Below are 62031 nucleotides of genomic sequence, written 5' to 3' on the forward strand. Positions count from 1 at the left end.
GTTCATAAAAGGCGAGGTAACCAAGCTTCTCAAATTAGGGTCCATTCGGGAGGTGAAATATCCCGAATGGCTAGCCAAGTTGTTGTAGTCCCTAAAAAAGGGAACAAACTTAGAATGTGTCTGGACTATAAGGATTTGAACAAAGCATGCCCCAAAGATTCCTTTCCGCTGCCCAATATCGATCGCATGATCGATGCCACGGCCGTCCACGAGATCCTCACTTTTCTCGATGCCTATTCCGGGTATAATCAAATCCAGATGAACCCGAAGGACCAGGAAAAGATTTTATTTGTCACCAAATATGGAACGTATTGTTATAATGTGATGCCCTTCGGGCTAAAAAATACAGGGGCTACTTACCAACGCCTAGTAAATAAAATGTTCGAAGAACAAATAGGAAAATCAATGGAAGTTTATATTGATGACATGTTAGTTAAGTCCCTGTGCGCAGAGGACCATTTGACTCATTTGCAGAAAACGTTCGAGATTTTAAGGAAATACAACATGAAGCTCAACCCCGAGAAATGTGCTTTCGGGGTCGGTTCGGGCAAGTTCCTCGGCTTCATGGTGTCACATCGGGGAATAGAGATTAACCCCGATAAAATCAAGACCATTGAAGACATCGTCGTTGTGGACAGCGTGAAGGCCGTACAAAGACTAATGGGTCAGATTGCATCCTTGAGCCGGTTCATCTCAAGATCATCTGACCGAAGTCACAAATTTTTCTCTCTACTAAAAAAGAAGAACGATTTTGCTTGGACTCCGGAGTGCCAACAAGCATTAGAGGAGCTAAAGCGATATCTATCAAGCCCACCACTACTTCACACTCCAAAAATAGACGAGAAACTTTGTTTGTACTTAGCAGTATCGGAAGTCGCCGTAAGCGGTGTCCTAGTTCGAGAAGAGCAAGGTACGCAATTTTTCGTTTATTATACGAGTCGAACCTTAGGATAAGCGGAAACTAGATATCCGCTTCTACAAAAATTGGCACTTGCACTAATAAGCGCCTCAAGAAAGTTAAGGCCGTACTTTTAATGTCATCCCATATGTGTGTTAACCACTTACCCGCTTCGTAATATTTTGCACAAACTCGAGTTATCAGGCCGACTGGCCAAATGGGCCGTCGAACTCAGTGGGTACGATATCGAATATCAACCCCGCACGGCCATCAAGTCTCAAATTTTAGCAGACTTCGTGGCCGATTTCACGCCAACCCTCGTACCCGAAGTCAAAAAAGAACTGTTGAAATCAGGTACATCATCGGGGGTATGGATCCTTTTTATGGACGGGGTTCGAACGTAAAAGGGTCCGGGCTGGGCATAGTTTTGAAACCACCCACGGGTAGCACTATTAAGCAATCTATTAAAACTATCATATTGACTAACAACGAGGCCGAGTATGAAGCCATGATTGCAAGTCTCGAGCTAGCTAGAAACTTGGGAGCAGAAGTCATTGAAGCCAATTGCGACTCCTTGCTGGTGGTGAGTCAAGTAAACAAAACCTTCGAAGTTCGAAAAGGTAGAATGCAAAGGTATTTATATAAACTGCTTGTCACTTTGTACCATTTCAAACAATGGACTTTACGGCATGTACTAAGGGAACAGAACAATGAGGCCGATGCGCTTGCAAATTTGGGGTCGTCGGTCGAGGTAGATGATTCGGGCTCGGGGAATGTTGTTCAACTTTCGAGATCGGTAATCCAAGAAGGTCACGCCGAAATAAATTCTACAAACTTAACCTGGGATTGGAGAAATAAGTATATTGAATACTTGAAGAGCGAAAAACTCCCATCGGACCCTAAAGATTCCAGAACCCTACGGACTAAAGTTGCTCGATTCACATTGGCTTCGGACGGAACTCTGTACCGAAGAATGTTCGATGGACCGTTGGTAGTATGCTTGGGTCCGGGAGATACCGATTACATCCTACGGGAAGTGCACAAGGGTACTTGCGGGAATCACTCCGGAGCCGATACATTAGTTTGAAAAATAATAAGAGCAGGGTATTATTGGATCAATATGGGCAAAGATGCGAAGGAATTTGTTCGTAAATGTGACAAATGTCAAAGGTTTGCACCGATGATCCACCAACCCGGAGAGCGACTCCACTCAGTCATATCCCCATGGCCGTTCATGAAGTGGGGAATGGATATCGTCGGCCCTCTGCCGTCAACCCCAGGTAAAGCCAAATTCATTTTATTTGTGACTGACTATTTTTCTAAATGGGTTGAAGCGCAAGCGTTCAAAAAAATAAGAGAGAAAGAAGTTATAGACTTTATTTGGGATCATATAATATGTCGATTCGGGATACTCTCCGAAATAGTGTGCGACAATGAAAAATAATTCGTTGGCAGCAAAATAACAAGATTCCTCAAAGACCACAAGATAAGAAGGATACTATCGACGTCATACCACCCCAGTGGGAATGGACAGGCCGAATCAACGAACAAAACTGTCATTCAAAACTTAAAGAAGAGGTTGAACGACGCTAAAGGGAAATGGAGAGAAATCCTGCCCGAAGTCATTTGGGCATATCGGACGACGTCAAAATCCAGTACGAGGGCGACCCTATTCTCCTTAGTATATGGGTCTGAAGCATTGATACCAGTCGAAGTTGGTGAACCCAGTGCCAGATTTTGATTCGCGATGGAAGAATCAAATAACGAGGCCATGAATACCAGCCTCGAACTATCGGACGAAAAATGAGAAGCTGCTCTCGTCCAATTAGCCGCCCAAAAGCAGCGAATTGAAAGATATTATAACCGAAGAACCAAGCTCCGTCATTTCAAGCCTGGGGACTTAGTGTTAAGAAAAATTTCCATCAATACCCGAAATCCGAACGAAGGAAAACTAGGACCGAATTGGGAAGGGCCATATCAGGTGCTCGAAAACATCGGAAAGGGATCGTACAGGCTCGGCATTATAAACGGCAAACAGTTATCAAGCAGCTGGAATGTATCACATCTAAAACAGTACTATTGCTAAGGTACAACCTTTGCATATTTGTTTATATCTCAAAATTGACCCCTGCAGAAGTCCGAACAAGGGCTAAGATGCCTCTCTCGTTTGAAAGCACGCGTTGCACTCTTTTTCCCTTAGACCGGTTTTATCCCAAATGGATTTTTCGGCAAGGTTTTCATTGAGGCAACCATTGATCGTGCAGCATTTACAACAATATCCGAGGCTTCGCAAGAAAGTTATTTCACAACAACAGGGTTCCAATAGGAAAAATTGTAAGAGCCAAATGGTCGAAGCGAACCATGCTCATATAGATTGGCCCGAACCCAGGCGTGTAATAACGTGCGAAGAAAGTTCTCTTCTTTATCGACTTCTTATATTCAAGGAAAATTCCTCTATTTTGAGATTTATTATGCAATCAGAATTAAGATAAACTCGACCACTAAGCCTACGGGCTATTTTTATTTCGAGTTCGAGCAAACACTCACTCGACCGTTAAGCCTACGGGCTACTTTTATTTCGAGTTCGAGCTAACACTCACTCGACCATTACGCCTACGGGCTACACTACTTCGAGTTTGAATCATTCACTCGACTAAGCTTACGGGCTATTTTTATTTCGAGTTCGAGCAAACACTCACTCGACCATTAAGCCTACGGGATATTTTTATTTCGAGTTCGAGCAAACACTCACTCGATCATTACGCTTACGGGCTACATTACTTCGAGTTCGAATCATTCATTCGATCAAGCCTACAGGCTACTTTTATTTAGAGTTCGAGCAAACATTCACTCGACCATACGCCTACGGGCTACATTATTTCGAGTTCGAATCACTCATTCGATTAAGCCTACGGGCTACTTTTTTTTCAAGTTCGAGCAAGCACTCACTCGACCATTACGCCTACGGGCTATATTTCTTCAAGATCGAACCATTGACAACTAATAAGCCTAAGGGCTACATCGCTCTAAGTTTGAGTAAGCGCTCACTCGGTTACAGAGGCTACGAAGTCCAAATTTGATTAAGTTGTTTAAATTATTGTGAAAACAGTCATAAGGCGTGAATAAAGTCCTCACAAGACAGGAAACAAAAGCAGAAGTAAGTTGGCAAAAAGGGAGATATGTCTATATACAAATTTATCTGCATAGGTGATTACAACGTAAAAACTAAGAACTAAACTTCTCGGTCAGGAGCGGTCTTTATCAGCCCCCCCAATTTTCGAATCCGCTTTTGCTCCCATCGTCATCGTCATCGCCATCAGAAACTAGAGCTTCGGCATCGGCTTCGAGTTCTTTGGCCCTTTTTATCTCTTCAGCGAGATCGAAGCCACGAGCATGGATCTCCTCGAGAGTTTCTCTTCTAGATCGGCACTTAGCAAGTTCGGCGACCCAATGCGCTCGAATATCGGTGGACTCGGCTGCCTCTCTTGCCTGGACTTGGGCAGCTTTAGCATCGGCCCAATAGACGGCCACGAGCACATCCGCATCGGCCTTTGCCTTTTCGGCATCAGATTCGGCCTTGGCAAGTATAGAGGCGAACCGAGCCTCAAGCTCTTCAATTCTTCTTGCTTGAACCAGGCCTTTTTCCTTCATTTTCTGAAGTTGGGTTTCGGACGATGATAACTGGGCTCGAGCAGTCTCTTTCTCTGCAGCAAAGCGGTCCATACCTTCTTTCCACCGCAAAGACTCTGTTCTTATCATGTCGACCTCCTCACGAAGCTTCCCAATCATCTCGATTTTTTGCTGCAGCTGTGAGACCGAAATGTTAGCTATCGTTCCGGTATCAAGCCCATAGGCTTTAAAAAGCATCATTACCTGCTCAGACAAATTGGTCTGATCTCGATAAGCCTTGGCCAGCTCAACTCGGAGGTCTTTTATTTCCTCTTCTCTCTTCCCTAGGGAAAGTCTAAGGGAGTTCCTCTCGTCAGTAGCCCGTTGTAGGTCGGCCAGGTATCGATGTAGCTCATTTCTGGGATCGAGAACATTGTTCTAGATGAACTGCCGCTGCCTACAAAGAAACAAGAAGCGGAGTTAACGAAAAATGAACATAAAGATAGTACCGATAAAATAATTTTAAAAAGCTCACCTGATTCAAAGCCTGTCGCAATCTGTGAAAAAGATCTGATTCATCACCAGCACCAGTAACGTCCTCAATACCGGTAAACAGGTCACGAAAGGGATCTTCTTCATCGTGAGGCCTGTCTAGATTGAGGGCTCCCAGAGCTTGGGCTTCCCGAATCACCCTTGAGGAAAAAGCGGGAAAGGTAGGCGAATCCTCGATTGCTGCTGCCCCAAATGAATTGCCTGGAGCGTTCTCCTCGGTTCGAAGGGGTTCGAGGGCCTCTTCGGTCATATCCCCTGCCGGTTGACTCCGATGAGATGTGTCTTCGATATCCGATAGTTCGGGGACTCTACCCGAATCTTTCTCCGGTATATATTCAATTCGAGACAGAGCCTCACGGAGCATCATCGATCCAACCGGCGATGAGGCATCGATGGTTCTCTTTGTTTGGACCGCCAGTGCAGACTCATCGTTCTCTTCTTCTTCTTCATCATCTTCATCCCTTAAACGCAGAACGGATTCCACGGTCAAAGGGATGACATTCTTGTTCGGCTTACGAGTCGTCCTATTCTTTGGTTTTTGATCCCCGGGAACTGAGGCTCTTTTCCTTTTATTTTCCTTCACCGGCTTTGGGATTGAGGCCGAAATTTCCTCCTCATTGGACAAGGGCCTCAAAACCGCGTCTTTACCCAAACCTGTATATGGAAAACTTTAATAAAATATTTTTAAAAAACCACCTCGTTCGGATCATCAAAGAGTCCGAGAAATGGGCTTACCGTAATTTTTGGCCTCCCACCGACCCTTTGACAAATCACGCCATGAGCGCTCGACGTATGTGGAGGTCAAAACTAGGGCTCGTACCCAGTTCTTGAGATCGGGAATTGCTCCGGCCATCCAGGGAACCGCTAAAAAAAAGGAAAAAAATGAGTGTCGATGAGAGAATAAATGAAAGAAGAAAATAGAAGTAACAGCAAGATCACACTTACGTTTCATATTCTACTCCTCGGGAAATGGCATCTTTTTCAGTCGGAATCAGGTCCGAAGTCCTTACTCGAACGAACCTGCCCATCCAACCCCGGTCCCTGTCCTCGTTAATACTCGAGAACAGAGCCTTGGTAGCCCGACGCTGGAGTTTTATTAACCCTCCTCGAAAAAGTCGAGGACGGTATAATCGGATAAGATGATCTAGGGTGAACGACATCCCCTCGATCTTGCTCATAAAATATCGGATCAGGATAACGATCCGCCACAAAGAAGGATGGACCTGGCCTAGGGTTACCTGGTATTGTCGACAGAAGTCAATAATAATGGAATCGAGGGGACCCAAAGTGAAAGGGTAAGTATACACATTCAAAAACCCTTTCACGTAAGAAGTGATATCTTCGTCGGACGTATGAATTATTATTTCTTTCTCACCCCAATTACAATCCTTCTTTAGCTGTTCGAGGTGCTTCTCGGTTATCGAACACATATACCTCGATATCGGCTCATACCTGCTAGGGACCGATGAACCTTTATCGACCTTAAAATCTGAAGTAAGGACACACGTCCCGAGAACACACTCCTCGGGCCGTGGTTCTGCCGGTGTCTCATCGACGGCACACTGTGAAGATGAAGCCTTCTCTTTTTGAGGAATGGTTTGCGATGTTTTTGCCATTTTCGAATTCAAAGGTGATGAGTAGAAGAAAGTGACAAAGATTTGGTAGAATTGAAGAGGGATTTTTGCGGAAAGAAATCACAGATTTACTGGTAAGTTGGAGAGTACGAAGAATAACTTGGGAAATTTGGAAGATAGAAGATGTAAAAATGGTAAAAGATAAAAGAAAGGGTTATTTATAGGTTTAAGCGATGTCGGTTCAGTATCAACAGTGGGAGACCACCGCTTGACATGCATTAAATGCCTTGAAAGGCTAAACCGACGGGACAGCTACCAGATGCGTCATGGTCGAACCCGATGAAAACGACAGGATATAATCCGATCAAGCTGTTAAAAAAAGTCATATCGTTTCTCGCCACATTCTTTCTGAGAAACAAGGGGACTATTTGTATACGGTCGAAATAGATTTCGGCCTTAGCATGTCCGATCGAATTCGAACGATGATTTATCTAAGTAAGACCCCGAAGGTGGAACAAACTAACCTCGAACTAGGGGAGGCCGATCCGTGTCGGGTTCGATATCATTATCGAGCTCGAATCAAAATCGAACCACGATGCAGAGTAGATCTATCATGCTGATAATCCAGAGACCAACCAACATTGACTTCGAATCAATTCGAGGGTTCGAGCCAGATTCGAATCAATTCGAGGGTTCGAGCCAGGATCAGACTCGAACCAATATCACGAGTTCGAGCCGAAATCAAGCTCAAACAAAAATCGAGGGTTCCAAGCAAGATCGAGCTCGCAGACAAAAGCCGTTGCAATCCCAATAGAGAGAATCTTGGCAGAAACTATGGTAAAGCTGACTTATCATGGGGCTCCCACTGAATGTTTATTTTATTATGCTTAGAGCCAAATCCCTCCACTATAAAAGGGCTTGGTCACTATTTCTATAGGACAAGTTTTTCTTAGGCTTACATTGTAATAAAAGTGCTATATTCTTCTACAGTAAAGAATCGTTCTTTCAGATTTCTTACATTGATTCTATTTGTTGAATCCTAAAATTCATTGTTCCTGACAACCTTATCTATTTCGCATTCTCTGCAATCTATATTTACATTTCTATTGATCTTTATATTTTGTGTTAAGTTACGCCACATATTCTCGGAACTGCGTATAAATTCAACTCTATCTATTTTTCGGGTAAACAATATCTATCCGAAATAGCATGTACTTGTGAAATTAGTCGAAATATAGCAACCACATTATTGAAAAGAACATCAAACTAAAATATGCAAACTTAAGACTAAAGGTAAGGTATGACATAGCAAACAATCCCTCTTGCCACGTGTCCAAAGCAAGGTATAGACAGATACAAAACCAGAAATAGAATCACGTAAACGGTTAACACAAATCTAAAACCCTCCATGCTGCGTCGCTTGCCTCGCCATCGCCAACTCACCTTTCTCAACTCGACCGAGTCAAACCGGTTCAACTCCTTCACCGGCTCAGTTCACCGGTTCAAATCTCTCCCCGCTAAATATTCCGTCGTAATCCCAAGCGGAACTCTAAACTATAAATCATTCTCAACCACCGGGAGCCGTACGCCGGCGAAAATGGGCTCAATTCCGATGACGGCGTCGGTGCTGGAGGATTTTGTTCACGTTGATGGAGGAGGAAGTGCTAATTCGAGTGTAGAAGGCTCGGAGGCGAGTGTTGAAGAGGTAACTTCGGCGAGTATAGAAATGACACCAGGTAGCCGCTTTGAGCAGCCTTATTTAAATATAAGTTGATTTTGAGGCGGCTAAAATTTTAAAAAACATTCGGCTAAAAATGGCTAATTGTGCAGGTGAAGGAGAAGGATATGAAAGGAAGGTATTGCCGGAGGAATTGTCGAGGAGTGTAATGAAGCTCACTTGTGAATCTTCTACGGATGGAGGCATTTGCGATGTGTATGTCGTTGGCACTGCTCACGTTTCTGCGGTACATTTCCTACTTTTTTAATCGTTCTATTAGAAATAATCCTAGAATGGAGAAATTTGAGTGAGAAATGTCCATATTCATCCTATTTGATATCATACAACTAGCAATCACAAACAGAGGTGAAAAGGAAAGTGTCAAGAGCGAATGTTTTACATATTTTTCGTCTGTTAAGTTGAAGGAGGTGATATAAAATCTTATTGTCTGTTTGTTTGTTGCAATTATTAGGTAATTCTATTAGGATTATTTTATAAGGAGATCCAGGTGCTTTTTTGTATTCACACCTCAAGAACTTTTTTACGGCATAAAGTTTCTTAACTTTAGAATTTTATTTTGTTATAATTCGTCCTTCCCATAGTAGAGACTGAATCAGTAGTTCATCCATAATAGTTTGCTGAAATGATGCTCAAACAACATAGGATTGTTAGATATTTTGTGAGCATTGCTTGAGATGTCCTTTAGTCTTGGATTTGAGTTAGCATCTGCTGTACATGGCTAAATTGAAAAATATAATCGAAAATTCTTGAAGTCGAATGGTAGAAGACATGATATAAAGTGATTTTGATTAAGTTCCCATGCCTCTATAAACTTTTCTCGTTACAAACTGAGCTCATATGAATATGTAATTTCTCCATTTTTCGTGCCTCATTTTTCCTATTTTCTCCTTTCTCTTTGCTTCGGTTGATCGAGTTTGAAGCTTTATATGATATAGATTTTTTATCGGGTTAATCATTTATATTAAAGAAAAAAGGGGTGTATGATCATCTTACTTTACTATGCATGGTTACAGGAATCCTGCCAAGAAGTTGAAGCAGTGATCAATTTCTTGAAACCAGAGGTCATACTTCTAACAATCTGTTGATGAATAGCAGCTTGTGGTGCATGCTATATATTTCAATCCTTTTTATGTTTTGAACATCAGTCTGATTCATGCTGAATTGTTGATGATAGGTTGTCTTCTTGGAGTTATGCTCAGGTCGAGTGGGTGTACTCACACCTCAAGATTTAAAGGTTAGTCTTACAATCAGTAGGCAGTCTTTTTATCATTTCAGTAGTCATGTAGTTTGCACAGAATTTTTGGAAACAGAGAATTTATTCGTGTTAGGAGAAAATCCAGCCTTTAGTAGCTAGTGTTATAAGTATTGGAATTGCTTATTCTGTTAGTAGGCTCTCCTTTTATCATTTCAGAGTTTATGTAGTTTGCAGAAACTTTGGAAACAGAGAGTTTATTCGTGCTAGGAGAATATCCAGCATTTTGGGTAGCTAAGGTTTAAAGGTGTACATATTTAGCACATACAGACACATGTAGACAGCATATGTTCGCGTCAACTGGTGTCATTTTTTATTTGTCTCACTTTAGTACTTCATATATACATGTTAGATTGCCATTTTTCTCTGTCTCTGATATTTTGCAATTTGGATTTATTTATTAGAAGTTTTAGGTTTAAACATGTCTGTCCTGACATTACTAAGGCACATTAAGCACACAAGAGTAATGCATGTTCCAGTGGACTGGCCATAAGCCATGAGAAAAGTCCAGATACATTCAAGGAATCAAGGGTTTATCAGATGGTGGGTATGTTGTTATGTCATCTCGGTCATGGACACAGATGAAAAGAGAAATGACCTTTTGATATATGCTATGCCAGAGAACACAATTCTCTGTCACTCTCGCTCTTCAATGCACATGTTTTTTCAGCATCATGGTAATAATGTCTTAAGTGGCAGACATATCAGACACCTACTTTTTCTAAATTTCTATGTTATAGATACAAATAAGTATATTCTGTGATCCTGTCCTTGCTTGATTTATCATTTATTTGAGTAGTTTCATGTTACCTTGGTGTTTGTAACATTTAGCTGTATTACTTTGTACCGTGCGAGGTGTTGTGGTGGATCTTCACTTTCTCCTCTTCAGGTTGAACTTCTAATATACTCAATTCTGAGATGGCCAGGTACCAACGATGGGAGAAATGGTGAAGATGTGGAAGAAAAATCAAAATCCATTTGGGATACTCTACAGCTGGTTTCTTGCCAAGGCATGACCGATCTCAGAAGTCGTCTTTACAGTTTGGAAGTGCTACTTTGCTCCTTACCTCTGGTGCTCTGGACATGCTGATCACTCATTGAATCTATGTTGCATTTTAGGTTGCTAGCAAGCTTGAGGTTTTTCCTGGGGCAGAGTTTCGTGTGGCATATGAAGAAGCAATGAAGTACGGTGGGAAAGTGATTCTTGGTGACCGTCCTGTACAAGTAAGATGTTTTGATTCATTCCATTGTTGAATTTGTTTGTTTGCTTCTGTGTCTTAAAGTTATCACGTGCATCCCTTCTGTAACTGGATAATGTTTTTACATCACCACATATCTCTTATGATCATGGCAGAATTGAGGTTTCTCTCATGTTGTGTCTGGTGAACATCAGAGTTGGTAAAGTAGGAAACGTATCGCCCCTCCTCATCTCTCTCTCTCTCTCTCTCTCTCTCTCTTTTTGACACACTAGAGTACCACTTTCATGGAGTGCAGGATCTGTATAATATGAAGTTTCTTAATGCTTTTATGATGTTATCAGCTTACAATTACTCTTTCTTTGGCAGTGTTTTCTACCTGAAAAAAGAAGAAAGAAACAGTTTCACATATTCACTGTTCCTGCTCGATATCTTAGGTTTTCCTTCTGTTTTTCAGTTTAATGAATTGTTGTATCTATATTATGAACAGGTGACATTACGAAGAACATGGGCAAAAATGCCACTTTGGCACAAGACAAAATTGTTATACTCTTTGTTGTTCCAAGCAGTGTTTTTACCGAAGCCTGGAGATCTCGTCAAAATGGTAGGTTCCTTGCATAAGATTTTACGAAGTTGCCCCTCTCTGCATAGAGTAATTTGATTTTTGAAGAAGAGTATCTTATGTTGCTTATACCAAACTATTTTTGGTGAGCAGTTGAAGAAAATGGATGATGTTGACATGTTGACTCTTGTAATTCAAGAAATGAGCAAGCAGTTCCCAACTCTTATGGATACCCTAGTTCATGAGCGAGACCAGTTAGTGCCTCTGACTTGCATTCAACCCCCCCCCCCCCCCCCCCAAATGCATAGGATCTGTTGGTATGATACAAGTTCGGCCTGCTCCGTGCTTGTTTTATGGTTTGGTTTTGTGAATTAAAGGTGTTATGACATCTGTGGCTTTGAGTCTAAAATCAGGCACTACTGTCAAGTTTGGTATCTGTACTTAGGATTTTAGAATTATATGGCTTTTGTCTAAGTTATTCCAGATCAAAACTTTGAGAATACACTGATTAATTGCTTCATATGTCTTTGGATATTCTCTCTTAGTTTGATATGGATACATTTTGGTATAGGCTGTTCGACGATGCCTTCCCGTATGTACGCGTATAATCAGAATTAATATGAGTACAGGGACTCATATATGTCGTGCAAGGTCTAGAGCATGAGGACGGTGCTCTATCTCTCAGTTGTGCGCATTTAGTGATAGGGATAATGAGAGAGTTTTCCCCAGGAATCCTCCGTGTTTCATTGCTTATCATTTTTCCTATGTTCACTTCTAGTTTTCCCAGAGCTTCATTGCTCATCATTTTTCCTTTGTTCACATCTAGTTTTCCCAGAGCTTCATTGCTTATTACTTCCTCCATTCACTTCCAGCTTTCCCAAGGAAAAAGGCACCGTTGCTGTAGTATAGTCCTTAGTCTTGAATGAAATATCAATGTCTGATGGTGGCAACAAACTTTACCCCACCCCCCAAAAACAAAAGAGAGGGTGGTATCAAGAGAAAAGTCGTTGATGTACTAACTAATGATTGTTTGGTGGGACTAAGGAAAGAGGATATAAAGCTTATCAGTTTATTTCAGCTTAGATGTCATCAGTCTTCAGTTTATTCAGCTACAGAATGGTAATTACCAATGAGTTATAAGTCCTATATAAGTGCTTGGCACAAATTATTTCATTTATCTAATCAAACAGCCTAATGGTAACATCATTCTTCCCGCCTTGCAAATAAAAAAAAGTTCAAAAGAGTGATTGAACCGACATTATGGTTTTGATATTTGACAGTCTTGAAAGTGATTACTTGTATCATTTAAGAAATCTGAGGAATCTCTGTGTGTGTGTGTGTGTGTGCGTGCAGGTTTATGTCATCAATGCTACTAAAAGTTGCCCGTGAACACAACTCTGTTGTCGCAGTTGTTGGTAAGGGTCACCTGCCAGGAATCAAAAAGAACTGGAAGCAACATATTGAGGTAACAAGCATTTATTCATAGTGACAATATTAGTAAGACTTGAATTCTCGCTGTTGTGCATCGAGAAATATATGAATTTGCTTTCCTATTCGTTTAGTTTCTAAGACTTAATTTCAGCTTCTTACCAGTAACTTATGGAAGGCACTTAGTTTACTGATTCACTGCCACAGGTTAAGGAACTGCTATCAATACCCTCGCGCAAGCCTGTCATTACTGTCGCGAAAGTTTTGACATCAATTGGAGCTGCAGTTGCAGGAGTGACCATAATATCTGGCATCTATGTTTCAAGCAAGAAATAATCATGATAGATGTCTCAGATGTACGTGTCTTGGCTTTCAATTTAGACATCATCGAGGCTAATCTATTGCGACTCACAGCATCTGAAGCGGCCGTGCATTGCTACTGCTCTTCTACATTTTCAGCAGTTCAGGGTCATTACATGGAGGAAAGGGAAATTGTCATTTTGCAAAATTTCCTGTGGACATCTTTTCTAAATTCTAAAAAACTGGAGACGGACAGATAATGAGAAGTAATTTTCCTATAGCACTTCGCTTGTTCACTCCACATCTGTTATGATCCCCCCTTCCTCTCCAAATTTCGCTTGATCTCACTGTTTGTGTCTTCTGAAAATGGTGCACTGGCTGCTCAGCTTGTTCTCTAATTTGATATATTTAGCCTGTCATTTTGTTAACTGTAGCTGAATCTTGGTCATATAACAGAGCAACATAAATTGAACACAGGTAGATGCATTTCCTTTGCCCGGCAGAGAAAGGTACACAATGGACTTTTGACTGTTCAACCAATTGTGAGGCCATATACTGGGCAGATGTATCAAACCCCCGTCCCCTAATTTCCAGTTGTAGTTTTATTCGAACACTTTAGCACATTAGACAGCTTTCTCGAGTCTTGGGGGCAGAATCGGCCTTCCAATTTGGCTGAGTTGAAATTGAACATTATGACAAACTAGCAATAGAGGTAATCTGATATCGGGAGCAACCCTCTTTCCTTTTGGGTTTTTGGCAGGGGACTTGAAGTCAGTAGTAGCTAGTGTAACCTGAGGAGAATGTTTTTTTTATCCTAGTACTTCACTAGGTCCACATTGCCACGAATTGCTTGATTACTTTGTTGATTTGGCCCAGATTGTCGCAGAATTGTGCTATTAGCTACCAGTAGGGAATTAGCAGTAGAGGAGTTTTTGATTTACTGTTCTTATTGACAAGATTTATTTGACATAAATAGTTTGCGTAAGCGAAAAATGTAAGCTTGCGTTCCCCGGATTTGCAATGTCACTGGTATATAGATCCATTTATTAGGCAGTAGGCTGCACTGAAGGTTTTCTTGGGGCAAGTGCATAGATAGCAATTCTTATGGATATTATTTAGATATTAGCCGGTACTTATTTTGTCCTAAACTTTTAAACTAAAAATCTTAATTTCGGGACAATTCACGACATTTTTATCCTGAAAAATTGAAATTCAGGACACACTGGCTAATTCCTAAATAACAGTTCTTTAGATCGGATATCTGGTATCATTTCTACGGTTTTTTCCTCCTTTTTTCTTTGGGTTTTTCCCTTTGTGGTTGATGCTTCTTTTTAAACCTTAGACTATCCCAAACTCATATTCTCATCATTCATTTTTTGGCATCAGTTAGGCCTTTAAACTGCCATTGTGGTGGTGTCATTTTTCATGTAGAATTTTGTTTGCTAACTTAGTACCGTCACATTTGTTCCAACATAATATATGCCTGACAATTATTGTTTTCTTTTTTATTTTCTAAATAAGATTTATTTATTCTATAGATAATTCCATAATATAGAGTAAAAGAGAAAAAAATATAATATTAAAAAATTTAAAAAGGATAAAGGTTATAACTTGGAATAAAATAGAGTTTAATATTAAAAAAAGATAAGAGTTAATAATTTAGATGGTAAAATAGGTATTTGACCACCGAAAGTTTGAAAAACTAGTTAAGTGACCTTCTGAGTATTATATAAATAGTTAAATGATTTTTTGCTATAAACAAAAGAAATACTGTATGATTTTACTAGGTAGTTTTAGATAGTTGAGTGATCATTTGAGTAGTAGATTGTCTTTATAATCGAATTCGCTAAGTTAAGAGTGGCGTCTATACTTAGCACAATTGTCAATATGTCCTCATGAGATGCTTGACAAAGTGAGTATTTCTCCATATTTTTTGGATTTGGCCAAGGAGGGTGAGAGGAAATTACAGGTTGAATCATTGACTCTTATCAAATATTTAAAATAATACTTTCTTCTGGCCCAATCTATGCAATATTCCTTTTTTTAGCATGTCTCAAAATTAAAAGAATTATATTTTATCTTTATATATTTTAAAATAATTTAACTTTAAAAGATTATGTTTATCGTTAATGAGATGATCATTTATAGTCATACAAACTTTTAGAACAAGTTTTAGACTGGCCACAAGTTCAAAAATCTTTTTTCCTTTTCGTCAAACTTTGTGAGACGGAAAGAGTAATAATTATAATAAATAAATAAAGATTATGCCACAAGAAACTGGATTGATTTCCATTTTCCTCTCACCCTCACCCAAAAGCATGGAGAAAAACTTATTTCGACAAGCAACTCGTGGGGACATACTGACAATGGTGCTAATAGAGTAAACGCCATTTTTTTTGTTTTATTTGGTTTCCATCCAATATCCAGTATTCGCATTGGGATACTGATTGATTTGTTTTTTCGCGGCATAAAACCCATCAAAGAGAAACCGTTCTTTATTAAGATCTTTTCATTCGTAAGGTTTAAACCCATAAAATTTCTGGTTAACGATGAATGAGTTCTATCCTATTTATCGCATGACAATCCTTAGTGTGAGTGTACGCCATTCTTAACTTCAGCTAATTCGATAACAAAGAGCATGTGGTTGGTCGTCTCTTCTGCTTATTCTATATCAAATATATTTGTATAAGCCTTTTAGGAAGAAAAACAATTCTCAACAACAACTGAATATTGAAACAACTAATTAAGTTGGCGCATGCTAAACAATGAATTTTGATTTGGAAAATTACATCTAATACGTTCATAATAATTGTGCATGCGGGGTCTAAGGCTTTCAATAATAGGTAATTATACCTGCTATACATGGCTGTCAAGCTCATACATATCGACATGTAAACAGAGGTGAATTCAGATTTAAGTTCTATGGGTTTAGTAACTAAGATTAATTTTTAGTATTAAATCTATTATATTTTTAAAATTATGGGTTCAAATTAACATGCTACGTATTGTAATTTTTTGTAGATTTTTATATATAATTAATTCATGTTCTGCATCGAAAGTATTGAATTCAGATGAACTCGATGCGGCAACACTATATCCGCCTCTGCATCGAAATCAGGAGCGGACCCACCTTGTATGAAAGGGGTTCAATTGAACCCGCTTCATCGAAAAAATTAATTATTTTTACTTGCGAATTTCATCAAAAAAGCATTAAAGGGATAAATACTAAAGACTTGAAGCCACTTGACACAAACAAAGTTGCGGAGCAACGGTCAAGTGGGTTCAAAATAAGTCTAGGGTTGGCGATTTGAACCTCCGCTAAAGCACTGAATTGAAGCATCATTTCTTTTTAGCTTTGTCCCCTTTTGCTAAACGGCATTTTGAACACACGTTTGAATTCATCTTCCACTTCATCACTTCTATTATAATCGTAGGAGTATATTTTTTTGCTTATTGTTGCCTTGCTTTTCCTTTCCTTGTCTTTGTTTTTTACTTCTTTTTATGATTCCTTGCTATCCTTATTAAACTTCATTTTAGTTCAAAAAAATTTAAAGCTTTCTAGGGTGAATTTTGGTTCTCTTTTTCATATTGCTAAAAGAATGAGAGTGCTTTATTGAAATTATTTGTAATATTTTAATTTAATTAGTTTAGTTTATATTAAAATTATTAATTTGTGTTATACTCAAAATTTTAGTTTGGAGTACAATTTCTTTAATCATTTTGGATTAATTAGTTTAGTTTAAAACTCATTTTGCCGTGTCTTTTGTTTGTAACTTTGTACGTTGTATTTCTTGGAGTTTTAATACGATTTTTAAGTTGGTTAAACACTCTTTGGTTAAAATTGCTAAATATTCTGAAATAAAATTTATTAATTTGTATAGATAAATTTTAAAAATTTAAAGTAAATAGATTTTCTTTTTTCTTTTTTAAAAAATTAAAATTTCCCCAATATTTTTAAAAAATGACTTCATTTTGAAGTCATGTGATGAAAACAAAAAAAAAGAGCATTGCGCAAATGGTGTTTATTGGTGCACTTATATAACTGACTACTGTGATCTCTTACTAAACTCGCTTGTACAATATCCTGGGTCCGTCTGATCGAGATGTTGAGATGCATGTTAATTAAATAAACACAATTGATGCTGTTCTGCAATTTGTTTTTCTCAAAATCGACTCAGTGAGATAAGGTATTTGATATGAACAGCAAAAGTAGGTGTCGAAATAGTAAAAATAAATTCGAAGTCAAAGCTAATTAACAAATGTTTTTTGTTTTCAAAATTGGAACATGATAGTACCTAATCAAAATATTCACCAGAAACCACCAACTTAATCGTACCTAATCCCTAGTAGCCCTACAACCATAAAGTAAAACAAATACACTTAGTCACTATCCACAAGTAGAGAGAAATAAATTATACGAAATTAGTTAATAGACTAAAACTAGTAGTTGTAAAAGAGTTTAATTTTCATACACTAAAGACAAAGTTTTTAGACGATAAGAAAAAGTTGATGTACAACAACACAGATAATTGTCAATATTGACTGTAACTCTTGTTTGATAACATAAAAAATAATGTAAATAGCATGTGATAGCCGATTAAAATCAATATAGCATAACATTTTCTATACTATCAATATATTACTTCAAGAATTTACAACTTATGATCGTCACGACCCAAATTTCACCTATAGATCATGATGGCGCCCAATATCAAAGCTAGGCAAGCCAACTAGTGAATTAAACATATATTTTCTTTTTTCATAAATTTTCGAGAAATTAAACTCTTGAAGGTTCTAATTAAATAAAACCAAGAAAATACTTAATTCATAATTCTACTAGTGTATGTGCCAAAACTTGGTGTCACAAGTATATGAGCATCTAGTAGATTATACAAAAAAAATCTAAAATATTGTCTGAGCACAAAATAGACAGAAAACAAATAAAAGGGAGACTCTAGGTGCTGCGGAACGGCTCAGGAGAAGCAGCTCAGCACTAGGCCTCAGGATAGCGTGGGTGCGCACCGGTTGGTCCGCCTAAGGTTCCTGTCTTAGATCCTGCACAAAAAGTGCAGCAAGCGTAGCATGAGTACGCAAACAACGTGTACCCAAACTTTGACACTCACTATGGGTCAATAATATTAAAATAGAAATATTTAAATAAACATGGTTTATGTAAATAATAATAATCTTCTTAACAAGCGGGAATAAATAATTCTTTCAAATTCAATAATTTTCAATTAATCATTTATCTTCACAAGCTGTGATAGGAGGTCAAGGTATCGTGTAATTATTATTATTAAGCACGATTTCTCCCGAGGTCGTACGACCCAATCCAGAGTGTCGTGCACACTGCCGAAGGACGTGCGGCACGATCCATAGATGCATCTATATTTCCGAGGCGTTCAACCCGCTCCACAAGAAAGGAGGACATTTTTTTATGAACCTCTGGAATGAGAAGTTATTATAAGGCTTACACATAAGGATGTACAATTCTATTAACAGTCAAGTAATTTGCACAAAAATTCAAGTATATGAAATTTCGATCTTTTTACTATTTCCTCTAATAATTTCCACTATAATTCTAGTACTTTCATTAAATAAAGGATGCAATTATTACAAGCAAGTCATGATTTGAGTCCTAAACTACCTGGATATAGCATAATTAGCAGCTACGCATGGACTCTCATCATCTCGTGCGCACGTAGCCCTCCACAATTAGCAACAATTATTAATTTAAATTACCTATGGGGTAAATTTCCTCTTACAAGGTTAGACAAGAGACTTACCTCGTCTCAAAGTTCACTTTCTGATCTCAATTTAGCGTTAAAGCCTTAATTCGGTGCCAAAAAATCCGAAACTAGCCAAAAGTTATATAAAATAATTAATACATGCTTAACAATTCAAAATAAGAATATTAGATTAATTACCCAACCCAAATTGGTAAAATTCCTAAAATTCACCCCGGGCCCATGTGCGTGGAATCCGAAAATTTTCGGAGGAAATCATTACCCATAATCTCAAGAACTCGTGTATATAATTTTCATCCCATTCCATAACCATTTTCGTGGTTAAAATCTCATTTTTATCAAAACCTAGATTTTTCATCTAAACCCTTGATTTCCACAATTTACATGTTATAATCTACCCATAATCTATGTATTTAACTCAATATGGGTTGAATTAACTTACCTTCAAGTTGCTAGTTGAAACCCCCTCTCAAAAAGCTACACAATCGCCCAAAACATGAAGAAAATAGGCTAAACATACGCAACTCCGGACTTAAATAAAGGTTCTGCCTTCTGCGATTATCGCATCTGCGGAGATGTAACCGCACTTGCAGTTCCGCACCTGCGAAAAATTCCTCACTGGTGCGAGATTCCCCCACTTGGACTGGCTCCGCACCTGCGGACAAGGAGCCGCTTCTGCGCCTCCGCAGGTGTGCCCAATCGTCTGCATCTGCGCCCTTCCCCGCTTCTGCGGTCCTTCCATTCGCACCTGCGCCTTCGTAGGTGAGGTTCCTAGCTGGCTTCTGTGGTGCCCAACGACCCCCTTCTTCTTTGCACCTGCGACTCGTGGCTCGCACCTTTGGCTGGCCAAGCGCATGCGCGATTGCAGCAGAAGCTGGAAGCTTCAACTGCTGCTCCTAAGTCCAAACTTGATCCGAGCCTCGTTCGATTAACTCCCGAGGCTCCGTCCGAACATACCAATAATTTTGAAATGGTAAAACGGACTCGCTCAAACCCTCGGAACGTGTAAAACAATTTCAAAACTAAGACTCGTACCTCAAACCAAATTGATTCAACTTAGAATTTTTAAATTCTTCAAACTTACTCCGAACGCGCCAAAACATACATAAACTACTCGGAATGACACCAAATTTTGCGTGCAAGTCTTAAATCACCATGCAGAACTATTATCAAACTCGGAATTTCAAACGGACCTCGATTACTCCAAAACCTACTCCAAATTAAATTTAAATAACCTTAAAACCTCCAACTAGCTAACTTTCACTATTAAGTACCGAAATGCTCACAGATTGTCCAAAATCATCATATGAATCTATTGAAACTGTCAAATCCCGATTCCGAGATTGTTTTTTCAAAAAGTTGACCGAAGTCAAACTTAGCCTTTTTAAAGCCAACTAAGAAACCAAATATTCCGATTTCATCCCGAACCCTTCCAAATCCCGAACTAACCATCCCCATAAGTTATAAAATAGTAAAAGCACATACGTGAAGTCTTATTTAGGGGAACAGGGTTCTAGAAGGTAAAGCGACCAGTTGGGTCGTTATATTTTCCACCTCTTAAACAAACGTTCGTCCTCGAACGGGTTTAGAATTATACATGGAGTGCTGAATAAATATGGATATCTGCTCCGCATGTCCTCCTCGGCCTCCCAAGTCGCTTTCCCGACTGGTTGGCCCCTCCACTGGACCTTACCGCAGAAATCTTCTTGGACCTCAACTGGCGAACCTGTCTATCAATAATGGCAACTGGTTCCTCTTCATAATCCAAGCTCTTATCTAGCTGAACTGTGCTGAAGTCTAACACATGTGATAGGTCGGCATGATACTTCCGGATCATAGATACATGAAAAATCGGATGAACTCCCGATAGACTAGGAGGCAAAGCAAGCGCGTAATAAACCTCCCCAACTCGCCTCAACACCTCAAATGGGCCTATAAACCTTGGGCTCAACTTGCCCTTCTTCCCAAATCTCATGATTCCCTTCATCGGTGAAACCTTCAAGAGGATTTTTTCACCCACCATAAATGATAAATCACGTGCTTTCTGATCCGCGTAACTCTTCTGTCTGGACTGTGTTGTACGAAGTCGCTCCTGAATCAACTTTACCTTTTCCAAGGCAATCCTTCACCAAGTCAGTACCATATAACTTAGCCTCACCGAGTTCAAACCATCGGATGGGCGAACGACATCGCCAACCATATAAAGCCTCATATGGAGCCATCTCGATGCTGGATTGATAACTGTTGTTATAACCAAACTTGGCTAAAGGCAAGAAATGATTCCAGTGACCTCCGAAGTCAATCACACATCCCCTGAGCATATCCTCCAAAATTTGAACTGTCCGCTCCAATTGCCTGTTGGTCTGTGGATGAAAGGTTGTGCTGAGCTCCACACGGTCCCCAACTCACTCTGTATTGCTCTCTAGAAATATGAAGTAAACTGAGGGCCTCTATCTGATATGATGGAAATTGACACACCGTGCAACCAAACTATCTCCTGAATATAAATCTGGGCCAACCTCTCTGAAGTATACATAGTCACTATCGGAATGAAGTGTGCCGACTTGGTCAACCTGTCGACAATGACCCAAACTGCATTAAACTTCCGCAAGGTCCACGGTAACCCAACTACAAAGTCTATAGTAATACGTTCTCATTTCTACTCCGGTATAGTCATCTGCTGAAGTAGGCTACCTGGCCTCTGGTGCTCATATTTAACTTATTGGCAATTTAGGCTCCTAGCTACATACTCAGCTATGTCCTTCTTCATCCGTCGCCACCAATAGTGCTGCCTCAGGTCACGATACATCTTCGTAGCACCTGGATGAATAGAATATCGAGAACTATGTGCCTTATCTAGGATTTGTTTCCCTTAGTCCATCCACATTAGGAACACATAGACGATCCTGGAGTTGCAGAACACCATCCTTTCCAATAGTAACTTTCTTAGCACCACCTTGTAGTACCGTTTCTCGAAGAACCAACAAGTGTGGATCATCAAACTGGCGAGCCTTGATATGCTCAAATAGTGAAGACTGGGCAATAACACATGCAAGAACTCGGTTGGGCTTTGAAATATCCGGCCTCACAAGTCTGTTAGCCAAGGACTGAATATCTAAAGCTAATGGCCTCTCCTCTGCTGAAATAAAAGCCAAAGTACCCATACTTTCCGCCTTTCTACTCAAGGCGTCTGCAACTACATTTGCTTTGCCCGGATGATACAGGATAGTAATATCATAATCCTTTAGTAACTCAAGCCAGCTGCGCTGCCTCAAATTTAGGTCCCTCTGCTTGAACAAATGCTGCAAACTGCGATGATCAGTGTAAACCTCACAAGACACCCCATAAAGATAATGCCTCCAAATCTTAAGAGAGTGAACAATCGCAACTAACTCCAAATCATGTACCGGGTAATTCTTCTCGTGGGGATTCAATTGACATGGGGCATATGCAATAACTCGCCCCTCCTGCATCAATACATAACCCAAGCTGACGTGTGAAGCATCGCGATACACTATATACATCCCTGAACCGGAAGACAACACTAACATTGGTGCTGTAGTCAATGCTGTCTTAAGCTTCTGTAAGCTCACTTCACAATCATCGGACCATCGGAACGGAGCACCCTTATGGGTTAATTTGGTCAAAGGTGCTGCAATAGATGAAAAACCCTCCACGAACCGACAATAATAGCCTGCTAACCCTAGGAAACTCCTGATCTTAGTCACCGATGTTGGACGATGCTAATTTTGAACTGCCTCGATCTTTTTGGGATCAACTTTAATACCCTCGCCCGATACAATATGCCCCAAAAATGCTACAGAATTTAGCCAAAACTCATACTTGGAGAACTTAGCGTATAGCTTTTGTTCCCGCAGCGTCTGAAGCACCACTCTCATATGCTGCTCGTGTTCCTCCTTACTACGTGAGTAGATCAAAATGTCATCAATGAAGACAATGACAAATGAGTCAATATATGGCATGAACACCCTGTTCATCAAATCCATAAACGTCGCCGGGGCATTAGTCAAACCGAAGGATATCACCAGAAACTCATAATGACCATACCTAGTCTAGAAAGTAGTCTTCAGAACATCTGAATCCCGAATCTTCAACTGATGGTACCTCGACCTCAAGTCGATCTTAGAGAACACCCTAACACCCTACAACTAGTCAAATAAATCATCGATATGCGACAACGGATACTTGTTCTTAATGGTAACTTTGTTCAATTGGCGATAATCAATATACATCCGCATAGTTCCATCCTTCTTATTCACAAATAATACCGGTGCACCCCAAGGATACACACTCAGTCTGATGAACCTTTTGGCTAGTAACTCCTCAAGTTGTTCTTTCAACTCCTTCAATTCTTTCGGAGCCATGTTATACGGTGGGATAGATATAGGTTGGGTATCTGGAGCCAAGTCAATACATAAATCAATATCACGATCTGGTGGCATGCCTGGAAGATTTGAAGGAAATACATCGGAGAACTCCCAGACTACATGCACTGAATCAATCACCGGAGTCTCTGCAGTAGTGTCCCGAACATAGGCTAGATAAGCCAAACAACCCTTCTCAACCATATGCCGAGCCTTTAGAAAGGAAATAACCTGATTAGATGCGCTGACAGAGGAACCCTTCCTCTCCAACCTAGGCAATGCTGAAATCGCCAAGGTAACAGTCTTGGCATGGCAATATAGGATGACATGATGTGGAGATAACCAGTCCATGCTCAGGATGATCTCAAAGTCGGTCATCTCAAGCAGCATAAGATCTGCTCTACTTTCATAACCACAGAATGTGACAATACATGACCGGTAGATCCGATCCACAATAACAGAATCGCCTACAGGAGTGAACACATAAACAAGAGTACCCAAGGACTCACGAGCAACACCCAGGAAATGAGTAAATAGAGATGACACATAGGAATATGTAGACCCTGGATCAAATAATACAGAGACATCTTTGCCGCATACAGAAATAATACCTGTGATCACGGCATCTGAGGCCTCTGCATCTGGTCTGCCCGAAAAAGCATAGAACCGAGCTGGAGCGCCACCTGGCTGGCCTCCACCTCTAGGACGATCCCTACCCACCTGCCCTTCGCCTCTAGGTGGCCAGATGGCTGGCGGAGCAGCTGGTGTGGTAATCATAGGGTGCTGACCCTGCTGCACTGGTCTACCCCAAAGCCCGGGGCAGAATCTCCGCATGTGACTGAAATCCCCGCACTCGAAACAACCCCTCGGTACGGTGGACTGCTGACCTGAAGTCTGGCCCTACTGACCTAAATACCCACTGGAGGAACCCTGAATAGCTGGTGGGCGGTAAGAACTCTCTGGAATAGCACTTAAATAAGGTCGCATTAGAGCACCCCAAGGAGGCAGTTGTGCTGGATATGGGGGCCTGCTGGACTGCCCTCTCACGAACTGACCCCTACCCCCAGACGGGGCAACTCTGAACTCCCCAGGATATCTAAACTGCTTATCTCTTATAACTTTCTCTCAGCTACGCTGACGCACACCCTCAATCCTCGGGGCTATCTCTACAACCAGCTCATAAGAAGTCCCCATATCAACCTCTCGGGCTATAGTGGCCTGAATGCCAGTGTGCAAACCCGCAACAAATCTCCGTACTCTCTGCGCATCAGTAGGGAGTATCATAAGTGCATGGCGAGACAACTCAGAGAACCTTGCCTCATAATCGGTTACTAACATCTGACTCTGCTGGAGCTGCTCAAACTGAAACCACAACTCCTCTCTCTAGGAGAGTGGAATATACCTATCCAGGAAAATACGGGTGAACCTGTCTCAAGTCATGGGAGGAGAATCTGCTGATCTGCCCAGAAGATAGGACTTCCACCACCTACGGGCCCTGCCCTCCAGCTGAAAGGTAGTAAAGTCTACCCCATAGGACTCCAATATCCTCATGTTGTGCAGTATGTCCCTGTACCGATCAACGAAGTTCTGGGGATCCTCATGTCGCTCACCCCCAAAGACAGGAGGATGTAGCATGGTCCATCTATCTAATAGCTTTTGCGGCTCGCCGGCCGCAGCTGGTTTGGGCTTAGGTATAGCTGCTGCCACTGGCTGGGCTCCGCCCACAGGTAGTGCACCCTGGGTATGATATACAACATCTTCCTGCCCATGAGTCTGTGCGGTAGGGGTCTGTGCTCCCCCTCCCACCTCAGATATGGCTGGGTATGCCAAAAATAAACCGGCCTGAGTCATAGTGTCCATGAACCGCAGCATACGGCCCATTACCTCCTGAAATCCCAGTGCGGATGTGAAATCCACCGGAGCTGGCTTTGTTGTGGGCACCTCGCCCTGCTCCTCTATGATAGGATCCTCTACTGGATCCATTGGAGGCATAACTGGGATAGCTATAGGGCGTCCTCTTCCCCTACCATGAGCTGGAGCCCTCCCTCGGCCACTACCTCGGCCTCTAACAACTTGGGGAGCACCTCTTCGCTGGTCTGGAACCTCAGTAGAGCGCGTTCTCACCATCTGTGAGAGAATAAGAGAAAGATACTTAGTACTACATCAACTGCATGATATGATATGAAGAAAGGTAGTTTCCTAACACCCTATAGCCTCTCGAAGATAAGTACAAACATCTTCGTACTGATCCGCAAGATTCTATTAGGCTGCTCATAACTTGTGAGACCTACGTGAACTTAGTGCTCTGATACCATGTTGTCACGATCCAAATTTCACCTAAAGGTCGTGATGGCGCCCAACATCACAGCTAGGCAAGCCAACTAGTGAATTAAACATATATTTCCTCTTTTCATAAATTTTCAAGTAATTAAACTCTTCTTATATGCAAGATTTAAGAAAAATATAAAAGGTTCTAATTAAATAAAACCAAGAAAATGCTTAATCCACAATTCTACTAGTGTGTGTGCCAAGACATGGTGTCACAAGTATATGAGCATCTAGTAGATTATACAAAAGAAATCCAAAATACTGTCTAAACACAATATAGACAGAAAACAAATACAAAAGGACACTCTAGGTGCTGCAGAACGACTCATGAGAAGCAACTCTCTACTAGGCCTCGGGATAGCGTGGGTGTGCACCGATAGGTCCGCCTAAGGTTCCTGTCTTAGATCTTCCACAAAAAGTGCAGCAAGCGTAGCATGAGTATGTAAACAACGTGTACCCAGTAAGTATCAAGTCTAATATCGAAGAAGTAGTGACGAGAGGTCAACTTTGACACTCACTATGGGTCAATAATATTAAAATAAAAATATTTAAATAGACATGGTTTATGTTAATAACAATAATCTTCTTAACAAGTGGGAATAAATAATTCTTTCAAATTCAATAGTTTCCAATGAATCATTTATCTTCACAAGCTGCGATAGGAGGTCAAAGTATCGTGTAATTATTATTATTAAGCACGATTTCTCCCGAGGTCGTACAGACCGATCTAGAGTATCGTGTACACTACCGAGGGATGTGCGGCACGATCCATAGATGCATCTATACTGCCGAGGCATTCGGCCCGCTCCACAAGAAAGGAGGACATTTTCTTATGAACCTCCGAAATGAGAAGTTATTATAAGACTAACACATAAGGATGTACAATTCTATTAACAGTCAAGTAATTTGCACGAAAATTTAAGTATGTGAAATTTCGGTCTTTTTAATATTTCCTCTAACAATTTCCAATATAATTCCTGTACTTTAATAAAATAAAGGATGCAATTATTACAAGTAAGTCATGATTTAAGTCCTAAACTACCCGGACATAGCATAATTAGTAGCTACGTACGGACTCTCGTCACCTCGTGCATACGTAGCCCTCCACAATTAGCAACAATTATTAATTTAAATCATCTATGGGGTAAATTCCCTCTTACAAGGTTAGACAAGAGACTTATCTCGTCTCTAAGTTCAATTTTTGATCTCAATTTTGCGTTAAAGCCTCAATTCAGTGCCGAAAAATCCGAAACTAGCCAAAAGTTATATAAAATAATTAATACATGCTTAACAATTCGAAATTAGAGTATTAGATTAATTACCCAACCCAAATTGGTAAAGTTTTTAAAATTTACCTCGGGCCCACGTGCTCGGATTCCGAAAATTTTCGGAGGAAATCGTTACCCATAATCTCAAGAACTCATGTATATAATTTTCATCCCATTCCATAACCATTTTCGTGGTTAAAATCTCATTTTTATCAAAACCTAGGTTTTTATCTAAACCCTTAATTTTCACAATTTACATATTATATTCTACATGTAGTCTATGTATTTAACTCAATGTGGGTATAATTAACTTACCTTCAAGTTACTAGTTGAAACCCCCTCTCAAAAAGCTCCACAATTGCCCAAAACATGAAGAAAATGGGGTAAAGATACGCAACTCCGGACTTAAATGAAGGTTCTGCTTTCTGCGATTTTTGCACCTGCGGAAAATTCCTCGCAGGTGCGAGATTCATCCACTTGTCCTGGCTCCGCACCTGCGGACAAGGAGCCGTTTCGGCGCCTCCGCAGGTGCGCCCAATCGTCCGCATTTGCGCCCTTCTTCCCTTCTGCGGTCCTTTCCTTCGCACATGAGCCTTCGCATGTGTGGTTCCTGGCTCGCTTCTGCGGTGTCCAACGACCCCCTTCTTCTTCGCACCTGCGACTCGTGGCTCGCACTTGCGGCTGGCCAAACGCAACTGCTGCTCCTAAGTCCAAACTTGGTCCGAGCCTCGTCCGATTAACTCCCGAGGCCCCCGGGTCCCCGTCCGAACATACCAACAAGTTTGAAATGATAAAACGGACTCGCTCGAACCCTTAGAACGTATAAAACAACATCAAAACTAAGAATCGTACCTCAAACCAAATTGATTCAACTTAGAGTTTTTAAATTCTTCAAACTTACTCCGAACGCGCCGAAACATACTTAAACTACTCGGAATGACACCAAATTTTGCGTGCGAGTCTTAAATCACCATACGGAACTATTTCCATACTCGAAATTTCAAACGGACCTCGATTACTCCAAAACCTACTCCAAACCAAATTTAAAGAACCTTAAAACCTCCAAATAGCTAACTTTTACTTTTAAGCGTCGAAACGCTCCCGGGTTGTCCAAAACTCAATTCGAACATACGCCCAAGTCCAAAATCATCATACGAATCTATTGGAACTATCAAATCCCGATTCCGAGGCCGTTTTCTCAAAAAGTTGACCGAAGTTAAGCTTAGCCTTTTTAAAGCCAACTAAGGAACCAAGTGTTCCGATTTCATCCCGAACCCTTTCAAATTCTGAACTAACCATTCCCGTAAGTTATAAAAAAGTAAAAGCACATACGGGGGTCTTATTTAGGGGAACAAGATTCTAGAAGGCAAAACGACCGATTGAATCGTTACACACGAAGTATCTCTTTGGTTTGTAGTAATGATTATGTGTTAGTACATAGTTATTTAATTACCATTTAAAGTTATTATTTTGGCATTGCTTGTTGAGTCGATCACTTCAATTATTTGGGGGTGAAAATCGTTTGCACCAACTTTGCTTTGCAAAACCAAATTTCCCCTAAAACTTTAAACAATAGATATTATTCCTCTCTATTCTACATAATATTTATTTTTCCCTTAATAGTTTTAATTTCCATTTATGTAATACCTTTTATACTATTATATATGACATTTTATTTACCGTAAAATCTGTCAATATTTTTCTATGATCATTATTTTATTATTACATGCATTACGTAAGAATATATATGAAGGAAAAATATCTACGAGGTGTAAATAATTTTCGACTCAATATTTGGGTGCAACAGTATTTTAGAAAAAGCAAAATTAATTAACTACTGATTAGAATAATATTCGCCGAAAAATATTAACTGCCCTATCCTGCAATTGGCTGTTATCGATAGAAACATCCAATTAAGGGCTTGTTTTTGGCTGAAAATATGGTGAAAGAATCGCTAGGATTTGGGGTTTCTATTACTCAAAGAACAATAATGAAGAAGACCAGGAATTTCGTGTTAAAGATTATCCTAGATACTCCTAAACTTCTCTAAAGTATTTTAGAATTTAAGTCGTGTTCACAAAGAGAAATTCGCGTGTTGGCCTGTCTGTCATACCATTGGCTCTATCTATTCATGAATTTTTTATTATTTTATTTTCTATTTTATGTAGTCTCCCTCCCTCTTTTTTCAAGAATTCATCCACTTCCCTTTACTCCATAGGGCCTTCTCTAATATGGAAAAGCCTTCCATTTTCGTCAAATGACCTGGCTTCCCCCGGTTCTTCCACCGTCCGGGTTCCCTTTCCTCCCTTTGGTATGCTCTCTCGACGCATGCCTACCATGCTTCGCCCTTGTGGCATTTTCACACGATCTTTGCCAGTAGTGCCATCCCCCCTAAAGGTGCACACCAGGAAGAGTATGAAGGCTCATTCATTTATTTATTCATGATGTACAAAGCTCTTTAAATACAAAGGATGGACCAAGAATTATTCCTAAATTATAGGATAATGAGTTGTAATTGACAAACTAAAGATACACCAAAATCTGCACAAAAAAAGGAATAAAATAACAGTACAAAAATATCTACACAAATAAAGGAAACAAAATAACTAAGGAGATTCGCCAATACCCCGCTGGCTGTATGGGTGGGTTGTATAGAGAGACTCAACAAGACCAAAGTCTAAAGTAATGAACTTTGTCACATTTTGTGGTTTAGCATTAAGTTATTTATTAATAAAAGTCGTCTAGGAAAAAGAATTTATCTTCTCTACATTGACAATATAAATAATTTTACACTGAGTTTAAGTTGACTTACAACAATTACGTGACCGTTCTCAACTTGAAAGCAGTAGGCTATGGAGACAGTACCTTCTTGGTTTTATTAACAAGAAAAAACCATACAGTTACAAAAATAGTAACGAATAGATACAAAAGAAAACATGATACATGTACCTCAAATCATTTACACTGTCACACAACACACATAAATACAAAAACACAAAATGATTGAAACTTGGTACCAAAGAAATCAAAGAGAACTTTAACCTATTAATTCACAAGTGCACATTGCTTTCTAATTTCACCATTAGAACCTGTCTTCACTTCAATTCTTCCCATTTTTTCCATGGCTTGAGCAAATTCAGCATAGAATTCTTTGAGTGATCCTTTTACAAGTTGGTTGATGTATGATTTTGTCGTAGAACTCGTTGTTAAGGCTGCATCAGATTGGAACAGACCTCTCCTCTTGAGCAAAAGCTTGAAGTAGCTAAGATCAAATGTCTTGAAACTACCAGGATCCATCTCAACTATTGTTGTATTGTCATTAACGGATTTGCATTTTTTGGCCTTAAGATTGGCCGCGTATTCGTTGTCTAGAGATGGATCTTGAGTACCAAAAGTTCCAGTGAAATTGTACAGACGTGAGGAAAATGATGGGCAATGAGAAACCCCAATAGTGTGAGCACCTGAAACATGTTAAAATATAGTAGTAAATAAAAGCCGCCTAACTTTTCACTGCCACATATTAATAAAGCCTATATTAATTTATACATGTGGACTAGAAAATTAAATGAGAATATGTATTTTGACTTACCAGACAATAGGACCAAGTCCTTTAGATCGAGTCCTTTCTTGGCAAAAGATGACTGAAGCCTGGTGAAGTTACTAGTTGGAGCTGGAATGTCTGCTAAGGCTTCTGAGGCATTTGATATTCTTCCATCTCTTCTACCAGTTGGCACTTTCCAGTATGGACCTCCCTATATATCATTGGGAAGAATGTGAAAAGAGAAATGGTTCAAGAAGTTAATTATTTATTTGCTAAAATATTTGCTTACAGTGACAACTACAGAGTCTCTAGCAACCAAGGCAACAATATCAGCACAAGAGACAACTCCAGGACATTCTGCTTCCACTATTTTCTTCACTCCATCAATAAATGAGAATCCTCTCAGTGTTTGATTTGGGATTGCCACTTTTTCGGTCTGATTTCCTGTACTTTTTGTGGAATTCAGGAGCACAGAAGCATCACAACCCTGCCAATAGCCAAAAAAGAGAGAATTTAAAAAGGGCAGTCAGATGCACTAAGCTCCCACTATGTGCGGAGTCCGGAGAAGGGCCGGAGTACAAGGGTCTATTATGCGTAATTGTGAACAACTACAATTATGCATCAATCCTAAGCATGTTACGTCAGTTATATGAATCTTCATTCATGACATGCTATTTAATTCCATCTCAATCCAATAACTATAATAATAACAATAAATGTATGTATATACTTACCCTGACAAAGCAATCATGAAATTGCATTCTGAGTAAGGCAGCTGCAAGTGACGGAGCGTTAGGAATGTGCTTCTGAACGTAGCCTTGAATGATCTTCTCTGCTTTTGGGCAGCTCTTGCTATAGAAGTTGAGTTTTAACTGGCCATGGCTAGACCCCAGGATACCGAGAAATATCAATACTAGAAAACCCAAAGAGCTAAATGTAGCCATTTTGTTGCTATTGTTCAAAGAGATTTCTTGTTTTGTTGCGTTTCCGTACTCAAACAGCATGCATTAGAGCCAATTTATAGGCAGTTCGCGTCTTAGATCTAGGTATCTAACTAACATGTGTTAATTTTTTATACTATTTGTCTTTCTTCTGTCCTTTTTAGTTTTCTTATAGCATTAGAAAAGTGATTAGTTATAGTTTGTCACTTAATTATTTGTAGTACTTGTTCAATCAGATTATATGTCATAATCACGCTGACCGATCTTCCCTTTTTTCTTTTTCAAATAAACGGCTCCTGGTTGGATTTAACTTAAAGATAAATTATTGATGCTAATTAAAATGAAAACAATTCAAATTCAACAGGATTCGTCAGATTTCTTGTTTACACGGTAGCTAAGGAAATAATGAAGCCAATGGTATATGTAGGATTTTACGCAAGTGGTGTCCAGAGCAGAACTAGAAGTGCATAATAAGTTTCAATTAAATTCACTTTTACATATAAACTGTTGAATTCCCTCTACTTATGACAAAAAGAGTTCTAAAATTTTTCTGCAATCAAATATCGGATGACACCACTTGAGCCAATCAACACAGTCTTTGTCTACTTCCTTGTCGTTCTTAGAATCTGTTTGGTCAAGCTTTTGGGAGGCCAAAAGTAATTTTTTTTATTTATCAAAAAGAGTATTTTTCTGGAAATTAAATGTGTTTGGTTAAGATGAAGAAGTATTTTTAACGTTTGAGTTGCAATAAAAGCAATTTTTTATTTTTAGGAAGAAGTTACAAATTTTAACTTATTCTAAGAAGTAGTAGCAGAAAAATTAATGTTTTAAGACAAAAGTACTCTTACTATAAATTTATATCTTTCAAATTATACTTCATTAATTTAACTTTTTTCTTTTCCTTTTTTTCCTTTCTACCATCCCTTTTTTCTAGTTATAAATTTTAGCTTCTTTGAAATAGTCTTTCCACTATAAATAGATGTCTTCTATTACATAGGACTAATGAAGCAAATTTTTAATTTATACTGAATAATTATATTTTGATATATTTAAATCATTTTATAAATAATAAATAATACCGGAAAGAAAATATTATTGCTTTGGATAACTATATCTTATATTGATTAAAATTTTAATATATATTTTACTTTATGTTTTATATTCTAATTAAATAAAAAGAGAAATAATAATTTTCTTATAATAACTTTTTTAATTTATTTCTCTCTTTTAAATAACATACTAATTGTAAATTGAATATTTACTGTCCTTTTTCGTAATTTAATACTTAAAAGTACTTTTTAAAAAAATTGACCAAAAATAATTTGTTTATCAAATATTGTAAAAAGTACTTCTCAAATGAATTGGCCAAACATAAATTATAACTCCCTAAAAGTATTTTTTTTAAAAGCACTTTTTAAACAAAAATAATTTTCAAAATAAGCCGTCTTTGACAGCTGGCCAAACGGCCTCTTAGTAAATTTCTTTTTACTTATATGCATAAAAACGCACGTTCTTTTGTTTGCTTCTTGTCTTTTTTTCTATCGAAGTTGAAATGTGGATATGTCACCTGCTCCTAGTAGGTTATATACAGTAGCGAAGACATAATTAAATAAAAAAAAGTAAATGCTCACAGAAGTCTATGAAATTCATCATCTAATTTATATACATAAAAGTAAATTTTGACTTTATATACACGGTGGTATTTGAATGGACCGCTGTGAAAATTCTGGCTCCGCCATATATATATATATATATATATATATATATATATATATATATATATATATATATATATATTTTTTTTAATAATTTTTTATGATTTCTACTTCAATATTTTTTTCTAACGACTAGGGGTGACAATTTGAGCCCAAACTCATCCAACCCGCCTAGAGATTAATAAGTTGGACTCCAACATTTTAGTTCATGGGTCTATTTGGACTGAACCTAAGTTAACACATTATTTTTTATAATCCTGACCCATTAACTAGCCCAAATACAACCCATGAAGCTCACCCCAAAACAAATGGATCTCACTCCAACTTATCTAGAAATTTATTTTTAGCCCAAATACAATCCATGGATCTCAGCCCATTCTATTTTTTCGTTTTTCTGCACTACCCACTCACCACCCCAAACCCCCACCCAACCCGCAAAATATTTTTCAATTTACACGTTTTAAATACTAATTTGTTATTTAAGAAAATATATTTTGATTCTCAAAATACTAATAGTATTTATTTACCTTTTATACATAGGTGTATAAAAAGTAAAAGGTTTTGTTTATGCAAGATGAACATGGTTCTAAAACATGGGTCAAGTTGGGCGGGTTGGGTTATGACCCATTGTTTAGCCCATCTTGATCCAACCCATCTTAGCCCAAGTACACTTTGGGTTGGGTTGGGCAATGACCCATTTATTGACCTAACCCATCTTGACCCGCCCAAATTCAGCCCAACTCGCTCATTTAACTGTCACGGCCCGCAATTCCCACTTTCGGGACCGTGATGACACCTAACATTTCACTTGCTAGGCAAGCCAACGTTAGAATATAATTAATCATTTTAACACAATTTTAAATTAATTAATAGCAAAGAAAACAAATGCAGAAATAAGTCTGAAATAAAGTGAATAATCCATAATAAACGTGATATCTAAATACCATCCCAGAATTGGAGTCACAAGTGCACGAGCTTCTAGAATGATACAAATAAGGGTCTGAATAAAATAAAGCTGTCTGAAAGAAAATACAGCTAAAATAAACTAGACGAGGCCTTCAGAACTGCAGACGCTATGCAGTTATACCTCAAGTCTCCTCTAGGTAGCTGAAATCCGAGCAAGTCTATAGTACGCTGCTAGGACCAACTCCGAAATCAGCACAAGAAGTGTGGAGTGTAGTATCAGTACAACCGACCCTATGTACTGGTAAGTGCCGAGCCTAACCTCGACGAAGTAGTGACGAGGCTAAGACAGGTCACTTACATTAACCTGTATGCAATAATAGTAATAACAACAATAATAGAAATAAATCACGTAACTCATTTTAACATATGAAGCCAACTCACCATTCATATCCAATTATTATTTCAATCAATTTCCGTTGCGGCGTGCAACACGATCCCACAATATATTCATATTCAATTCTGTTGCGACGTGCAACCCGTTCCTCCAATATATTCATTTCAATCAATTTTGTTGCGGCGTGCAACCCGTTCCTCAAATATATTTATTTCAATTAATTCTGTTGCGGCGTGCAACCCGTTCCTCCAATATATTCATTTAAACCAATTCTGTTGCGGCGTGCAACCCGTTCCTCCAATATATTCATTTCAATCAATTCTATTGCGACGTTCAACCTGTTCCTCCAATATATTCATCTCAATCAATTCTGTTGCGGCGTGTAACCCGTTCCTTCAATATATTCATCTCAATCAATTCTGTTGTGGCGTGCAACCCGTTCCTCCAATATATTCACTTCAATTAATTCTGTTACGGCGTGCAGCCCGTTCCTCTAATATATTCACTTTCACTTATCAATTCTTATAAAAGAAATTTCTCCAATAAATGCAACAATTAATATGAAATTATAAGACAACAAACATACAATAATTATGATTTATTAGAAATAACTAATGACAAGTAATAATTTATTGTGGAAATTAAGGATGTAATAGGCATTTTAATAATTAGTATGCTAAACATCAAGTGGCAATTAAGTCACATACAATTAGTATGCTAAACATCAAGTGGCAATTGGCGACGTATAAACACTCGCCACCTCGCCTATACGTCATTCAGATGCATTTCACATAATAAATAATTTATGGGTTCTATTCCCTCAAGTCAAGGTTAACCACGACACTTATCTCGCTTTGCAAACAAATTTAAGAATCCAATAAACCTTTGCCTCGCAAATTCATGTCCGAAATCCTCAAATCTAGTCATAAACAATTTAATATAGTCAGGAGAAATCGCAGGAATTAATTCCATATGAACTTACAAATTTTCCGGATTAAAATTTAAAATTCATCTAAAAAATTGATAGTGGGGCTCACGTCTCGAATCCCAGAAAAACTCACGAAATCCAAACACCCGTTCCGATACGAGTTCAACCATACAAATATTATCGAATTCCGACATCAGATTGGATTTCAAATCTTTATTTTACATTTTTGGAAGATTTTATAAAAATCTGATTTTTCTTCCACAAATTCACGGATTTATGATGTAAATGAGTATGAAATCATGAAATATAATCAATATAGGATAAGGAACACTTACCCTAATATTTTTCCGTAAAAATCGCCCAAAAATCGCCTTATCCGAGCTCAAAATCTTGAATAATGAACAATGGGACGAAATCCCATTTCCAGAACTTAAGTTCTGCTGACTAGGTATTTCTTCATCGCGTTCGCGATAGCACCCTCGTGTTCGCGAAGCACATTTTTGTGCTGCCCCAGATTTCTTCTTCGCGAACGCGAGGTCAGTCTCGCGAACGCGATGCCTTTCCAAACTTGACTTCGTGAACGCGGTCTCCACTACGCGAACGCGAAGCCTTATCGCCTGGTGCCTGGCCAGGCCTCGCTTTTCTACGCGAATGTGAACGCTCCCACGCATTCGCGATGAACACTGCCCTCTACCCCTTCGCAAACGTGAAGAGTAAATTTCGCCTGGCTCAAGTTCATCTTCGCGAACGCGAAGAAGACGCGGAGAGTAAATTTCGCCTGCCTCCATTTCCTCTTCGCGAACGCGAAGAAGGAAACCAGACTGTACATCAGAAAACTTTTAGCACAGTTCCAAGTCTAAAATTCAACCCGTTAACGATCTAGAACTCACCCGAGGCCCCCGGGACCTCAACCAAATACACCACCAAGTCCTAAACCATCATCCAAACTTAGTCGAAACCTCAAATTACATCAAACAACACTAAAAACACGAATCATACATAGATTCAAGCCTAATGAACTTTGAAACTTCTAATTTCTACAAACGACGCCGGAACCTATCAAATCAAGTTCGATTGACCTCAAATTTTGCACACTAGTCATAAATGACATAACAGACCTATGAAAAATTTTAGAACTCGAATCTGACCCCGATATCAATAAAAATCAATTTGTGGTCAAACTTTGAAATTTTTAAGCCTTTAGGCTTCTAGGTTTCGCCAAATGGCGATAATTCAAGTTAGGGACTTTCAAATTAAATTCCGAGCATACGCCCAAGTTCCAAGTCACGATACAGACCTATAGAACTGTCAAAATACTAATCCGAGTCTGTTTGCTCAAAATATTGACCAAAGTCAACTCAGTTGAGTTTTAAGGCTCTATTTCATATTTTAATCAATTTTTCATATAAAAACCTTTCATAAAATTATACGGAATGCGCTCGCAAGTCGAGAAATTATGAATAGTGTTTTTAGAGGTCTTAGAACACAGAAATAATTATTAAATTTAAAGATGACCTTTTGGGTCATCATATTCTCCACCTCTAAAACAAATGTTCGTTCTCGAACCATCTTCTCTGCCTCAAATTGAGATACTTTTGTTTGAGCAAATATTGTAAGCTACGATGATCAGTAAATACCTCCGAAGATGCAACTCATGCTCCTCTCGACTGCTGGAGTAAATCAAGATATCATCAATGAATACAACCACAAAAGAATCCAAATACGGCTTGAACACTCGATTCATCAAATCTGTAAATGCTGCTAGGGCATTTGTAAACCCAAATGACATCACTAGGAGTTCATAATGCCCATACCGAGTTCGAAAAGCTGTCTTAGGGACATCAGATGCCCTAATCTTCAACTGATGGTAACCAGACCTCAAGTCAATCTTTGAAAACACCTTGGCACCCTGAAGCTGGTCGAATAAGTCATCAATTCTTGAAAGTGGACACTTGTTCTTGATAGTAGCCTTGTTCAACTACCGATAATATATACACATTCACATTGAACCATTTTTCTTCTTTAATACTGGTGCACCCCAGGGGGAGACACCGGGTCTAATGAATCCCTGATCAAGCAAGTCTTGTAGCTGCTCCTTCAATTGTTTCAACTCTGGCGGGGCCATACGGTATGGTGGGATAGAAATGGGTTGAGTGCCCGAAGCTAAATCGATACAGAAGTCAATATCTCTATCGGGTGTCATCCCCGACAAATCTACAGTAAATACTTCTGGAAATTCACGAACAACTAGTACTGAGTCCATAGAAGGAACATCCGCACTGGGATCGTGAATATAAGTCGAATAGGCTAAACACCCTTTCTCGACCATACGCCGAGCCTTCATATAAGAAATAACCCTGCTGGTAGAATGACCATGAGTTCCTTTCCACTCTAATCGAGGTAACACCGGTATGGCTAGGGTCACCGTCTTGGCATTACAATCCAATATAGCATGATAAGGTGACAACCAATCCATACCCAAGATGACATCAAAATCTACCATATCAAGAAGTAGAAGATCCACACTAGTGTCAAGACTACAATTAGTAATCACACACGAACGATAGACATTGTCTACTACAACAGAGTCTCCCACCGATGTAGATACACACACAAAAACACTTAGAGAATCACGAGGCACAACCAAATATGAAGCACAATAGGAGGACACATAGGAATAAGTAGATCCTGGATCAAATAGAACTGAAGCATCTCTATGGCAAACTGGAATAATACCTTTTATCACGGCATCAGATGACTCGACCTCTGACCTAGCTGGAAAAGCATAAAATCGGGACTGGGCCCCACCACTATGAACTGCGTCTCTGGGACGGCCTCTTACTGGCTGGCCTCCACCTCTAACGGTCTAACCTCCACCTCTAATGGCCTGACCTCCACCTCTAACTGTCCGACCCCTACCCCTAGCTGGCTGAGCAGGCGGTGAAGCAACCAGTGCCGGCATGATGGCACGAGAATCCTACCGAGATCTGTTACTCGACAACCTAGGGCAATACCTCCTGATGTGACCAATGTTTCCACACTCATAACACCCATCTTGATGCCGTGGTTGCTGAAGCGGAAGCTTACCCGAATGGACCGGATAACCACTGTAGTGACTCTGGAGTGGTGGTGCACTGATAGGAGCTGAATGTGCACTAAATGCTGGCTGCCCAGAGCAACGCATAATAGGACCATGAATCCTTGAAGCACCGGGAGATGCCTGAAGTGCTGAATGAAACGGTATGGGAGGAGGACCCCTACCACAATTACCCCTACCTCCAGACGAGGTACCACTGAAACCACCGAACTGACGAGGCCTCTTATCAGACCTCTGCCCTCTCTCCTGTGCAAGAACCATCTCGATCCTCCTCGCGACATTAGCAGCTGCCTGTAAGAAAATCTCACTTCCGGTCTCCTTGGCCATCTGAAGCCTGATGGGGTGAGTGAGTCCCTCAATAAACCACCTCATTTTCTCTCCCTCAGTAGGTAGTAAAAAGAGAGCATGACGGTCTAAATCCACAAAATGGGATTTATACTAAGTAACAGTCATACTGCCCTACTGTAGACGCTCAAATTGCCTGCGGTAATCCTCTCTCAATGTGTTAGGGAGGAACTTCTTTAGAAATAGCTGTGAAAACCGCTCCCAGGTCAATGCGGGCGATCCAACTGGTCTGGTTAATGTATAATCTCTCCACCACCTCTTAACAGAACCCGTCATCTGAAATACAGCAAAATCGACCCCATTGGTATCAACTATACCCATGTTCCGCAGCACCTCATGGCAGCGGTCAAGATAATCCTATGGGTCCTCAGGAGGTGTACCACTGAAGTGAATTAGAAAGAACTTGGTAAACTTATCCAGTCTCAATAAGGCCTCAAAAGACATGGCGGGCCTATCAGCGGCCTGTGCCGTAATAACTGGCTGAACTACCCCAACTGGCGGGGCTGCTGGAGCCTAATTCTGGGGAGCCATCTGCTCCAGAGCGGGAGTAGTGAGAGTTTTTGCTCTTCCCCCAGCCTGTGAGACGGCTGGTGCCACTGGAAATATACCATTCTGGGCCACGCCCTCTATCAGACTTACTAAACGGACTAGAGCGTCCTGAAGTACTGGAGTAGCTATGAATCCTTCCGAGACCTGAATTGGTCCAACTGGTACAGTTTGAACTGGAACCTCCTCCTGAAGATCCACTTGAGGTTCTACAACAGGTGCGGTTATTCGCGCTTTAGACTGAACTCTACCTCTGCTTGGGCCTCTAGCACGACCTCGGCCTCGACCTCTACCCCTGACCGAAGTTGCCACCGGGGGCTCTGGTCCCTGTCCGTCGGTAGATATATTACGTGTTCTCACCATCTGCGAGAGAATAAGAATAGAATGGTTCAATTATCGATGATAGAATAAAATCACATGACAGGATAAGAAAGAAGTGATATTGTTCCTAAACTTCATAGCCTCTGAAAGATAAGTACAGACGTCTCCGTGCCGATCCTTCAGACTCTACTAAGTTTGCTCGTAACTCGTCAGACCTATGTAACCTAGTGCTATGATACCAACTGTTACGGTCCGAAATTTCCACCTTCAGGACCGTGATGGCACCTAATATTTCACTTGCTAGGCAAGCCAACGTTAGAATATAATTAGCCATTTTAACACAATTTTAAATTAATTAATAACAAAGAAAACAAATGCGAAAATAAAGTCTAAAATAAAGTGAATAATCCATAATAAACGTGATATCTAAATACCATTCCAGAATTAGAGTTACAAGTGCACGAGCTTCTAGAATGATACAAATAAGGGTCTGAATAAAATAAAGCTTCCTGAAAGAAAACACACAGCTAAAATAAAGTAGACGGGGACTTCAGAACTGCGGACGCTATGCAATTATACCTCAAGTGTCCTCTGGGTAGCTGAAATTCGAGCAAGTTTATAGTACGCCGCTGGGACCAACTCCGAAATCTGCACAAGAAGTGCAGAGTGTAGTATCAGTACAACCGACCCCATATACTGGTAAGTACCGAGCCTAACCTCAACGAAGTAGTGACGAGGCTAAGGCAGGTCACTTACAATAACCTGTACGCAATAATAGTAATAACAACAATAATAAAAATAAATCAGGTAACTCATTTTAACAGTTGAAGCCAACTCAACAGTCATATCCATTATTATTTCAATCAATTTCCGTTGCGGCGTGCAACCCGATCCCACAATATATTCATATTCAATTGTATTGCGGCGTGCAACCCGTTCCTCCAATATATTTATTTCAATCAATTCTATTGTGGCATGCAACACGTTCCTCCAATATATTCATTTCAATCAATTGTGTTGCGGCGTACAACCCGTTCCTCCAATATATTCATTTCAATCAATTGTGTTGCGGCGTGCAACCCGTTCCTTCAATATATTTATCTCAATCAATTCTGTGGCGGCGTGCAACCCGTTCCTCCAATATATTCACTTTCACTTACCAATTCTTATAAAAGAAATTTCTCCAATAAATGTAACAATTAATATGAAATTATAAGACAACAAGCATACAATAATTATGATTTATTAGAAATAAGTGATGACAAATAGCAATTAATTGTGAAAATTAAGGATGTAATAGGTATTTTAATAATTAGTATGCTAAACAGCAAGTGGAAATTAAGTCACATAAATCAAATAAACATGTAACAATTATAGCATGGATTCAGGGCATGATATTGTGCAAAGAACACGAGTGAAATAATTAATATAATAATTAATTCATGATTTAAAATAATTTATGATTTTTCAAGTAATTATGCAAATAATTAATTTGACGACAAATAGAAACTCGTCACCTCGCCTATACGTCAATCACATGCATTTCACATAATGAATAATTTAAGGGTTCTATTCTCTCAAGTCAAGGTTAATCACGACACTTACCTCGCTTTGCAACCAAATTCAAGATTCCAATAAATCTTTGCCTCGTGAATTCGTGTCCGAAATCCTCAAATCTAGTCATAAACAATTCAATATATTCAGTACAAATCACAGGAACTAATTCCATATGAATTTACAAATTTTCTGGATTAAAATCCAAAATTCATCTCCAAAATTGATAGGGGGCCCACGTCTCGAATCCCAAAAAAATTCATAAACTTCAAACACCCGTTCCGATACGAGTTCAACCATACAAAAATTATCGAATTTCGATATCGGATTGGCTTTCAAATCATCATTTTACATTTTTGGAAGATTTTATAAAAATCTAATTTTTCTTTCATAAATTCACGGATTTATGATGTAAATGAGTATGGAATCATGAAATATAATCAATATAGGATAAGGAACACTTACCCCAATATTTTTCCATGAACATCGCCCAAAAATCGCCTTACCCGAGCTCAAAATCTTGAATAATGAAAAGACAAAATCCAATTTCCAGAACTTAAGTTTTGGTGACAATGAATTTCTTCATCGTGTTCGCGATAGCACCCTCGCGTTCGCGAAGCACATTTTTGTGCTACCCCAGATTTCTTCTACGCGAACGCGAGGTCAGTCTCGCGAAAGCGATGCCTCGCCAAACTTAGCCTTCGCGAACGCGGTCTCCACTACGCGAACACGAAGCCTTATTGCCTGGTTCCCAGCCAGGCCTCGCCCTTCTACGCGAACGTGAACGCTCCCACGCGTTCGCGATAAACACTGCCCTCTACCTCTTCGCGAATGCGAAGAGTAAATTTCGCCTGCCTCTAGTTCCTCTTCGCGAACGCGAGACTTCTATCGCGAACGCGAAGAAGGAAACCAGACAGTACATTAGAAAAATTCCAGCAAAGTTTCAAGTCCAAAATTCAACCCGTTAACGATCTGAAACTCACCAGAGACCCCCGGGACCTCAACCAAATACACCATCAAGTCCTAAAATATCATCCGAACTTAGTCGAAACCTCAAATTACATCAGACAATACTAAAATCACGAATCACACTTTGATTCAAGCCTAATGAATTTTGAAACTTCCGATTTCTACAAACAATGCCGGGACCTATCAAATCAAATCCGATTGACCTCAAATTTTACACACAAGTCATAAATGACATAACAGATCTATGAATTTTTCAGATCTTGAATCCGACCCCGATATCAATAAAAGTCAATTTGTGGTCAAATTTTGAAATCCTTAAGCCTTTAGGCTTCTAGCTTTCGCCAACTGGCGATAATTCAAGCTAGGGACCTCCAAATTAAATTTCGGGCATGCGCCCAAGTCCTAAATCACGATACAGATCTACCTGAACTGTCAAAATACTGATCCGAGTACGTTTGCTCAAAATATTGATCAAAGTTAACTCAGTTCTAAGACCTCGAAAGCACTATTTATTATTTTTCGACTTGCGTAATTTGTGATGACCCAAAAGGTCATCTTTAAATTTAATAATTATTTTTATGTTCTAAGACCTCGAAAAGCACTATTCATCATTTCTCGACTTGTGTGCGCAATCCGTATAATTATTTGCAAGATATAAAACAAATTAGCGGCTTTGTTTTATTAAGTTGGAAACTGCCATATATACCTAATCATTATTTTTATACCGGTGTTGTCGGAACTCCGAATTAGCTTGTTTGCACTTCAATTATTCCAGTACCTTGCTACTTCCTAAGTACAAATGTGAGGTGACTCTACGTATAGTATTTTTTTGTCTCTATTGCGAGTTGAACCTTGATATCCAAGTTTTGTACCTGATTTTCATATTAATTGTACTTGAAATGGATTTTCACTTCTTCAATTATAATCCTATCTTTATGCCCAAGAAAATAAATATGCTCTTTCTACATGTTCAAAAGCAAAGTCCTTACATTTATATTGTTTAAGAACACACTCCACCGGCTTCCAAAAATTATCTTATCTTTCCTTAATTTTCGCTAATAACATGTTAGGTCGTCCAAGATATGTACATATACTTAGAATGTAAGTTTTACATTTTCGTTTTAGGAATTTTCTCCGTCGTAGTTATATATGAACATGCGTGTGTATGTGTACATTTTTTAGAGAGAAAAAAAAAATGTCATAAAACAGCCTTGCCTTGTAAGAAAAAGGGAATTTTGCCTCTTTGATTAGGTGATATAGCTAAGAGACAATTATTGAATAGAGACTCATAATAATTGGATTAAAATAATAATAATGAGATTAAAGGAATTAAGTCACAACTCACATGCATGCATATCTTCTGTTGAGGTTTACTAAAAAACCTAGGACTGTGATTGTTTATGCATGCGCCGACTGTAATTTCTATGTTCATATCTGGTGATTAATATTATTTGCTTAATTACCAAAAAAAAGTCTCTAATCTTAAGTCACGAATTGCTATTGTAGCAGCATGTCCTCCTTCAAACACCACCAAATCCTTATCTGATTTATTAATTTGAAGTTATTAAAAGAGAACTAAACAAATAAAAGATGAGATATCTAAAAAAATATTAAGGAATTCGAAAAAATATTTCTTGATATTGAGGGCACGCGCACACACAAGAGTTAGCAGCAGAAAGAGGGGAAAACTATAGACATGAGATGGGTCAAATCCGGCGTAAAAATCTCTTTTTTTTAAAGACAGGTTAGGTCAAAATCCAGGGTATGGGTTGTTTTGTTTTTTAAAATTTGAGAAGGTTTTAATTTTGGGCCAATCAGAATTGACAACGTAATAAATAAACGGGAACTTTCATAAATGACTACCTTTTAAGGAGCTTTTAACAATTTTCTTTAGGTTTTGTAGTTTTCAATAAGTATCTAGATTTCTTATAAATTGTGTATATTCCCCCTTAAAAGGCTCCCACCCGATTATTAGTGCCTTCAATTAAGAGATTCAATTAACTTCTTTCCTTTTTTTTATTCTCTCCTCTCCTCTATCCTTTTTTTTTTCCTTTCTCTAATTTCTTCGGTTTGTTTGCCTAAGCTCATCCACTAATTGGTCCATTCGAAGACAAAAAGTACATATAATTCTCAAGCATAGATACATACAATTTCGGGTTTTAAGATTTTGTGATTTGTTTGGATTGGATGTTCTTGCAAGTGATTGGGAATATGTAATAACCCGGCCGGTTATTTTGAGTATTACAGCCCCGTTCCCCCATTTACTGCTCAATTTATATTTTACAGTCGTTTTAAGACTTACCAGGTTAGTTGGTTCGGGTCCAGAGGGAATTCGGAGTGAAATGAGACACTTAGTCTCATAATTAAAAATATTAAGTTAGAAAAGTTGACCGGATGTGGTCTTATGTATAAACGGCCTCAGATTTAAATTTTGATGATTCAAATAGCTCTGTATGGTGATTTTGGACTTAGGAGCATGTCCGAAAAATTATTTGGAGGTCGGTTGAGGAATTAGGCTTGAAATGGCGAAAGTTGAATTCTTGGAAAGTTTGCCGAGGTGTTGAATTTTTGATATCGGGGTCGAAATTCGATTTTGAAAATTTTAATAGGTCCATTATGTTATTTATGACTTGTGTGTAAAATTTGAGGTCAATCGGACTTGATTTGATAAATTCCGGCGTCATTTGTGGAAACTTAAAATTTCAAAGTTCATTTGGCTCGAATTGGGGTATGATTCATGGTTTTAGCGTTGTTTGATGTGATTTGAGGCTTCGACTAAGTTCGTATGATATTTTAGGACTTGTTGGTATATTTGGTTGAGGTCCCGAGGGGCTTGGGTGAGTTTCGGGGTGGTTTCAGACCATTTCTAGGCCATTCTTAGCTGCTGTTTTTTGGCCACAGAGGTATGCATCGCGATCGCGGACAAATGGTCGCGATCGCGAAGAGCAATTTTGCTGTTTGGGCACTGTGAATCGCGATCGCGGAAGCCTTTTCATGATCGCGAAGAGGAAAATCCCGCTGCACTAGCCCCACTCTGGAAGCTTATATCTCGCAATCTATCGGGAATTTGGAGATAATCCAAAAATAAAAGTTGTAGCGCGTTGTGTCTAGTTTACAGAAAGGTAAACCATTTGTCATTTGAAGTTATGTACAAAACGTTATGGTAGATATACTATAGGCTATCTGGAAAGAGTTTGGAAATCTCTGTTGCAGAGGGCTGATTTTGGGAGCTTATATCTCGCAATCTATAAGGAATTGGGAGGTGAGCAACAAATGAAAGTTATAGCCCTTGGTGTCTAGTTTTTAGAAAGTTTATCCATTTGCAATTTGGGATTTTTTAAAAAGAGTTATGACCATTATACTAGAGGCTATCTGGAAGAGCTGGGCAATTTTTCTTCGCGATCGCGAAAGGCAAATTTTGGGCTGAAAATTTTTGTGCTTCGCGATCGCGAAGAGTAAATGACTGGACAGAAGATAAAATCGTGGGCTTTGGTTTCTTTCTTCATTTTCAAATTTTGGAGCTCGGATTGGGTGACTTGTGGGAGGAAATTTTTCACACAACTTGGGGTAAGTGTCTTCATTCCCTCGTGATTACATTCCATGAATTAATCTTCGCTTTTGGCATTAGATTATTGATTTTTCAAGAGAAATCGGAGGAATTTCTATAATTTCATAAAATAAATTTTCGAGATTTGAACACCGATTCGGAGTCATATTTGAGTGAAATTAGTATGATTGAACTTGTAATTGGATGGGTTGTCGGATTTTGTGAGTTTCGTCGGATTCCGAGATGTGGGCCCCAAGGGCGATATTTGAGCTAAATTTCGGATTTTATTAGAAAATTAGTATTTTCTTATGGAATTAATTCCAATAAATTTTATTGACTGAATCGAATTAATTGTGGGTAGATTCGAGGCGTTTGGAGGCCAATTCACAAGGCAAAGGCATAGCGGAGTGAAGAATTACACGATTTGAGGTAAGTAACACTTCTAAACTTGGTTTTGAGGGTATGAATCTCCGAAATTTGGTATGATATAAATTGTTTAGAGGTGACACACACGATAGGTGACGAGCATGTAGACATGCACCACAGAAATTGTGTCTTGAATAAATCTTGTGCAATTGTAAAATTTATGAATCATGTTATTATCTGAACATGTTCCACGTGTTAGAGAAATTGAGCAGAGGGTTTTATTAAATATCGTGTGTAGGCTATGTGCCAATATTTTGGGACCCATGGGGTCGTGTTGCTGTTGAATTAATTGTTTCAAAAATATACATTTCACACTCAGTAATATTCGTCCATTGTGAGGATATTTATGGGATCGAGCTGCGCGCCGCAACAGGCTATATTGGCTTATTATATGTTATCAATAAATGGATCGGGGCTGCCGCCTGCAGCATGCCAGAATGGCTTTATACATTATTATTATTATATGGATCGGGGTTGCCCACCTGCAGCAGGCCTTATAGGATTTACTATTTTATAGATCGGGGCTGCCCGCCTGCAGCAGGCCTTATAGGCTTTGTTATTATACGGATCGGGACTGCCCGCCTGTAGTAGGCCATATAGGCTTTATATTACGTTTGGGCTGAAGGAGCCCCTCCGAAGTCTGTACACACCCCCAGTGAGCGCAGATGATTATATATATTCGGGATAGATTTCCGAGGGCATGGACTTGCCTTACTTATTTATATTGTAATGAATTTACCTAGACATGGATCTTGTCCGTATCATTTATATTTGGGGATAAATTACCCCAGGGATGGATTGGTCTTATACGGTACTAATTGACATATTGTCAGTCGATGTGTATTTATATACGGGTTGGAATACCCCTGGGATGGATTGGCCATATATATATATACGGGTTAGAACACCCCTAGGCTGGATTGGCCATAAACAGTACCGAGTGACCGAATAATTGGTGACCAGTATTTACTTGAGGTCTTTCTACTAAGATGTCGTATTCCTCATATCATGCAGTATTGATCTATTTCACTTGTACTGAGTTTAACTTGAAAGCATGACTACATTTCTGTACCATTATTTATACTGGACTGTACCTGCGGAGCTCGTCACTACTTTCAGCTTAGAGGTTAGTCTTGTTACTTATCGAGTTAGTTTTACTCATACTACACTCTGCACCTCGTGTGCAGATCCAGGTGCTCCACGATACGACGGCTGCTAGATTTCGAAGTTAATTATGTTGGAAACTATCAAGGTAGCTGTTTGACATCCGCATACTCGATTCCTTTCCTGTTTAATTATTGTACTGTTCTATATTTTCAGACAATGATTTTTATTCGTCAGACTTTTTATTCATATTAGATTTTCATGTACTCCGTGACACCGGGTTTTGAGAGTGTTATATTTGAAATTTGAGTTTTTTCTACTGAATTTAATTATTTTATTCTCAAACTTAAAAGATATAGTGGTTTATTTAGATTGTTGGCTTGCCTAGTATTGAGATAGGTGCCATCACGAGAGGTGAGATTTTGGGTCGTGACAAGTTGGTATCAAAGCTTTAGGTGACATAGGTCTCACGAGTCATGAGCAGGTTTAAGATAGTCTTGCGGGTCGGTACGGAGACGTCTGTACTTATCTTTGAAAGGCTGCCGAACCCTTAGGAAAAATTTCACTTTCTTGTATTCTATCGTGCGGAATTGATTCAACTTGAAACATAATTCTTTGAATTCCTTCCACGCATTCGTGTGCACATGTGAGCGCTCGGTATCATTTATGCATCACCGACTTGTGATTCTAGGGATGAGGTTTGAGATGTGTATTTTGTGTTTTGGTGATGGGCCAGTCTGGAGGACTTGAGGCCAGGTTTAGACTGCAACTTAGGCTCGGTAGCTTCAGTTGTAACTTGTACATTTGGACTCATACGTCCGATAATGTTCCTACGAGTGGAATTTGTGGCTCGATGAGCGGTGGAATGGCTCTGTGATGAGTATGATGTAACTGCGAAATGTGTTAAGACGATTTAAATGTGACGAGTGTTTCCTTGAAATGTAAAGGAGGGACCATTGGGTGCTTGGTTTTCGTTTTGATGTGACGTACAATCTCGAGTATGAATGTTTTGAAGGATATTTCACATTGTTATATTTGGGACAAATTAAATTCTCGTGTCTGGTTAATGAGTTAGACTCAGATAGACTAAGTTATTGTATAGTAATTGTGACTGCGAACGGGTATAACAAGATACCAATTTGAGGCTAAGTAGGTGGGTTATCCCCTCTGGAGTAATCTACATAGATGTATTCCTTATAAGGTGAGTGAAGAGTTTCTTTTCTGCCAGCGGGGCATGTGTGTTGAGATTTGAATTTGAATCTGGTTGAGAAAGTTGACTTGATTGTTAAAAAAGAATGAAGGCGAGCTTAGTAGATGATTTGAGGTATTTTATGGTTTGTGTTACCTGAGCTTGTGAAAACTTTTCGTGGAATTTATTGCGAGATTATGACAATCGTAGAGTATGGGTATGATGAGTTATTAGATATTTTGTTATATGACTTTGATCCAAGTGGGGGAGTCTGCTATCTACGATTTGATTGCACGATTATGTGCGGTATTGGTTTTGGTCCGAGGCATACTTTTGATTAGTTATGACTTGCAGAGGTTGATATCGGGGATGACTCGAGTAAGAAAATTTCTTGAATGCGAGTTATATTGCACTTTATGAAAATATGAAAAATTATGAAATGATTAAATTATTATTTTGCAGGATGTAGTGTGCATGAAGTATGGATTTAATTGGTGGTGTTAAGGCAGGGTTATTTTTTTGGGGGCTGTTGTGCTAATGGGGCTTGTGTATTTCGGCACGTTTGGGCGGTGAAATTTAGATTTGAGCATAGTGAGTGACTTTCGAAAGAGTTCTAATGGATTCAAAATGTATATGTGGCAATTGAAAAGTTTTCGGATTCGTATATCGCTAGAATCGGTTATTTACACTAGATGGTGCCGGGACGTGCGGTAATTCTGTATGACTATGGATTCTACATTTCAGTGCAAGCAAGGTAAAAAGGAACAATTTTAAGTCCACATAAGGTCTTTTCCCTTAATTTGATTCGGTTTTGAATATTAAGGTGAATCCTCCTATTATGCTCCGCTTATGGGTGAGCTTCATAATTTCGTGACCCACTTATATGTTTATCCCTGTTGGGAGATTTGAAGATGTGAGCCTGTGTCTGTCATTTTATTTTTGTGCACCATTGAGGGTTATAAGTCAAAAAGCAATTTTTTTTATTCAATACAGTAGTTTTTGATGTGATTTCAGAATAATTGATTTCAATTTTTATAAATTATATGCCCTACCGGTATGAGGGTTCGTTATGTGTTATGAAAAATGCTTACGAAATTTATTGAAAAGAAGAAAGAAAGGAAATTGATATTCAGTTGGCACAATGTGCAAAATACTTGTGATTTGGAGTTGAGGACGAGATCCTCATATTTTTACATAATGTGAAATATTTTAACCGGGCTACAAGCCACGGTGGAGGTTATATAAGGACGAGGTCCTTGTGGTGAAATATTTATGAGTTTAAAATTCTCCCTTTGTGAAATATAATTTGTATAATAATATTAATAGGGAGTCATGCCTGTTACGCTTATCTGATAATTTTTGTATATTTTCTGTGCATATTCAGCCATTTTCGTGCTGTAAACATTGAGTTTTAACCTATAAGATGAGTGCCTAGGTGGCGTTAAATATGACTCGTTAAATCAGGCAAATAGTTATAAGGTCTTCATGCCTCATATTATGTTGTTAGTGTTGTGAAAAATAAAAATGTGAAACGAGGTACTGGTTAATATGAGATTAATTGATGATGCTGGAATTAATTATGAACAGCTTTTAAGACCTGAGATGTGGTGATGAGCATACATATGATGTACTTCATGTCCTGATATCATAATGATAATGCAATGCTTGTAATGCTGAGATCAGTGTTATTGATATATACCTTGTGGGTGTGTTTTTAGGAGTCGTTTTGATGTTACTCTGGCAGGTGGATAGGCCCATTTACAGGGGAGATTCTGCCGAAATTTCTGAAAAAATTGGGAGTTAGAAAATATTTTGTGAGATTGATATGTGTGAAGGAAGAGATAAATTATGTTATCTGTTTGAGGAAGAATGATCCTAAGCGAGGAAGAATGTAACACCACAGAAATATTTTGAAGTACTTCAACACTATCAAGAAAGTTGATGTGTGCGTAGACACGAGTTGCTACAGCCAGTTGAGACTAATACCGTGCGTTGATGAAAAATCAGACTTTCTGAAAATGTTTGGAGTGTAAAAAAAAATTGGTCTTAAGGTTCACAAATATGGATAAAATAAATAATCTCAAATGATATGGTGTTGCCAGACTTACCTCCAATGTAGTAACGTAGGACCAACCTGTAATGACCTGGCCGGTCGTTTTGAGAATTTAAGTCCCGTACGGCGGCATAAGGCCTTGAGCAGCTTCATATTATGTGTATTGACTTGCGTGCATGGTTGAATTCAATTATTGAGTGATTCGAAGTGATTTGGGATACTTAGTCCCTAAAACGAAAGCTTAAGTCTTAGGATTTTGACCATAGTCGAAACTGTGTGAAGACGACCGGAATAGAATTTCGTCGGTTCCGTTAGCTCCGTTGGGTGATTTTGGACTTAGGGGCATGTCCGGATTGTGTTTTGGAGGTCTGTAGCTCATTTAGGCTTGAAATGGTGGAAGTCGAATTTTTGGAGATTTTGACCGGTAGTGGACTTTTTGATATCGGGGTCGGAATACGATTCCGGAAGTTGGAGTAGGTCCGAAATGATGAATATGCCTTGTGTGCAAAATTTGAGATCATTCGGTCGTGGTTTGAAATATTTCGACATCGGTTGTAGGAATTTAAAGTTTCAAGTTCTTTATGTTTGAATTGGAGGGTGATTCATGATTTTTAGCGTTAGTGGATGTGATTTGAGGGCTCGACTAAGTTCGTATGATGTTTTAGGATTGGTTGGTATGTTTCGTTGAGGTCCCGGGGGCCTCGGGTGAGTTTCGAGTGCTTAACGGATCAAAACTTGGATTTGAGTTACTGCTGAAGTCTTCAAGCATCTTTCGTTTTTGCACCTGCGGTGGAGAGACCGCTGGTGCGTGATTGCACGTGCGGAGAGGTAAGCGCAAAAGCGGATCTGGGATGTGTGGTCAGGGGTCGCAGGTGCGAAGGGAAATGATGCATCTGCGATGCCCGCAGATGCGCTAAAGGACACGTAGGCGCGGAGGAGATCGCAGAAGTTGACAATAGTCCGCAGGCACGCACTCGCAGGTGCGGCCCTTTTTCCGCAGAAGCAGACCCAGCCCTCTTAAGTCGTTTCCGAACCTGTGAAGAAAATTCCGCAAGTGCGACCCAAGGTCCGCAGATGCGGAATAACTGGGCAGAAAAAGGGCTGATTCGAGGGTTTGAAGTCCACTTTAGAAATTTGATTGGGAGCTCGGTGGAAGGTATAATTTGGAGAGATTTTTGGAGAAAGTTTTTGGGTAATGATTCTTAACTCCCTTATGGTTATATTCCACTAATCTATGCTCGAATTCATCGTTTAAATTCAGATTTGGGGTGAAAAATTGAGAAAAGTTCTTAGGCCGAATTTTTGGGGTTTTGATCGAGATTTTGGTGTCGGATTTTAGTAAATTTGATATGGTTAGACTCGCGAATGAATGAGCTTTCGTATTTTATGAAATTGACCCGATTCCGAGAAGTGGGACCCACGGGCGATTTTGAATTAATTTCGGAATTTTCGTTAAAATGTTGATTTCGTTAATTAGATGAGTCTATTATTGTTGTAATTATGATATGTAATTGTTTTTGGCTAGATTTGGGCCATTCAGAGCCGGATATTCGTGGAAAGGGCATTCTTACGGATTGATTAAGCTTGACTCGAGGTAAGTGGCTTGCCTAACTTTGTGTGGGGGAAATATCCTTAAGATTTGGAACTATTGTGATATGTGAACTCCGTGTACGTGAGGTGACGAGTACGTACATGTGCTAGTTGTGGAAAAACCCAATTTTCTTACTCAGCAGCAAATATTCACCGTGTATGATGTTATTTTTGATACGTTTGAATTTCTATTTGCTAGTTTCACCTCTACATGCTTTGATTAGAGATAATTTCTTTTGGATTCACTCTTATTGTCTATCTGTCCCTTATTCGACTTAACCAAATATTTTACCTCTTCTATCGTCGTGCTATATTTTTCATAATTGATTTTCTTTAATTGAAATCATTATTTTCTCATCCTATAATTGTTTAGTCTTAATTGGAGTTATGATTATCTTCCGCTGCTTATCCTTACTTGAATTATTGAATATTCCTCATAATTGCTCAACCTCAAAAGGAGTTTAGGTAACCTATATCTTAGTTGACTTGCCATTATTTGAAACTATTTGACTCGTGTTGGCTTCTTATTGTTAACTTGAATATTGTGGAATCGTTGCTACATTTTTTGTTTGTTTTCCCTTGTTAAGTTGTTCTTCTTGTGCCTAGCATTCTTTACTGTGGTTATTCTTTGTGAATGAGTTCTACCGTTCTTGTGATTTAAATTCTTGAGTTGATTTGGTCGTCGTACTTTGCATTTATGTCATTGTTGCTTTTGTACTCATTGTGGTGATGTACAAAGTTTCTGTCATGTTATAGTTGTTATCTCTGTTCTTTGGGCTGCATATTTACATTGGGACTACGAACATATTCCGGGAGATCCCCAGCACTGTGTATTTAAATTGGGACTACTGACGTATTTCGGGAGATCCCCATGTCTTGCATATTTACTTTGGGACTACAGACGTATTCTGGGAGATTCCCCAGCACTGCATATTTATTTTGGGACTACGGACGTATTCCAGGAGATCCCCAAACACTGCATATTTAAATTGGGACTACGGACGTATTCCGGGAGATCCCCCTGTCTTGCATAATTAATTCGGGACTACGGGACGGTATCCCAGTAGATTTCCCCTGTGGTTATATCTGTATTTGGAGCTTCTAATCTTCCATGCTTAGGTGTCACATGGTGACTTATACTCGAAGGATATTACTTGAAGAGTTTATATTTGAAAAGTATTTATCTTGAAGGAACTATGTTTGAAGATATTTATTTGAAAGGGTTATACTTGAAAAGTATTTATCTTGAAAGAACTATGTTTGAAAGATATTTATTTGAAGAAAGTATATTTCAAAAATAATTTCTTATTGGAAAGGATTATATTCTAAAGACCTCAATTTAAAAACTTACGGGTGAAAGTTTACACTTGAAGGATTTGACTAATTTATTGGGGTTGTTGGCTGAGACCTGATGGGAAAACTATTGCAGCTGCTGAGTTACTACTTGCCTTTATTGTATTGTGATTTCTGGATTTGGGTTGTGTTTTCGTTCATTCTTCTGTGTCTTATTCTGGTGTTCTACTGTTACTTCCTATTTTTCCTTCCTTATTTCAGTTGCTATGTCGTTAGCTATATCGCAGGGTCCTTAGATAGATGTCATGTTCTGTCATCCCTATACTTATGCTTGCTTTCAGTTTAGCATACCAGTGGGTGTCTTGACTAAGTCCTCGTCACTACTTTACCGAGGTTAGTCTTGATACTTACTGGGCACTGCTGTGGTGTGCTCATGCTACTCTTCTGCACAATTTTTGTTTTGTGCACACCCAGGTATTTATTCGTTAGCTAGCTGTGTGGACTGTCGCTCCGGAGATTCAAGGTAAACCTGCCGCTGCGTTCGCAGGTATCGGAGTCACCTTCAACTTTTTGTTTTGCGCTGTTTATTCTTATTTCTGGCAGTTGTATTTAGAAGTTTTCTAGCAAACACTCTGTAGAGCTTATGACTTGTACTACCAGTTTTGGGAATTGTAAGAGATTTCTATTTATTTTGTTAGATGTTAATTAAATAATATTGTTTCAATTAATGTTAGGCTTACCTAGTCCCTAAGACTAGGTGCCATCACGATACCAAACAGGGGAAAAAATTGGGTCATGACTAGTTGGTATCACAGCTCTAGGTTCATAGGTTCTACAAGTCATGAGCAAGTTTAGTAGAGTCTTGCAGATCAGTACGGAGACATCTGTACTTATCTTCGAGAGGCTACAAAACTATTAGGACAATCTCACTTCTTTCATTCCTATCGTTCGAGCTTATTGATCTCGGAGTTTGAACTTTTATCATTCCATTCTCTCACAGATGGTGATGACATGAGCTACAGTTATAAACGACGCAGTTTCCGGAGCAAGTATCACTAGAGGCAGAGGTAGAGGCCGACGAGGAGTAAGTGTCGTAGCCAGATCACCTACCAGAGCAGCAGTTGAGGAGCCGCCAGTAGTTCCAGTTAGGGAGCAGGTACCGGAGGTGCCAGTTATTACCACCGGACTTCAGGAGACATTAGCATAGTTCCTAAGTATGTTTGGTACATTGGCTCAGGCGGGGTTGATTCCTGTTGCACCAGCTACTTCACAGACCGGGGGAGGAACCCAGACTCCTGCATCCCACACCCCAGAGAAGCGAGTTCATGTTGGTCAGGTTTCAGGTGTCATGGCGACACAGCCTGTGGTTCCAGTTCAGCCCATGATCAGGGCAACAACATCTGAGGAAGAATAGCTTAGACTTGCAAGATTCAAGAAATATGACCCTCCTACATTCAGTGGTTTGGCTTTAGAGAGTGCACATGGATTTCTGGAAGAGTGTCACCGCATTCTCCGTACTATGGGTGTTGTGGAGACGAGCGAGGTTGCTTTTACTACGTTCCAGCTTAGGGGAGCGACTTACCAGTAGTGGCGGGCATATGAGTTGGGTAGCCTAGCCGAGTCAGCTTCACTTACATGGGTTCAGTTTTCAGAGATGTTCCTAAGAGAGTTTGTACCTCAGTCCCTTCGAGATGCATCGCGCGCGAAGTTTTAGCAGCTGCGCCAGGGCACTATGTCAGTGTTAGAGTATGCCGTGAGATTCAGTGATTTGTCTAGGCATGCGCCTGCTTTGGTCGCCACAGTTAGAGAGTGTGTCCGCGGATTCATTGAGGGACTGAGGCATGATATTCGGTTCAGCGTGGCTAGGGAGCTAGAGTCAGATGTTTCGTTTCAGCAGGTGGTAGGGATCGCTCGCCGTGTAGAGGGCAGGTGGGATCAGGAGGAAGAGGACAGGCGGGGCCATAAGAGAGAGTACATGCGAGATCAGGAGAGAGAGGACAGGGAGGTGAGGAGGCCTCGTAGACCGAAGATATCTACTGGTCCTTATTTTGGAGGCAGGGTACGACATGGGAGAGGTTTTTTGGGTTAGCCAGTTTAGTTTGCACTTCAGGCTTCGCATAGTGTTTCAGGTGCTCATGGGTCTCAGAATACCCGTACCGCATAGCTCCCATAACCACGTCAGCAAAGAGGTTGCTTCGAGTGTGGAGATACTAGCCACAAGGTGAGAGATTGTCCTAGACTCCGGATAGGTATGTCACATCGGAGTATTCAGGTGAGTAGAGGGTGCCCAAGAGGGGAAGGCCCGACCCGTTGATATGTTTCATATAGTAGGCTTGAGGCCACTATGCTAGATGATGTCATACATGTATGCTTTTGATTTGTTACAGAGGGGCACCATTCGTATTTTGATTCGGTCCTACTCATCGGGGAGAGTTCCCCTTCTTGTTGTCCCACCTATGGGTGAGTTTATGACTTAGTATTATGTTTAGATGTTTGCCCCGTTGGGAGATTCTATGAGTGATAGCCGTGTCTATCATTTGTTTCTATTCATTATTGAAAGTTACAAGACTATAGGTGAATTCACGTTGTCCATTATGGCAGGTTTGATGTGATTCTTGAGTAAATTGGTTATAATTTGTGATTTGATATTCTACCGGGGTGAGAGTTTAGCAAGTGTTGAGATTTTATTGGCAGAATTGAGTTAGTGGAAGATTTCCACTGGTATGATGTGTATTCGACTTGTGATTCGGAGTTGAGGGCGAGACCTTCGCGACTCCATGTGATTTGATATGTTTGAGCCGGGGTTCGTGCCGCGGTGGAGGGTGATACCAGGATGATATCCTTATGATTTGTTCATGTACTTTGATTTTTCCTTTTGAATTGATTCGTAATAGGGTATTGTTAGAAAGTTATGCCTGTCGGGCTTGTTTGATATTTATCTTATGTGTTTCTCTTTACATATTTAGTCAATTTCGTTATGTGCTTCTTGAGTTTTGACTTACGGGGTGTGCGCCCGGTGGTGTTAGTTGTGACTTGTTGATTCGGGTGTATAGTTATGAGATCTTCGTGTTTCTTGCATCATTGTCAGTGTTGTGGAGGTTTGCAATGAGTTACTAACGGATATGGGTCTAATTGTCGGTGCTGGTTTTGATTTCGGGCAGCTAATGTGATCAGAAATGTTATTATGGGCATATATGGTGTGTCTTGTTATGTGGTCGTACCTTGTGGAGGTAGGCATGAGTTATTATAGCTGGTTGAGACTGATACCGGTTATGGATTTAAAATCAGGTCTTTTGAAGATAAATAGAAGGTGAGAATTTTGACTCTAAGGATTATCAGTGTTGATAGAAAGGATAAATTACAGTTGGGATGGAGTCGCCAGGCTTATGTGGATTGGGGTGGCGTAGGGTCCTCCACGGGTGTATGTTGGGTATGTATTTTCAGTGACTTTAAGACTTCGAGGTGATTCTTAGCACGTTCGACGACGAACGTTTGTTTAAGAGGGGAAGGATGTAATGATCCGGGCGGTCGTTTTGAGAATTTAAGTCCCGTCCGACGGCATAAGGCCCTGAGCAGCTTCATATTATGTGTATTGACTTGCGTGCGTGGTTGAATTCAATTATCGGGTGATTCGAAGTGATTAGGGATACTTAGTCCCTAAAACGGAAGCTTAAGTCTTAGAATTTTGACTGTACTCGGAACTGTATGAAGATGACTCTAAAATATAATTTCTTCGATTCCGTTAGCTCTGTTGGGTGATTTTGGACTTAGGGGCATGTCCAGATTGTGTTTTGGAGGTTTGTAGCTCATTTAGGCTTGAAATGGTGGAAGACAAATTTTTGGAGATTTTGACTGATAGTGGACTTTTTGATATCGGGGTCAGAATGCGATTCCAGAAGTTGGAGTAGGTCCTAAATGTTGAATATGACTTGTGTGCAAAATTTGAGATCATTCGGACATGGTTTGATAGGTTTCGACATCAGTTGTAGGAATTTGAAGTTTCAAGTTCTTTAAGTTTGAATTGGAGGGTGATTCATGATTTTAACGTTAGTTGATGTGATTTGAGGGCTCGACTAAGTTCGTATGGTATTTTAGGATTGTTTGGTATATTTGGTTGAGGTCCTGGGGGCCTCGGGTGAGTTTCGAGTGCTTAACGGATCAAAAGTTGGATTTGAGTTGCTGCTGAAGTCTTCAAACATCTGTCATTTTTGCACTTGCGGTGGAGAGACCGCGGGTGCGTGATCGCATGTGCGGAGAGGCAAGTGCAGAAGAGGATCTGGGATGTGTGGTCTGGGGTCGCAGGTATGAAGGCAAATACCGTATCTGCGATGCCCGTAGATGCGCTAAAGGACACGCAGGCGCGGAGGAGATCGCAGAAGCGGACAATAGTCCACAGGCGCGCACTCGCAGGTGCGGCCCTTTTTCTGCAGAAGCGGACCTAGCCCTCTTAAGTCGTTTCCGCACTTGCGAAGAAAATTCTGCAGGTGCGACCCAAGGTCCGCATATGAGGAATAACTGGACAGAAAAGGGGCAGATTCGAGGGTTTGAAGTCCACTTCACAAATTTGATTGAGAGCTCGGTAGAAGGCGAAATTTGGAGTGATTTTCGGATGAAGTTTTTGGGTAATGATTCTTAACTCCCTTATGGTTATATTCCACTAATATATGCTCGAATTCATCGTTTAAATTCGGATTTGGGGTGAAAATTTGAGAAAAGTTCTTAGGCCGAATTTGGGGTTTTTATCAAGATTTTGGTGTCGGATTTTAGTAAATTTGATATGGTAGACTCGTGAGTGAATGCGCCTTCGTATTTTATGACTTTGACCTGATTCCAAGAAGTGGGACCCACGGGCGATTTTGAGTTAATTTCGGAATTTTCGTTAAAATGTTGATTTCGTTAATTAGATGAGTCTATTATTGTTATAATTATGATATGTAATTGCTTTTGGCTAGTTTTGGGCCATTCAGATCCAGATATTCATGGAGAGGGCATTCTTACGGATTGATTGAGCTTGGTTCGAGGTAAGTATCTTGCTTAACCTTGTGTGAGGGAACTACCCCTTAGGATTTGAGTCATCTATGTTGATTGTAGTCTGTGTACGCGAGGTGACGAGTGCGTGCTCGGATTTATTTGTGGAAAGTTGTCCTTTTAGGGTTATTATGTCCTTATATTCATCGTATATGATGTTATTTTGAATACGTTTGAATTCCTATTTGCTAGTTTCACCTCTACATGCTTTGATTAGAGATAATTGCTTTAGGATTCAATCTTATTGTCTATTTGTCCCTTATTCGACTTAACCAAAGATTTTACCTCTTCTATCGTTGTGCTATATTTTTCATAACTGATTTTCTTTAATTGAAATCATTATTTTCTCATCCTATAATTGTTTAGTCTTAATTGGAGTTATGATTATCTTCCTCTGCTTATCCTTACTTGAATTGTTGAATATTCCTCATAATTGCTCAACCTCAAAAGGAGTTTAGGTAACCTATATCTTATTTGACTTGCCATTATTTGAAACTATTTGACTCGTGTTGGCTTCTTATTGTTAACTTGAATATTGTGGAATCGTTGCTACATTTTTTGTTTGTTTTCCCTTGTTAAGTTGTTCTTCTTGTGCCTAGCATTCTTTACTGTGGTTATTCTTTGTGAATGAGTTCTACCGTTCTTGTGATTTAAATTCTTGAGTTGATTTGCTCGTCGTACTTTGCATTTATGTCATTGTTGCTTTTGTACTCATTGTGGTAATGTACAAGGTTTCTATCGTGTTATAGTTATTATCTCTGTTGTTTGCGCTGCATATTTACATTGGGACTACAGATGTATTCCGGGAGATCCCCAGCACTGTATATTAAAATTGGACTACGGACGTATTCCGGGAGATCCCCCTGTCTTGCATATTTACTTTGGGACTACAGACGTATTCCGGGAGATTCCCCAACACTGCATATTTATTTTGGGACTACGAACGTATTCCAGGAGATCGCCTAGCACTGCATATTTAAATTGGGACTACGGACGTATTCCGGGAGAGCCCCCTGTCTTGCATAATTAATTCGGGACTATGGGACGGTATCCTGGTAGATTTCCCCTGTGGTTATATCTGTATTAGGAGCATCTAATCTTCCATGCTTAGGTGTCACATGGTGACTTATACTCGAAGGATATTACTTGAAGAGTTTATATTTGAAAAGTATTTATCTTGAAGGAACTATGTTTGAAGATATTTATTTGAAAGGGTTATACTTGAAAAGTATTTAGCTTGAAAGAACTATGTTTGAAAGACATTTATTTGAAGGAAGTATAGTTCAAAAATAATTTCTTATTGGAAAGGATTATATTCTAAAAACCTCAATTTAAAAAGTTACAGGTGAAAGTTTACACTTGAAGGATTTGACTAATTTATTGGGGTTGTTGGCTGAGACATGATGTGAAAACTATTGCAGCTGCTGAGTTACTACTTGCATTTACTGTATTGTGATTTTTGGATTTGGGTTGTGTTTTCGTTCATTCTTCTGTGTCTTATTCTGGTGTTCCGCTGTTACTTCCTGTTTTTCCTTCCTTATTGCAGTTGCTATGTCGTTAGCCATATAGCGGGGTCCTTAGATAGATGTCATATTCTGTCATCCCTATACTTATGCTTGCTTTCAGTTTATTAGACTAATGAGTGTCTTGACTAGTCCTCGTCACTACTTCACCGAGGTTATTCTTGATACTTACTGGGCACCGCTGTGGTGTGCTCATGCTACTCTTTTGCATAATTTTTGTTTTGTGCAGACCCAGGTATTTGTTCATTAGCTAGCTGTGTGGACTGTCGCTGCGAAGACTCAAGGTAAACCTGTCGCTGCGTTCGCAGGTTTCGGAGTCACCTTCAAGTTTTCATTTTGCACTGTTTATTCTTATTTCTGGACAGTTATATCTAGAAGTTTTCTAGCAAACACTCTGTAGAGCTTATAACTCGTACTACCGGTTTTGAGAATTGTAAGAGATTTCTATTTATTTTGTTAGATGTTAATTAAATAATATTATTTCAATTAATATTAGGCTTACCTAGTCCCTAAGACTAGGTGCCATCACGATACCAAACGGATGGAAAAATTGGGTCGAGACACAACCATGAGGATATGTGTAAAAGTAAAAAATCATCAATTAGGTAACCTCAGAATAATTATTAGCACGTTCGAGGACGAACGTTTGTTTAAGAGGTAGAGAATGTAACGACCCGACTTGTCGTTTTAAGAATTTAAGCCCCGTCTGGCAGCATAAGGCCCCAAGCAGCTTCTTATTATGAGTATTTGTCACGACCCGAAATTTCCCACCGACGGGACCGTGATGACGCCTAACATTTCACTTGTCAGGCAAGCCAATGTTAGAGAATCATTAACCCATTTCCTTATTTCGATTCAGTAAATAACAATAATTAACTCAAATGAAAAATAATATGTGCGGAATATCATAAAACTGTATTAATTCCTACCACCCAGATCTGGAGTCATAATTCACGAGCATTCTAGAATTTACTACAAGTAATAGTCTGAAAGAAATACAACTGTCTGAATAAAAGAAAGAGTAGAACATAAATGATAGACAGGGACTTCAAGGTCTGTGGACGCCGACAGATCAGCGGACCAATAGCAAAATCTCGATCAACCAGAGCCGGTATCAAAATCTGCACAAAATGTGCAGAGTGCAGTATCAGTACAACCGACCCCATGTACTGGTAAGTGTCGAGCCTAACCTCGACGAAGTAGTGACGAGGCTAAGGCAAGGCACCTACAAATCAACCTGTGCAATTCAACAGTGTATATACAAATAACAGAAATGAAGAACTAAACAGGAAATGTCGGGAGGGGAACATACTGAGGGGAACACAAGATAAAGAAATACAACAGAATGATCACCGGAGCAGTCAATATACCATGAATCAACAAAAATAGTGAATACAGTAAGGAAAAATGCACGGCATCACCCTTCGTGCTTTTACTCTCAATCTCACCATAAAATTAATAGAAATGGCACGGCATCACCCTTCGTGCATTACCACTAACAATATGGCACGACATCACCCTTCGTGCATTAACACTCACAATGTGGCACGGTATCACTCTTCGTGCATTAACACTCATAATATGGCACGGCATCACCTTTCGTGCATTAACACTCACAATATGGCACATCATCACCCTTTGTACATTAACACTCTCCCTTACCATAATGCAATACATAGATAACAACAGGGAGGCAGAATAACAAGTACACACCTTACTTCAATACCTGGTTCCATAATATCAATCTCAACTTGAAATAAGAACTCAATTATCACTAGAAAATCCGTAAACATGATAAAAATGATAAATTGAACAATACTAGCATAACACGTATCAATTTGACATAGGAAATGACAATATAAGAAAAACAGAGAAACATGGAAAAATAGGTAAATTTGGCGGCGCATAAGTACTCGTCACCTCACATATACGCCGCTCACATGGATTTCACTTAGCAAGAAATCTAAGGTTCCTAATTCCCTCAAGTCAGGGTTAGACACAACACTTACCTCGCTCCGAAGGCCACTTAATTCTCAATCACAGCTTTTCCTTTGGAATTCACCTCTAAACCACTAGTATCTATTCAAAATAATGACTCATTAGTATCAAATATTGCTAAAGGAATCGATTATATTTCGTAAATTAAATTTCCAAAATTTTCCTCCAAAAAGTCAAAAAAATCGA

The 62031-nt window shown here is 39.4% G+C and overlaps 2 protein-coding genes across 2 annotated transcripts; one reads left to right on the forward strand and one right to left on the reverse strand.

Annotated features, from left to right (window-relative positions):
• The first annotated feature begins 8006 nt into the window (after positions 1–8006).
• Positions 8007–13389, forward strand: LOC107780912 (uncharacterized). Its single transcript, XM_016601528.2, has 10 exons — positions 8007–8369; positions 8464–8597; positions 9385–9432; positions 9546–9605; positions 10550–10633; positions 10743–10847; positions 11310–11423; positions 11535–11635; positions 12735–12846; positions 13017–13389. The coding sequence occupies exons 1-10, from the start codon at positions 8042–8044 to the stop codon at positions 13143–13145; spliced, it is 1215 nt and encodes a 404-aa protein (XP_016457014.2). The 5' UTR covers positions 8007–8041; the 3' UTR covers positions 13146–13389.
• Positions 13390–29690: 16301 nt separating this feature from the next.
• Positions 29691–31381, reverse strand: LOC107780913 (peroxidase 3-like). Its single transcript, XM_016601529.2, has 4 exons — positions 31113–31381; positions 30668–30865; positions 30427–30589; positions 29691–30298 (listed from the first exon to the last, which is right to left on the reverse strand). The coding sequence occupies exons 1-4, from the start codon at positions 31320–31322 to the stop codon at positions 29883–29885; spliced, it is 987 nt and encodes a 328-aa protein (XP_016457015.1). The 5' UTR covers positions 31323–31381; the 3' UTR covers positions 29691–29882.
• Between the last annotated feature and the right edge of the window lie 30650 nt (positions 31382–62031).

The sequence above is a fragment of the Nicotiana tabacum genome, chromosome 21, assembly GCF_000715075.1.
Source record: "Nicotiana tabacum cultivar K326 chromosome 21, ASM71507v2, whole genome shotgun sequence".
In the NCBI taxonomy this organism is placed as follows: domain Eukaryota; kingdom Viridiplantae; phylum Streptophyta; class Magnoliopsida; order Solanales; family Solanaceae; genus Nicotiana; species Nicotiana tabacum.

Coding starts and splice junctions, on each gene's coding strand:
- LOC107780913 (XM_016601529.2), bottom strand. CDS start 31,322: ATGGCTACATTTAGCTCTTTGGGTTTTCTAGTATTGATATTTCTCGGT. Junction 30,866..31,112: donor TTCATGATTGCTTTGTCAGG/GTAAGTATATAC, acceptor GGCTATTGGCAG/GGTTGTGATGCTTCTGTGCT. Junction 30,299..30,426: donor GGACTTGGTCCTATTGTCTG/GTAAGTCAAAAT, acceptor AACATGTTTCAG/GTGCTCACACTATTGGGGTT.
- LOC107780912 (XM_016601528.2), top strand. CDS start 8,042: ATGCTGCGTCGCTTGCCTCGCCATCGCCAACTCACCTTTCTCAACTCG. Junction 8,598..9,384: donor GCACTGCTCACGTTTCTGCG/GTACATTTCCTA, acceptor GCATGGTTACAG/GAATCCTGCCAAGAAGTTGA. Junction 11,636..12,734: donor CTAGTTCATGAGCGAGACCA/GTTAGTGCCTCT, acceptor GTGTGCGTGCAG/GTTTATGTCATCAATGCTAC.